Source organism: Bos taurus, chromosome 25 (assembly GCF_002263795.3).
Source record: "Bos taurus isolate L1 Dominette 01449 registration number 42190680 breed Hereford chromosome 25, ARS-UCD2.0, whole genome shotgun sequence".
NCBI classification, from domain to species: domain Eukaryota; kingdom Metazoa; phylum Chordata; class Mammalia; order Artiodactyla; family Bovidae; genus Bos; species Bos taurus.
Window position 1 is genome coordinate 22,511,560 of NC_037352.1, and position 59,926 is coordinate 22,571,485.

General features: G+C 44.9%; 1 protein-coding gene across 1 annotated transcript; it reads left to right on the forward strand.

Moving 5' to 3' along the window:
• The first annotated feature begins 2,315 nt into the window (after positions 1 to 2,315).
• Positions 2,316 to 59,719, forward strand: SLC5A11 (solute carrier family 5 member 11). Its single transcript, NM_001034660.3, is given in 17 exon segments — positions 2,316 to 2,783; positions 13,293 to 13,451; positions 16,136 to 16,207; positions 22,538 to 22,642; positions 23,818 to 23,877; positions 32,861 to 32,965; positions 34,493 to 34,598; positions 35,686 to 35,766; positions 41,216 to 41,421; positions 45,962 to 46,097; positions 53,129 to 53,236; positions 53,529 to 53,679; positions 56,158 to 56,326; positions 56,720 to 56,873; positions 56,876 to 56,934; positions 57,837 to 58,005; positions 59,414 to 59,719. Coding segments are annotated over 16 exon segments (2,022 nt in total). The 5' UTR covers positions 2,316 to 2,783; positions 13,293 to 13,316; the 3' UTR covers positions 59,620 to 59,719.
• Positions 59,720 to 59,926: the final 207 nt, after the last annotated feature.

Consider the following 59,926-nt stretch of genomic DNA (forward strand, 5'->3'; position numbering starts at 1 on the left):
ATATGAAATCCAGTTCCCAGACCAGTGATCAAACCAGGCCCCCCTGCGTTGGTGAAATAGTTAGGTGTCATTTCAGGGGGTGCTCCTTAGGACTCTGGTACCATAATTCTTTATGTCTCAGTGTAGAAAAGAATTGAGTGAGAGGCAAAGTGATAGATAAGCAGTGATTTATTAGAATAGGATGCTTGTGAAGGTTACAAGTGGGTGACTGAGAAATGCTGCTCCCTGAGAACTGAGGCTACAGTTTCATAATCCAATGGAAAGTGGGAGGTGGAGAAGAACTTGTTTGTCTTTGTTGAACAGATGTCATGCTTCCATCATCAACTCCTCCTTCAGGTTTGAGTTGGTCAGCCTGAGTTGGTCAAGCTAGTTCTATAAATTATTGTGGGTAGTTGAGTGGTAAAGAGTCCTCCCACCAGTGCAGGAGACTCAGGAAATGCCGGTTCAATCCCTGGATCAAGACGATCCCCTGGAGAAGGAAATAGCAACCCATTCCAGTATTCTTGTGTGGAGAATCCCATGGACAGAGGAGCCTGGGGGGTTATATAGTCCATAGGGTCGCAAAGAGTCAGACATGATTGAGTGACTAAGCAAGCATACACATGGTCAAATTGTTGTTTTTCAAGTGTGCAGAGAGGTTATCTCAGGGGGTCATAAACTTACTGAGCTTACTGGGCAGTATGTGGTCTCATGCCACCATTTTTAGGGGGCAGTGGGGACATGTCTCATGCTCCTGCTATGTGGTTTTGTTGCTAAGCAAGTCAGCTTGATTTTGTGGTTGAGCAAACCTGCCCTCTTGAGTGATCATTAACTTACAAGGGTCTCTCATATTTTTTCTACTTACACTCCCGTCATGGAATTAACTATTGAATCACCTATTTTGTCCATTTACACTATCCCTATCATTGAGTGTGCAGAGTCTCAGCCACTGAACCACCAGGGAAGCCTCATTTTCTACTCTTTACAGTATCGAACAAGAGCCAAAGAAGCTGGACAATGAGAGAAACTGTAGGAAGCAACGTTCCAGGGACCAGTGGGCCGCAATCAGCCCTCATAGATAAATAACCATAAGGCTAAAATTCTGGACTTGTCATTTTTCCAGAACAATTGAAGGTCTGGCCCCATTTGGCCTGTGTTCCCCCAGTTGGAGCTGAGTCGTGGCTGGGCCGTAGCTCTCCTGCCCACCACGGTGCCGTCTGCTTTCTCACCCATCTGTGTGCTTTGTTTGTAGCACTGTAACCAGGGAACATGCCCCTGATCCCCCAGACATGCCCCTACGAAGTCAGGACTGGATCTTGGCTTGATGGAGCCTGTTCTGCCTTTCTGGTGTTGAGTCTGCAGTCACAGACTGTCCATTCCCCGGCTGTCTGTCCGCCAGCCACCTTTTCTGATTCCAGCTGTTCCTTCTGTCCATCTTTCGCCCTAGGCAGGTCCCCTGCTCATGCTGATGTCGGTCCAATCGCTGAGTGTCTGCGCATCCAGGCCGCCTCTGTCCACTGAGGTTGTTTCTACGCCACCTCCACAGGCCCTGCAGCGCTCTGGAAGAAACGCTCTGGGTTCAAATCCTGGTTCTGCCACTCACAGCTGGTGACCTGGGCAAGCCACTCACCCATCTCTACCTCTGTCTTCTCATCAGTAAAATAGACATAATACTATCAGTCCAGGAGGCTTGTTGGAAAGACCAAGTGAGCAGAGATGTGGAAGCATTCAGAATGGAGCCTGGAGCATGTCGATTCTCACCATGCTTTCTGAACTGCTCTGAGCCAGGGGCTGCCCCCACCCAGGGCCCAGGTCAAGGGAAGGAGGCCGGAGGTGGCCTCTGTGGTGGTGGTGGTGGGGAGGCGGCCAGCACCCTGCTCTAGCCAGTGGCTGTCCTGCGGCCATGTGGAATGGCCAGATCTTCAGATTGTTCTGGTAAACTGGGAAATCCAGAGTCATTCAATCCCTTGTTTTGCAAACGCTAGTAACTATCCTTTTTCTTTAAAAAAAAAATTTTTTTTTGAATGCTCTGAGCATCCAGTGCAAGCCTTCCGCGGTCCCCTACTGCCTGTCCTGGTCTTGCGGGCCCCCGGCCACGGGCTCAGTCACTCCTGACAACTCCTCTGGGCTCCAGGCGCCTGCCTTTGTCCTGCCTCGGTCTGGAAAGCGCAGGGCAAAGGAATCGAACAAAGGTGGTCACTGTTACTGGTGCTGTCCCAGCGGTGGGGCCGCCGCGAGTGCCCTCCTGGGACTGTCCCTCTGTCCCCTGCGTCCCCTGCCAGCCTCTCCCCTCCCCCGCGTCCAGCTCGTCCCAAGCCCGCCTGTCCCCAGCGCCGAGGCGGGCCAGTGGCAGAGTGGGCGAGCGGGCAGGACGCGCCCCGGGCGGCAGCCGCTGCCCGCCCCCTCGTTGCCATGGGCCCCCCACCAGGTGAGGAGGTGGGGCCATGTGGGCGGGGCTCAGGTCAGCCCATCTTCCCCTCTGGGACCTGCTCAGAGTTCAAGTTCAAGTTCAAGTTCAGGGTTGGGGCTGGCCCGGGGCCTCTCCTACCGCCCTGGGGGAGATCATTGACGCTTCCTCTAACCCCTGCAGTAAGCCCAGGCTGGAATTTGGAGTTTGACCTTCGAGGAGCCTCTCTCAGCAGGCGGGGCCGGAGGGAAGGCCACCGCTGTCTTTTCAAACTCTGGCTGCGAGGGAAAAGGAACCCAGAAGGTTCTCCCACCTCACAGCCATTTCTATCTCCTTCCGCCTCAGACGCCGCCGCCGCCACCGGTACCCAGGGCAGGTTGGCCCTGCACCGAGACAGGTAAGACTCCGTCCGCCACTCCCGCAGCCCCCAAATTGATAACCATTCGGCACACACACAGGGGGCAGCTACTCCGGGGACCGGAGGCAGAGCTGGCAAAGGACCGGGTGGGGGGGCGCAGAGCTCCTCTCCTGGGAGGGGGCTAGTCCTGCCCCCCACACACGGGTTGATGCAGCCCGAGCACGCCGTGCTGGCGTCCCAGATCCTCCACTTACCCGGTTTCAGGCTCCTGGAGTGAACATTTCTCCTCATCTGTCAATTGACAGTGTGAATCAGCGCAGCCCAGCCACAGGTGTAGTGGACTTATGAGGCCCCAGGAGATAAGCAGGTGCAAAAATACCTACATAAACAGCGAAACACTGCTGGGGGGTGAGGGGGTGAGGGGGTAGAGGGGGCACTGCCTGTGACTTCCATGCGACTGCTGTTAACTGCAAGCAAATAGGAGTCACTGATACATGGCAGGCACGTGCAGAGAGCTTTGCGTGGTGGACCGGAATGGCTGGCCCAGCCACCCTAACTCACAGCAGAGACCGATTTGGAAAGAAACGCGCCCAAGGCTGCACAGATAGTGAGCAGAGACCGATTTGGAAAGAAACGCGCCCAAGGCTGCACAGATAGTGAGCTGGAGAAGCTGAGACTCAGCTCGGACAGCGGCGAGCTTATCCACCAAGTCTGGTTTTCAAAAGGTGTCTTCATGATGATTCTGGGGAGCAGGTGGGAGAGATGCTGTCCTTCACTGGACATCTTGAGGATATGACTTTGGGTGGTGGTCGGTGGGGGAGGGGGTCACAGTTGTGTGTGTGTGTGTGTGTGTGTGTATCCTAATTCCCTGACCAGGGATTGAATCTGCGCCCCTTGTATTGGAAGTGTGCAGTCAACCACTGAACCCCCAGGACAGTCCCAAGCTGGGTCACAATTGCGAGTATATAGCAAAGGCTCAGAAAATCCCCCATTTGTTTGTTATACAAGTCTACTCAGTGCATGGGGACTTCACAGGTGGTGCTAGTGGTAAAGAACCCACCTGCCGATGCAGGAGACATAAGAGACCCAGGTTCTATCCCTGGGTCGGGAAGATTCCCCTGGAGGAGGGCATGGCAACCCACTCCAGTATTCTTGCCTGGAGAAACCCATGGACAGAGGAGCCTGGTGGGCTCTAGTCTACAGGGTTGCAAACAGTCAAGTATGACTGAAGCGACTTAGCTCGCACACATTGAGTGCCTGCTCAGAGGACACAATGTGAACGAGATGGACAGAGCCCCTGCCTTTGTGGAGCTTACACTGCAGTGGGAATGAGTGGGAATGAGAGAATCGTACAAATCAAATGTCCTGCTTGATTCAACAGTGATGGGAAGTCGTGTTTGTTATGATGGCAAATCATCCAACTTAGACTAAAGCCAAGAGAAGACTCCTCTGGGGCTGAGACAGTAGGGTGCCATCCGAAGGATGAGTAGGAGTTCACCAAGCCAAGAGGGAAGAGCATGGCAGGTGGGGGGAACAGAATGGCAAAGACCCTGAGGCAGAAGTAGCACCCATGGGCTAGAAAGAAGACCAGGGTGAGATGGGGCTGGCAGAGCAAGTCAGCAGGCGCTGAGATGCTTTGAGCAGGAAAAGGAACCCATCTGATTTATGTTCAAAGATCTCTCTGGCTTCCATGTGAAGGGAGTGGATTCCAAGGAAGCAAGAGTGGCACTGGGGAGGCAAGATTCTTCCTCTGCTCTAGACACCAGTGATGGTGGCTTGAATGAAAGCCAGAGAAGTAAAGTGAGAGGAAATAGATGGAGTCCGGCTCTGCTTTGGACATACAACAGAATGGAGTCAGAGGTCAGTTCTGGGAGACTGAGATTCTGGGAGTTGAACAAGAGACACTATAATGTCTTTTTTGGTATGTTTGCCAGGCCTAGCATCTTTGGTGCTTAGACACAGTACCTGGATGTGCTCATAGGCCACTGGATGAGGGAATGAATGCAAGAATGAATGAATGTAAAATTGAATGGATGCAAGATTTGAGGATGACTCTCGGACTTCTGACCTGAGCAGCAGAGTGGATGAAGTTGCCGTTTAGGGAGATGGAATGGACTGGAAGCCCTTGAAGATCACCGTCTCTATGTTGGATGAATTACCTTTGAGATGACGACTGAGACTCCATGAGAGATTCCATGCCAGCACTTGGGTGGACAGGTCTGGGCTCAGAAGGTGCCCTTTTGACATCTGTTCTCTCTAGGAGCTATGAGACAAGGTCATCACTGAAGTGGGGAAGGGGCTGGAGAAGAAGCCTCACACGAGGGTCCCTTGTACTCACACCTGTTAACCCCACAGGGACTCTTTGTGGAAAGCTGTCAGGCCCTACCGTGCCCATGGTTTTCTAGCTAATGACCGGGGAGGTGGCTCTTTCTAACAGGCAAGGGACAGTCCCAGTCTCTGCTTCAGCCCAGAGATCCCCAGAATCTGTCCTCTGGTCTCTTTCTAGAGATCTGTTCCTAACAAACCGTGTGGCATTAGCTGTCTGGGCAGGCAGAAGTGGTCCTCCTTCCGTCCTCTGTTCTGCTGTTTGAGGCTCTGATGGCCTCGCTCAGCCTTTACAGTACTGACCCCCTCCCTCTTATGGGGCTGTCTCTGCCATCAGCATCTTGAATTTGAGCCAAAGGCCAGGCTTATGGCTGAAGAGGGGGCAGTTACCTTCACAGGGGAATGGAAGAAAAGGGTGTGAGGGGTTGCCGGCCCTGGGAGGTACAGCCTGTGTGGGCCCGTGTGGTCACCTCTGCAGTTTTCCCTGCTAAGGGCCCACGTGCTGAGCGGTAGTTGAGAACTTGCAGATCAAGCCCCGGTTGGAAGTCCCAGTTCAGTCATTTACCAGTGGCGTGGCCTTGGGGCCCCAGCCTGGGCTTTCTGTGGGGTTAACCAGAAACTCGACCTCTTAGGGACGCTATGTGCTTAAAATGAGATTCATACACGTAGAGGCCAGGATCTGCATGACCACAGAGTCCATGCTCTCTCTTTTTTTTTCTTTCTTTTAATGGTTTTACAAGAAGAATGTGTTGGGACTTCCCTGGTTGTCCGGAGGTTAAGACTCTGTGCTTCCACTGCAGGGGACTTGGGTTCGATCCCTGGTCGGGGAACTAAGATCCTGCATTGCTGCTCAGAGTGACCAAAAAGTAAAAAATAAATAAATAAATGCTTAATGAAAAAAAAAAAAAGAGAGAGAAGGACGAGGTCAGATCTAGTAGGTCTGATCACATTCTATAATGAACTTGATTAATGCTTTTAGCAAAACTGTGACATAGGCCTGATTAATATCCCGATTTTATAGATGAGAAAACTGAGCCTCAGAGAAGTTATTTGCTCAAGATCACAGAGCTAGTGAGAGGTAGAGCTGGGATTTGAACTGGGCAGTGCAGTTCTAACGTCTTTACAGGTGATCGAAGTGCATTTATTTCCCAGAGAGTTTTTAAAAACTCCAATAATTGAAATTTGTAGTTAGACAGTCATTGTCATCTTTACCCAGTGCAGAATTCTTCCCTGGTTTCTGTCTCCATCTCTCTCATTCTCTGTCCCTGTAATGGGTTTGTTATTCTTCAGCAAATAGGCCTGCATCCTGGCAAAATAGTTGGTACTATTTTTCCCATCAGCATGTATCCATATTTAACATACATGTATGGTTTTATGCTGTAAATCTTGTTCCGTTTGTCTCTTTTTCTTTCATTATGAAATGTTTCAGATGCACACACATCGTAAAGAATAATGTGGGGGGAAATATAATGTAGCCCCACCCGTAGATGCATGTAGAGGAGCCAGCCTAAGAAACCTAAATGCAGTGAAGACAGTCAGAGCCCCCACCCTGCTCTGGGCATGCTTGCCCATCTTTGCCTAGCACTGGGGCTCGGAAAATTTCCACATCTGCTTTGGCAAGTTATGTAAGCGGCCAGAAGGAAAGGGTTGAGCAGCCATCTCTGCTTGCTGAATTTCCTCTGTTTTGGGGCCAGTTGGCAGCAGTAAGGGCAGGGTGTTCTTGCAAACAGGGCCGTTGTTAGAGTGCCTGCTTTGCATAGACTCCTGTTAACCCTGGCCTCCCACGGGGTGGTTCCGTCCTTGGAAGTGAAGCCCTCTGGGGCAGTGCAGAGGGTAGCTCTGGGCATGCAAGGGGCTGCAAGGGGCTGGGTGAGCTCTCATGAGGTCGGGGACTGGGTGAGATCTCGCGAGGATAGGGGCCAGTTTCACTGTCATCACCAATTTGTCCCCCGGGGCCTAGCACAGAGCCTGGCACACAGCTGGGGCCTAATAAATGTTTGTGGCAAAGATACAAGTAGATGGAGGGAAGGAGTGAAGGAGGGGAGGATAGAAAGAAGGAGAGAAGGGCAGAGAGGAAAAAAGAGAGAAGTCAGTATAGGGTAACAATGAGCTTCAATTCAGGACCTGAGTTTGAATCCCACCTCTGCACTTCCTATGACCCAGAGGCCAGTGGCACAGCTGTGACCTGAACCCAGCTCACTCTTACTTCACTGTGGCTCCATTTCCCACCTGTAAAATGAAAGTATAACCTGGCTGGCTCAGTGATAAAGAATCTGCTTGCCAATGCAAGGGACTTGGGTTCAATCCCTGGGTTGGGAAGATCCCCTGGAGAAGGAAATGGCAACTCACTCCAGGATTCTTGTCTGGGAAATCCCATGGACAGAGGAGCCTGGTGGGCTACAGTCCAGGGGGTCACAAAGAGTCAAACACAACTCAGACTGAACAGCAACAAGTGTGTTTGCCTCACTGAGCTGACCAGGATGAGTAAGAGAATCAATGCAAACTGAGTTCCAGGCCCGCAACTTCAATAAATAGCTTTAGAGATGATCCCTGTTATGGTGATAGCGTGGCTTTGCTGTACGAGGGCATGTGGAGGGCTCCCCTGGGACATGTGGCCAAGGCTCCAGCACTTGGGTTCCGCAGCCTCTCTGGTCCATGTTGCTAGCTCCTATTCCCATCCTGAAGAAAGCCGTACATCCTGGCCACCGGCAGGGCCCCACCTCCCTGGGACTCGAGAAGAGCCTGGAGTCAGTGCCAGCCTCCCAGAGCCGGTGATGAATGGCTTGTTTATCTGCTCCTGCCCCTCTCGGTGCCTGGCAGGCAGAGGCCTGGAAGAGGCAGCTGGGAGCGGGGCTGTGGACGGGGGAGGGCTGGCTCACCAGTCTGTCTAATGCCCCTGCTTCCTTCCTCCCCTTCCTCCCTTTCAGACCTGCAGAGTTTTAGGACAAGCCGCCCCACTCCCCAGTTCAATATAAATCTCCACCTTAAGCTGCTTCCCTCTTCCTCAAGTCCCCAGTGCTGGAAGCAGCAGGGTACTTGAAAGCAGTTGAAGCGTTTGAAAATGCAGTCTCTGAACCCTCCTATGCTGTTGGTGGGAATATAAATTGGTGTAACCACTATGGAGAACAGTATGGAGGTTCCTCAAAAAGCTAGAGTTAACATTATGATCCAGCAATCCCACTCCTGGGCACGTATTCAGAGAAAACTCGAATTCAAAAGGATACATGCGATATTCATAGCAGCTCTGTTTACAGCAGCCAAGACGCAGAAGTGTCTATCAACAGAGTGGATAAAGAAGATGTGGCACATATATACAGTGGAATACTACTCAGCCATAAGAAAGAATGAAATAATTCCATTTGCAGCAACATGGGGGGGACCTAGAAATGATCATACCAAGTGAAGTAAATCCAGCACGTACAGGTGGAATCTAAAAAAAATGAACAAACTAATCTACATATGAAACAGACACAGATGTAGAAAACAAACTTATGATTACCAAAGGGAAAAGAGGAGAGATGAATTAAGAGTTTAAGATTAACAGATATAGAAACTAACACAATGCTGTAAATCAGCTATATTTTAATAATGATAATTTTTTTAAAAGGATGGTCAGGGAATCCCCTGGTAGTCCAGTGGTTAGGACTCCATGCTTTCACTGCTGAGGATGAGGGTTCAAACTAAAATCCCACAAACCACATAGTCAAAAAAAATTTGAAAAATAAAACACATAAAAAAAATAAAAATAAAACACAGTTCTGCAATCAGATCTGGAATTGAGCCCCGCCTCTGGCACTCAGTCATGCGACACCACTTCCTTGTCTGTGGAGTGGCGGTAAGAACACTGCTTAACCAAGAAGGGCTTCACCGTCGAGTCAGACCTTAAGGACCATCTAGTCCCCTTGTTTTCTAGCCTCCAAATCTGCCTCCTGGTTAGAGCCTCCTTTATGAATCTCTGCTTCCACCCTTGGGAGCTCTCCAGTACAGTCTTCCCTTCCCACTTTCTCCTTGCGAGTTTTCTGGTTCAGTTAGGTTATTACCATCCCATTGGACTGATGACAATGATCATAAAACCTAAGCGTGACTGAAGCAGGGAGGGCTGAGGGATGACCTGGGATGGAATTTGGGCTTCTGCTACATACTCCTGCCTTCAGGCTGGGTCAGTGAGTTGGGTTTGCCTGATACTGGCTGGTCCATCTTCCTTCCTTCCCTCCTTCTCTTGTCCGTCCATCTTTGGATCAGTGTTATGGATCAGTGATTGTTTGGATCTTCTCACAGGTCTGAGAAGCTGTGAGCATCCTCTCAACAGAAGAGCAAGGCCCAGGCCCAGGGAGAGAAGTTCAGTACTGCACTTGCTGTGGGAAGGGATGTTAAAGGCTACTGAGCGCCCCCCTGAGGCATCTTCTCTAAATGAACGTCTCTAGTCTCCTGGGTTCTAAGGCAGTGCTTTTCAACACAGGGGACATTTGTGGCTGCCGCAGCTGTGCAAAAGTGCTGCTGGCCTCGAGTGGGTGGCTCCCAGGGATGCTGCTAAACGTCTACAATGCACCAGGCAGCCCGCTCATAACAAGGAATTCAGTTCAGTTCAGTTCAGTCGCTCAGTCGTGTCCGACTCTTTGCGACCCCATGAACTGCAGCACGCCAGGCCTCCCTGTCCATCACCAACTCCCGGAGTCCACTCAAACTCACGTCCATCGAGTCAGTGATGCCATCCAGCCATCTCATCCTCTGTCATCCCCTTCTCCTTCTGCCCCCAATCCCTCCCAGGATCAGAGTCTTTTCCAATGAGTCAACTTTTCACATGAGGTGGCCAAAGTACTGGAGTTTCAGCTTTAGCATCATTCCTTCCAAAGAAATCCCAGGGCTGATCTCCTTTAAAATGTACTGGTTGGATCTCCTTGCAGTCCAAGGGACTCTCAAGAGTCTTCTCCAACACCACACTTCAAAAGCATCAATTCTTCGGCACTCAGCTTTCTTCACAGGCCAACTCTCACATCCATACATGACCACTGGAAAAACCATAGCCTTGACTAGAGGGACCTTTGTTGGCAAAGTAAGGTCTCTGCTTTTGAATATGCTATCTAGGTTGGTCATAGCTTTCCTTCCAAGGAGTAAGCGTCTTTTAATTTCTTGGCTGCAGTCACCATCTGCAGTGATTTTGGAGCCCAGAAAAATAAAGTCTGACACTGTTGCCACTGTTTCCCCATCTATTTCCCATGAAGTGATGGGACCAGATGCCATGATCTTCGTTTTCTGAATGTTGAGCTTTAAGCCAACTTTTTCACTCTCCTCTTTCACTTTCATCAAGAGGCTCTTTAGTTCCTCTTCACTTTCTGCCATAAGGGTGGTGTCATCTGCATATCTAAGGTTATTGATATTTCTCCCGGCAATCTTGATTCCAGCTTGTGCTTCTTCCAGCCCAGTGTTTCTCATGATGTACTCTGCACATAAGTTAAATAAACAGGGTGACAATATACAGCCTTGATGAACTCCTTTTCCTATTTGGAACCAGTCTGTTGTTCCATGTCCAGTTCTAACTGTTGCTGACCTGCATACGAGATCCAAAATGCCGATAGTGTTGCAGATGAAAAGCCTTGCTTTAAGAACCAGGAATGTGTCACCCAGGTGACCAGGCTACTCCACCTTTGGGCAGCTCTGGTAAGAAGCAGGAAATGGCTCCCCAGTTCTTCCCCTCTCTCAGTTAATCTCCAGGTTCTATCAGTTCTGGGGCTTCCCTGGTGGCTCAGTTGGTAAAGAATCTGCCTGCAATGCAGGAGACCCTGGTTCGATTCCTGGGTCTGGAAGATCCCCTGAAGAAGGGATAGGCTACCCACTCCAGTATTCTTGGGCTTCCCTGGTGGCTCAGATGGTAAAGAATATGCCCACAATGCAGGAGACTTGGATCCCTGGGTTGGGAAGATCCCCTGGAGGAGGGCATGGCGACCCACTGCAGTATTCATGCCTGGAGAATCCCATAGACAGAGGAGCCTGGTGGGCTACAGTCTGTAGGGTCGCAGAGACTCAGACATGACTGAGCGACTAAACACAGCACAGCGCACAGAACCTATCTGCAGTTTGCACAAAACAAGTGTTCTGGGTTTTCCTTTACATTAAAATCATAGACAACTATATTCTATATCTTATAATAACCTATAATGGAAAAGAATCTGAAAATATTGATCACTTTGCTATATACCTGAAACTAACATTGTAAATGAACTGTACTCAATTTTTTTAAAAAATGGTTTAAAAAATGTACCGGCTTTTTATTTTATTGGGGCTGTCTCTGATATTTCTCAGAGGGCTCTATAAAAACATGGTATATCATGGGAGTTGTTTGGATTTCTTTATAACATTTAAAATCACAAAGCATTTTCTTTTTCAGATTTAAACATTCTGGTTTTCCTCTGTAGAGTCACACTTTATTCTGTGCTTCTGGAATCAAATGGATTCCAGTTTTCTTATTTCTCTTAAATTCAAAGCTTACTCAGTATAATAGGTAAAAGGATCTGACTCCCCCTTTGCATCAGATGGAGCAGTTATATGTTGAATTATCCATCATTTTAACCATAAATTGCTGTTCTTTTATTTCTCTTTTATAATAGAGCTTTATATTGATGTTTTAAATGTGTGTAGGTAGGTAACATTATCTGTGAGTTTCATTTCAGTATTCAGTAAAAAGAATATTATAAAATATTTGTTATAGAAACAGGGGATAATATCTGAAGATGATGATATCTTCTTTCTGTAGAAAGAAAACTACTGACCTTAGAGAATCCTTTGAATGACATCAAAGAGCTGGTTTAATGCCTTCATAGATAATGAGCCTCACTGCCCACTTCCCTGCTCCCAGTCTTAATCCTCAGGAAAGAATCTGATGGTTCCTTAAGCATGACATGCTTATTCACATCTTAATGTCTGTGGATACTGTTGCCTTAGCCTGGAATGTACCCGCATCCCTGCTCATGGCGTGTAGGACCACCTACACATTCTTCAAAACCCAGCTCATATACTATCATCTCTTTTCCTCCATGTAAAACTAGGTGGTCTTTGCCTCACGGCCTACTGTAGAAAATTAGTAATAGTGATAATAGCAGCTATAATTTACTGAGCACAGCTGTGTGTGGCATTGTTCTCCATACTTCACAGGTACTAGATCATGACGATCTGTGAAATGTAACCTCTTATTGTCCCGTTTTCAGATGGCAATGCAATGAATTAGAGAAGTTAGGGAATTTGTCCAAGCTCTCGGGGTCAGTAAGGGGTGCAGCCAACTGGATGACTCTTAGGCTTGAATCCTTAATATGTCTGTCATTATACACACCCACTTGTATGAAACATCATATTGTGTTATTATCTATGAGGTGAGTTACCCCATTATTGGGCTGCCCACTTTGCAAGGTTATAAACACTTAGGATGATGCCTGTCATGTAGCAGGTGCTATATACATGTTTATTAAAGAAACACATTTCAACTTCCCTGATGGTCCAGTGGCTAAGAATCCACCTTCCAATGCATGGACACAGGTTCCATTCCTGGTCCTGGAAGATTCCACATGCCACGGGACAACTAAGCCTGTGGGCCACAACTACCAAACCTGTGCTCTAGAGCCTGCGAGCCACAAATACTGAAGCCTGTGCACTCTAGAGCTGGTGCTCTGCAACCAGAGAAGCGACCACAATGAAAAAACCATGCACTGCAAGGAGAGAAAGCTCACTCGCAACAACGAAGACCCAGTGCAGCCAAAATAAAAAATAAATACAAATTTAAAAATAAATAAACATACACATTTTATGGGCATATCCAGCAGTGAAACAAGATTGTATTGACTGGCTGAGCCTTAGGCAAAATTGCTGGCTTGACTTTCACCTGGCTGCGAGGTACCAGGGAAACAGGCTGACTCGGGTGTCCTGTTTTTCTCTCACTCCTGGATACGTGGAAGAGGGTGGTGAGACATCTATATTACTTAAGCTGTTTGTTTTTCTTTGTGTTTTGCCAAGTGAGCGGTGGGGTTGGTGAACATTAACTGTAGATTGGATGTGACTTCCTTGTAAATATTTGGTGAATGACAGAACGGATGGATTTGCCTTCCTGAGGTCTGTCTCCATCACACATCCTTCCACATGTGTCTCCCTGCTTGGGTGCCCAAGGAGACAGTTACAGAGAGGGTGAGAAGAGTGGCACCGGGTCCTGGCATGTGACACACCTTTGCACTTCCACAGCGTTGCAAGAGTTCGTTCAGGACCATGGAGAGCAGCGCTAGCAGCCCTCCTCTCACACAGTCAGATCCCCTGGAGGCGTTTCCCCGGAGGACGCTGGAAGCAGGAGACATCGCAGTGTTGGTTCTATATTTCCTCTTTGTCCTGGCTGTTGGACTATGGGTAAGTCAAGTCAGAGGGAGAGACTGGCTCAAGGTTTTACAGTAAGTAGAACTTGATTCTTTTTTTTTATCTTTGGCCACACTGCATGGCTTGTGGGTTCTTAGGTCCCCAACCAGGGATCACATCCATGCCCCATGCAGTGAAAGTGTGGAGTCCTAACTGCTGGACCACCGGGGAAGTCCTAAGAGTCAAGGTTCTCAAGTCAGACAGGATTGGGATCAGGATTAGGGGGTACAGGCAGAGTTAGAATAAGGGTTAGAGTTGCTGGGAATCTGTAATTTCACAAGAGAATCAGGAGACTCTGATGTAGTGCTGGTTTGGGGAGCCCTGGATTTAGATGATCCCTTTTAGCACAAGGAGTTCTTTACTCTTGGAAAATACTTCCTGTGTCAGGAATCAGCAGGAATGAGCCAAAGTATCTGTTTGCTATAGTAAGATCTTTTGCAGGGATGAAAAGATATCATTTCATGTCATCTCTCATCCAGTAAGACTCCTCTTACCAATATCTGCACCCAGAGCTGGAAGAAGTTACAACTTATCCAAGATCACTTAGTGGTTTAAATGTCTCTGTTAAAGTACCTTTAGGGCCAAGAAGCTCACTCCCAAAGAGCTCTGAAATCAGGCTGACCTGGGTTTGAGTTCTCAGTCTTCCTCTCTGTAGAAATATGGCACTAGATAAGGGACTACTTCTGAGCCTTGGTTTGTTCATGTATTAGATTGGCTTGATGATATCAACCTCATAGAAACTGAAAGTGAAAGTTGCTCAGTCCAGCTGTTTGTGACCCCATGGACTGTAGACTGCTAGGCTCCTCTGTCCATGGAATTCTTCAGGCAAGAATACTGGAGTAGGTTGCCATTCCCTCCTCCAAGGGATCTTCCCAACCCAGGGATGGAACCTGGGTCTCCTGCATTGCAGGCAGATTCTTTACCATCTGAGACACCAGAGAAGCTCTCACAGGAGTTGGTGAGGATTAAAATGAGATGATGCTTCAAAATGCTTACTGCAGAGCCTGACACATAGTGAGTGACTGAATGAAAGTCACTCAGTCGTGTCCGACTCTTTGCAATCCCATGGACTGTAGCCTCCAGGCTCCTTTGTCCATGGAATTCTCCAGGCAAGAACACTGGAGTGGGTTGCTACTTCTTCAGAGGATCTTCCCGACGCAGGGGATAGAACCCAGGTCTCCTGCATTGCAGGCAGATTCTTTACCCTCTGAGTCACCAGGGCAGCCCCCTGGTACATAGTACTGATACTCAGTAAATGACATCCATTGTGGGCGGTCACAGACAAACCATGGTCTAAAACTCAGATGTCTAGGGGGACCTAGTAGGTTATTATACATGTGTGAGGCAGGGAGTTGTAGAGGGGGATGACCTGAATAGTTTGTCTCCTCTAAGGGATTCAAATGAAAATCTTAAAAACCAGACATCAAACAGGGACTTCCATGGTGGACCAGTGGTTAAGAATCCGCCTTCAAATGCAGGGAACACAGGTTCGATCACTGGTAGGGGAACTAATATCCCACCTGCTGTGGGGGGACTATGTCCATGCACCACAACTACGAGCCCATGTGCCACAACCAGAGAGAAACCTGGGTGCCACAACCAAAACTCCACACGGCCAGAAACAAATCAATAAATAGAAAAAACAAACCATGGGTCAAACAAAACATGTTTGATCTAAAAAGTACAACAAGCTAGTGAAAATAACTAAATAGAAGTAAAAGGACTTCCCTGGCTGGATGTGGGTTCCATCCCTGGTCAGGGAACTAAGATTTCACGTGCCTCATCATCAAAAAAGCAAACAAAAAAACCCCACATAACACAAGCAATATTGAAACAAATTCAATAAAGAATTTTAAAAATGATCCGCATCAAAAAACAATCTTAAGAAAAAAAACCAAAAAGAACAAAAAAGTAGAATCACAGATGTAGAGAAGAAACTAGCGGTTATCAGAGGGGAGAGGGGAGGAGAAATACAGGAGTAGAGCATTAAGAGGTAAAAACTATTATGCATAAAATAAGCTGCAAGAATATATTATACAATACAGAGGATATAGCCAGTATTTTATAACTATAAATGGAGTACAACCTTTAAAAATTGTAAATCACCTATAACTTATATAATATCATACATCACCTATACTTTTTCTTTGAAGGACCTGAGAGGCTTTTTTTTTTTTTTTAATTTAAAATGTTTATTTTGGGGCCTCACCACAGTGCATGTAGGATCTTAGTTCCCTAACTAGGGAAGTAGAAGAAAAGAGTCTTAGCCTCTGAAACACCAGGGAAGTCCCTCACTTTAAAAAAAGGAAAAAATTACTTAAAAATTACTTTAAAAAAAGGAAAAAAAAAGGGACTTTCCTGGTGGTCCAGTGGTTAGCACTCCACGCGTTCACTGCCGAGAGCCCAGGTTCCATCCCTCATTGGAGAACTTAAATCCCACAAGCTGCATGGTGCAAAAAATAGTGAAGTAAGATATTTCATGCAAATAATGGCCATGGGAAGTATTGCTCAGGGACTCTTACAAAAACAAACAAAACCCCAAACCAAACAAACCCCAAAATATATTTGATGTCTGAATCTGGCTTGCTGGACTCCCGGGTTATAATCTGGGACTAGACCACCTGGGGGTGCCTCTGATTGCTAACACTTCCTTTACCCACTGCTGTTCTCTGTTTCAGTCCACAGTGAAGACCAAAAGAGACACCGTGAAAGGCTACTTTCTAGCTGGAGGCAACATGCTGTGGTGGCCAGTAAGTAGTCTTTGGTTCAATTAAAAGACTCTTCAAGTCCCGATACTCTGTCTAGCCTTTGCTTTCTCAGGACTCTCTGGTTCCATGTTGTCTGGAAGTCACAGTCTAAACTAGAGAAGACTTAGCTCCAACTCGAAATTGTTTGAACAAAAAGAATCCATCAGCTCACCTAAGGGAAAAACCTAGAGTTGGTCTGGTTTCAGGTATGGCAGGGTATAGGGGCACAAGTGATCACTGGGACCTGGTTTCTCCCTCTGTTTATCCCATCTATCTGTCTATCTATCTATCTTTCTATTAATATATATCTTTCTATCTATCTGCCTATCTATCTGGGCTTCCCTGATGGCTCAGAGGATAAAGAATCCACCTGCAATGCAGGAGACACAGAAGATGTGGGTTCAATCCCTGGGTTGGGAAGATCCCCTGGAGGAGGAAATGGCAACCCACTCCAGGATTCTTGCCTGGGAAAATCCCATAGACAGAGGAACCTGGTGGGCTACAGTCCATAGGGTCGGGAAGAGTCAGACACAGGGCTGAGCGATGAAGCACACACATTTATCCATCTATCCATTAGTTGTCTATCACCTATCTATCTCTATCAGTGTCTCTGCTTCTGGAAGGGTGCCATTCCCAAACAGGCTCAACTTCATGTCAACAAGATGATGGCCACTCCTCCAGACTTTCCATCCTCTCCATCTCCAGCCTAGCATGGGAAGAGCACCTGCCTCCATGGCAGGATCCCTGGAAAATATGTGTCCCAAGCCCATCTCTGTGTTAGTCACTGTGACCAAGGTAGTTTGCTGTGTTAAGTAACTCAAGCCTGGGTCACACACTCAGTGCCTTATCTGGAGGGCATGGAGCCTGCTCTGAGGCATATGTGATGAGAAATAAGAAGGGCTAGACCCTGAAGGACAGCTGGAGACCATTACTGAGACAAGGTGGAAAAAATGTTGAGAACCCAAATAACAAATACAACAGCCCAATTAGTATTCTCTATTCAAGGGGAGCTAAAGGCATTGCTAAATACATTGTTGTTGTTCAGTCGTTCAGTCATGTCCTGCTTTTTGTGAGCCCATAGACTGCAGCACGCCTGGCTTCCCTGTCCTTCACCATCTACCGGAACCCGCTCAAACTCATGTATGTTGAGTCAGTGATGCCATCCAACCATCTCATCCTCTCTCCCCTTCTCCTCCTGCCTTCAATCTTTTCCAGCATCAGTGTCTTTTCTAATGGGCTGGCTCTTCACATCAGGTGGCCAAAGTATTGGAGCTTCAGCTTTAGCATCACTCTTTCCAATGAATATTCAGATTAGTTTCCTTTAGGATTGACTGGTTTGGTCTTTTGCAGTCCAAGGGACTCTCAACAGTTTTCTCCAACACCACAGTCCAAAAGCGTCAATTCTTCAGTACTCAGTCTTCTTTACGGTCCAACTCTCACATCCATACATGACTACTGGAAAAACCGTAGCTTTAACTAGATGGACCTTTGTTGGCAAAGTAATGTCTTTCCTTTTTAATGCACTATCTAGATTTGTCATAACTTTTCTTCCAAGGAGCAAGCATCTTTTAATTTCATGGCTGCAGTCACCATCTGCAGTGATTTTGGAGCCCAAGAAAATAAAATCTGTCACTGTTTCCATTGTTTCTCCATCTATTTGCCATCTATTTGAAGTGTTGGGATTGGATGTCATGATCTTAGTTTTCTGAATGTTGAATTTTAAGCCATGTTTTTCACTCTCCTCTTTCACCTTTGTCAAAAGGCTCTTTAGTTACTCTTTGATTTCTACCATAGAGGTAGAGTCATCTGCTTATCTGAGGTTATTGATGTTTCTCCCAGCAATCTTGATTCCAGCTTGTGTTTCATCCAGCCCAGCATTTCACATGATGGACTCTGCATATAAGTTGAATAAACAGGGTGACAATATAGAGCCTTGAGATACTCCTTTCCCAATTTGGAACCAGTCTGTTGTTCCATGTCCGGTTCTAACTGTTGCTTCTTGACCTGCATACAGGTTTCTCAGGAGGCAGGTAAGGTGGTCTGGTATTCCCATCTCTTGAAGACTTTCCCACAGTTTGTGGAAATACACACATGCACACATATGTGCACACACGTGTACACATATGCACACACATATATGCACACAGGCCTCTGCTTCATGGGTCCTGAGTAAGGAATCAGGAATGATCATTTTATTCATGATCTTCTATTATAAGTGTTAAATCTCCCAAATAAAAAGAGAGAAGACATTTCCCATTTGCAGGGAGTCCAAAAGATGTAAGATACAGAGAGATAACAGGTATCTGAGCCTCTGGTCAATATGATGTCTGAAGACAATGACCACACTGTTCTCAAAAGATACCAAAAATGAGCTCTGCGTTATATATTCAGTGAATTCATTAGAACAGTTCCCTGTCCAGCATGGCACCAAACAGAGGAGACATCATTGAGCTTGTCTTCACCCTCACGGAGCTTGTAATCTAGTGCAGCATTTCCTAAGTGTGAAGAACGGGTGCACCACGATTTTTCAGTTGTGCAGACACAACACTGAGTAACGTCAGATTACATCGTGGGAGCATTCCCTTTCCTATTCTCAGTCAGTCTTCTTGGTTACATAAAAGAAAGTCACAGTTTGCTACTAAGATGGCTTTACCGGTCTTTTAGCACGGACTAATCTGTGTTTAACAAAGAGAATGCAAGCTTCAGGGTAAGTAAATTTGGTAGTCTGGAGAACCTAGATAGAATTTTATAACTTTTTTTTTTCATTTTCATTTTATTTGTATGGTTCTTTTCTATGTAAAGCAAGTGATACTGGTTTTCCATGTAAAGTTGTAAATACATATATCATATTAATATATAATAATTGGTTAAATAATAAAATAATAATCATATATATAAGTTAAAGAAGAAGTCAGTATAAGGTAAAATGTTGAGTAAATACCAGTGCAGGTGTAGTGGACATAGAGATGGCTACAAAAGAAGTACTCAGTGACTGAATTTTTTCTTTACTGAAATTGTTGCAATATTGCTTCTGTTTTATGTTTTGGGTTTTTGGCCATGAGGCATGTGGGATCTTAGCTTCCCACATCCTGTGCATTGGAAGGTGAAGTCTTAACCACTGGACCACCAGGGAAGTCCCGCAATGATTGAACTTTAAGAAATGCTGGTCAAATGGTCTTTATCATGAGTGATGCTGGGCTCAAAAAAAAAAAAAAGATTCAGTTGGAATATAGCAGCTCACCTAAGTATGCTTGCTTTTGCATACTTGTATCCATTTCTTTGCTCATATTCTTGGATGACCCTTCTCCAGGTCAAGAAGGAAAGGGCAGTTGTGGAACTTTCTTTGCTTTCTTTACTCCGGAGAATGATGTCAACGGAAAGGAGGTGTGGTTAAGAGAAAGGGCTTTGGAACAAGTGCATCAGTTAGCTATTGCTCCTAAGAAGCTACCCATAAATGTAGTGGCTCACAACCACTACAGTGTATTATTTCTTTTTAAAATTTATTTTTTAAAAGCTGAAGTATAGCTGACTTACAATGCTATGTTAATTTCTGCTGTACAGCAAAGTGACTCATTATATATATATATATATATATATATATAGTATATACAGCATATTATATCTTTGTAAAAGATATAATTAATTAATTTTTGGTTATGCTGCATCTTCATTGCTCCACTTGGGCTCTCTCTAGTTGCAATGAGTGGGGGCTACTCTTCACTGCAGTGCACAGGCTTCTCATTGCAGTGGCTTCTCTTGTTTCGGAGCACAGGCTCTAGGCACACAGGCTCCGTAGTTGCAGCTCGTGGGCTCTAGGGTGAGGACTCAGGAGTTGGGGTGCACAGGCTTTAGTTGCTCAGTTCCACAGCATGTGGATTCTTCCCAGACCAGGGATCGAACCCATTTCTCCGGCACTGGCAGGCAGACTCTCACTGTACCACTAGGGAAGTCTCAGTGTATTATTCCAATGATTGCACGGTTCGAGTGGGTGATTCCTCCCCTGCTCTTTAGCACTTTAGCTCTTTGGCTGCATTTAGCTGTTGGCTGGATGGGCTAGACACCAAGACGGCCCCATCCACAGATGTGGCTCTGGTGGGGATGGCTAGAAGGCTGGGGCTTCACTCTCTACATGCCCCTCATCGTTTAGTGACCCAGCCCAAGGTTTTTACAAGGCGTTTGACTCGAAAGGGCAAAAATGAAAGCTGCCGGGCTGCTGAGCCTTGACCTGGAAGTCCCACAGTGTCACTTTCACTGCGTCATATTGGTCAAAACAAGCCATCAGCCAGTGTGAGTTCTTTATGGGAAGAGTGGAAAAGTCACATTTCAGAGGAACAGGCAGGGTGGTGTCATTGGGAATGGCAGAGTAAAGATCTTTGAAATTTCCTCCAGAGAGCTTTTTTTTTTTGTTTTTAATTATTGAATTATTTATTTACTTTATTCGTTTTGGGTTGCGCTGGGTCTTTGTTGCTGCGTGGGCTTTCCCTGGTTGTGGTGAGCGGGGCTGCTCTTCATTGCAGTGTTCAGGCCTCTCATTGTCGCGGCTTCTCTTGTTGCAGAGCACAGGCTCTAGGGCACGTGGGCTTCAGTAGTTGCCACGCATGGGGTTTGTTGCTCCCCAACATGTGGACCCTTCTCAGGTCCAGGATCAAACCTGTGTCCCCTTCATTGGCAGACAGATTCTTATCTACTGTACTGCCAGGGAAGCCCCCGTGCGTGTGTGTTAAGTCACTTGAGTCGTGTCTGACCCTGTGTGACCCTATGGACTATAGCCCGCCAGGCTCCTCTGTCCATGGGATTCTCCAGGCAAGAATACTGGAATAGTTGCCATTTCCTTCTCCAGGGGATCTTCCTGACCCAGGGATTGAACCTCTGTCTTTCATGTCTCCTGCACTGGCAGGCAGGGTCTTTACCAGGGAAGCCCCCAGGGAGCTTTAATTCAAGAAAAACAACGGAATCGCAATAAGAACAGGAAGCTTTGTCGTGTTTCTATTGGGAATGGCTCTATTCCCATCCCCTTCTCTTCAGCTCTGCAGTAGTCTTGAAGACCAGTAGGTTAGAACAGGATTGGATCTCGTTCAAAGCCCCATTCTCATATTATTGCCAGTGTTTTACTCTAGAATGCACCCTTTGTACAACTTGTCTTTATTTGATCCAAATCAATGATCATGCAGCATGAGCAGCTTTTTATCCAGAGGTATTAGTTAAAAAACCATCAATTTGACATTGCAGCTGCCTAAGCTAATAAGGGAATTAAAATGGCACGTTAGTATCTATTTAACACAAATAGTAACAGTCCCTAAACTGAACTATAGATTCAACACAATCCCTGTCATAATTCCATATGCATCACACCCCCCCTCCTTTTTTTGCAGAAATTGGTAAGGCAATCCTAAAATTCAGATGGAAACACCAGGGACCCAGAATAGCTGAAACAAACTTGAAAAGGAAGAAAAAAGTTGGAGGATTTAGGACTTCTCTACTTCAAAACACTGCTAAGCTATAACACTCAAGAGAGTGTGATAGTGACAGATCAATGCATAGAGTCAATGAAAACCAGGGACTAGAAAGTCAGTGGGCGGCACCACAGTCCCCTCACAAACAGTTCCCGCTCTCTCCCCCCATCATCTGTCTCTTTGTCTCTATCTGGTTCTGTCCTCCCTTGAGCTGCCTTTTTCTGCAAGTCTTCTTCATTCTCCTCTCAGAGTAGCAGACTTGAATGTGCTATGCACCCCGCTCCCCATCCCCTTGCTACACACACACTGCCCTGGGTTACATGCCCCCCAGTCTAAGGGACCAGCAAAGATGATTTCCCAGGTCCAGATTCCCAGGAGAGAGAATGTAATTGGCTCAACTGGGGCCAGGTGCCCAAGTCTGTCTTATGTCATCAATGAAGTCCAGGAATTGGGGTCCTCAAGAACTGTTCTGCTCACTTAGAGTTCTGCTAGAAGGGCTCTCCACTTTGCTAAGTGAGAAGTGGAGCTGAGGAACAACACAGGCTTCCTGATTCTCATCCTGGAGCACTTTCTACAACACCTGTTGTCCTCCCTAACCCCTAGGGATGCTGCATACAGTTGTTCGAGTTGTGCACTGCACAAGCCTAATGGGGGGCACAATTTACATTTTAGGCATCCTAGATATGCATATTTGTTATGTCAGTTTCCTAAAGGTGGAAGTAAAAGAGTCTCGGAGAAGAGGTTTTTATTGCTAGATGAACTAGGGATGGCCCCACTTTCTCCTTTTGTCATGGTCCCTTTGGAGTATGGGAAGAAGGGGAGTGGGAAGAAGCCACTCCAGAGCTTGGCTGCAAGATCTGACCTGTCCGTCTCCCCACAGGTGGGTGCATCCTTGTTTGCCAGCAACGTTGGAAGTGGACATTTCGTTGGCCTGGCAGGGTCAGGTGCTGCTGCGGGTCTTTCTGTAACTGCTTATGAGCTTAATGTAAGTATGTTTCCAGGGCAATGTCAGTTCAAGATTACCAAACAAGTGGATCCTGGGCGGGGGGCAGTTTTATGCATGCTCTGCTCTTCTAAATATAGTGGTGCTTTATGAAGAAACAAGCAGGAAGCATCAAGGGCATCCCTGGTTAGCAAAAATCAATTTGATCTGCAAGTCATATTGCAGGCTTCCCCGTGTTTGCTTGATGGGAGTCCGTAAGGCAGATATGTGTGTGAAGAAGGCACGAATCTCTTCTGTGCAGATGCAGAAGATACAAGGTTTTGTGGGACTGGGGGGTGTTTCTGTGTATTAGATATCAATTGCCCATCACAAAACTTATGTGGTTCCATGGTTCTTGATCTTTTTGCCACCCTGCAGATACTCAGGAGACAGGACACACTCTCTGTGTAGCAGGCTCATTCAGGATATGATTTTTACTGATTGGGAGGGGATGCACTTATTAATAGTGATCTTCATCTTCATAACAACTCATTTTTTAAGCGTTTACCCTGTGCCATAGACTTAAGTACACTGCATACATCATCATATTATGGGATTCAATTACAGATTAGAACCAAACCATCTGGATTCAAATCTGGGCTCTAAAACTTACAGGCTGAGTGACCTCGGGCAAATTACTTGACCTTTCTGAGCCTCATGTATAAAACAGAGAAAATAATGGTACCTTCCATATCGGGTCATTGTGAGGATTAAATGACTTCATGCTTGTAAAGCGTGCATGGGAATGTCTGGAATATAATAAGTGCTTAGTAAGCATCGTCTTACTGATTCCCTTGCAACAACCCAGTGGCGGTGCTGCTACTCTCATTGCACAGGTGAGAAAAATGTGTCTCAGAGACCTATGTAAACTCTCCCAGCACCAGCTGTTCATCAGCATGGCCTGCCTGACCTCACAGCCTTGTTTTGAGGGAACACAAGTGGACAAAGTGGGATATGCAAGGTTTAGGAGACATAGCCCTGGGAGCCACTCTGCCCCACTTCATCCCCATGTTCTGTTTAAATATGGGGATGTGATGGTCCAGGGAGGGTGAGTTACTCAGTAAGTAAGAGATGGAACCAGAGCAGACCAGACTAGATTCCATCCAGACATAAGGAAATCCAAATTGTCACCACAATGTTGGGCAGGAGCTGAGTCCTGATTCTGTTTTCTCGGGCAGGGCTTATTTTTCGTGCTGATGTTGTCCTGGATCTTCCTTCCAATCTACATCACTGGTCAGGTGAGTCTGAGGGGGTCCAGGTGCTATGGACTAGGAAGATCCTTAGGGAGAGTCGGCCCTGCCTTCATCCCTTCCCTCCCAACAGCATCCCTCTGTCCTGCCAGTGGACATCCGTTACACAGTCCCCAAGAGGTTGCAGCATCGGTGAGGGGTGACTCGTGTATTAATTAGGACAATTAGGAACACTGTCCTTAGCAGTTCCCACCTAGTAATGATGGAACATTTTGAGTAATGACATCAAAGATACATGCGGGGTATTCAGAGGCTAGAAGAAATGTGGGCTCAAAAAAAATTTTTTTTTTTTTTGAATGTCAAAACACAAAATCACAGTCTTTTCTGAATGTTTAAGCCATAACAGATTACTGCTTTCAACACAGACACACACACCCACATGATTCAGTGATTTTTTTTCTTCCTTTCTACCTAAAACTATAATAATTGAGTTATTTCTGGCTGATGTGATATGTCAAATTTTTTGTTACAAAATAGTAGTGCTTTAGACTTTTTGACAGAGGTAGTTTAAAAAATCACTTCTGCTCTTATTGACAGCTTTCTGTCACACATACCCTCTCGACTTAATCCTGTTTTAGATATTCTACTAGGCAGACCAAGATCACAGAGTATCAGTGTTATTCATCAAGTAATAACTGATTTTAACTTTTTATTATGGAAACTAAAAAAATATACAAAGTAGAACTACTTAATGATCAGGAAAATCATTAAAAAAATCACTCTGTACTGGAAGTAGTGCAATCTTATGCAAAGGCAGTGAGGTAGGAATAAATAAATTATCTTGCTTGGAGATAATACTGAGTCTAAAAGCATGGCTTTTGGTCGATGGGGAGCCTGGGTCTGTCCAGCTCCTACATGGACAAAATCTCTGAGGCAGAATAACACTAACTAGAAGTGAAGATCTCTGGATCAGTGGGTCTTTCTTGAGCACCTTGAATAGGAAGGAATGAAGGATGGTGGAGATGTAGTTTAAAGGTAGGGTGGCCAGATATTTTTAGCTGATGGTTTCTATTTTCTCTGTGAAGTAGAAGATGGTGTCATTTGCTGAGAGTGAGGAAGGAACTTGTGTGGTTGAAGGTTAAGAAGAGGCATGAAGAATTGAAATGATTGCTGTGGTTTGTAATAGAGAAACCTGGGGACTCCCACAGTATCACTGATTGGGGGACTGGGTATCTATACTGTGAATATCATGCCGTGAAAAGGGCTGAAATTGACAGAATTGTGCTGCTGTGAAAGGATCTCCAGGCTTTATTGCTCAATTAAAAATTCCTGTGGCTCCAGACGTTCTTTGGTCAACATTTTATTCAAAGGGGAGATGAAGCTGATGTTAGATAATAAATGCCACAGTGCTGAGGAGCAATAAAAAGCTACCCAATCCATTTCTATTGGGCAATAAAATAAACACAGAAAAGTAATAAGACACAAATGTGGTGCTTAACAAATTGTTGTAAAACGAATACCCAGATCGAGTCACAAAGTGTAATACCCTCCCTCACATGCCTTTACCAGATAGCAATGTCTTCCTTTCTTTGTGACTTCCACTGAGCTCACTCCCTTACTTTTCTTTATAGTTTTAATTGTGCACACCTAAAGAATATAGTTTAATTTTACTTTTTTGGAATGAAATATAGTACATGGAATGGTGGGTAACATTCTTTCCTTGCGTGTACCTGGTTAATTTCCATTGCTATGTAGTATCCCGGAGTATGATTATACTCCAATATATTTGTCTCTCCTTTTGTTCACAAGCATTTAGGTTGTTCCTAATGTTAGCCTAGAGGAGAACATGGCAACCCACTCCAGTAGTCTTGCCTGGAGAACCCCATGGGCAGAGGAGCCTGGTGGGGACCGTACATGGGGTCGCAGAGTCAGACACAACTGAGAGACTAAGCACAGCACAGCACAGTGTTAGCCTGTGATGGACAGTATTGCTGATAACATTTTAAAAAATTACTTATTTATTTTTAGTTGTGCTGGGTCTGCGTTGCTGCACATGGGCTTTCTCTGGTTGTGCTGAGTGGGGCTTGTTCTTCTCTGCAGTGCCTGGGCTTCTCATTGCGGTGTCTTCTCATGTTGCAGACCACAGGCTTTAGACTGCAGGCTTAGTCATTGTGGTGCATAGACTTAGCTGCCTCACGGCATGTGGGATCTTCCCAGACCACAAACCTGTGTCCCCTGTGTTGCCAGGTGGATTCTTAACCACTGGACCACCAGGGAAGTCCTGGTAACGTTTTTATACAAGTGTCCTGATGAATATAAACATTATGTTTATGGAGGAAAATCTAACTATAGGTGGAATTTCTGGGTCATTGGATGTGTTTATCAAGTTTGGTTAGACATTGCCAAATTTCTTCCCAGAGTAGCTCTCTCAGTTTATACTCCCAGCAGCGGGGCATGCAAATTCCCTTTGCGCCATTGCTCTGTGTTCTTGGCAATACTTGGTATTTTCCAGTTTTAAAATCCTTGCCAATTTGGTGACTGTGTAGTTTTCTCCCTGTGCTTTCCATTGGCAATTCTGTTTATATATTTTCTGGCCATTCAGATGTCCTCTTTGGGAAAGTAACATGTCTAGGACTTCTGCCAACTTTTCTATTATGTTCTACAGTTTCTTCTTATTGATAGAAGTTCTTTGTACATTCTGGAAACAAGCTGATTACATGTATTGCAAGTATCTTTGCCCCCTACTCTGTGGTTTGCATTTTAACTCTTAATGGTATTTTTTGATAAACAGATCTTTTTAAAAGCTATTTTATTCAAGTACGGTTGATTTGCAATGTTGTGTTCATTTCTGCTGTATAGCAAATTGATGCAGTTATCAGATCAGATCAGATCAAATCAGTCGTTCAGTCGTATCCAACTCTTTGCGACCCCATGAATCGCAGCACGCCAGGCCTCCCTGTCCATCACCAACTCCCGGAGTTCAGTTATACGTGTATATATATATAATATATATATATATATATATATATATATTCTTTTTCATATTCTTTTCCATTACGGTTAATCATAGGATGCTGAATGTAGCTCCCTGTGCTATACAGGAGGACCTTGTTGTTCATCCATTCTACAGATGAGTTTGCATCTGCTAACCCCAAATTCCCAATCCACCCCTCCCCCACTCCTCACCCCCTTTGCAACCACAAGCCTGTTCTCCGTCTGAGTCTATTTCTGTTTTGTAGATAAGTTCATTTATGTCATACTTTAGATGTCAAATATGTTATATTATACAATATTTGTTCTCTCTCTGACTTACTTCACTAGTATGATCATCTCTAGGTGCATAAATGTTGCTGCAAATGGCATTATTTCATTCTTTTTTATGACTGTGTGATATTCCATTGTGTACATATATCACATCTTCTTTATCCATTTGTTTGTTGATGGACATTTAGCTTGCTTCCATGTCTTGACTGTTTTAAATAATACTGCTGTGAACATGGTTGCATGTGTCTTTTTGAATTATAATCTTTTCTGACATACATGCCCAGGAGTGGGATTGCTGGATTATACAATAACTCTACATTTAGTTTTCTAAGGAAACTCTACTTCCCTTGTGGCTCAGCTGGTAAAGAATCCACCTGCAATGCAGGAGACCTGGGTTCGATCCCTGGTTTGGGAAGATCCCCTGGAGAAGGGAAAGGCTACCCACTCCAGTATTCTGGCCTGGAGAATTCCATGGACCTCGATTCCATGGGGTCACAAAGAGTCGGACACAACTGAGCAACTTTCACTCACTCAAGGAACCTCCGTACTGTTTTCCATAGTGAGTGTACCAATTTACATTGCCATCAATAGTGTAAGAGGGTTCTCTTTAACAGATCTTAATTTTAATGTTGTTCCATTTACCACTTTTCCTTAATTACTGCCTTTTATATCTTATTTTAAAAATATTTTCCTATTCAAAGGTCATAAAGATATTCTTCTGTATTACCATCTAGAACTTTTTATTTTTAAGTCAATTATCCACCTAGGATTGACTTTTGTATACCATGTTTTGAGACTAGGATGACGCTAATTTTATCCATCAAGAAAATTATAGACCAATTTTACTTTTGAATATGGAAAATGACTCCTGCTCTTTAGAGATCCACCCTACTCTCCATCCACAGTATACTCCTGTCAGTTCATTCATTTATTTGTTCTTTGAAGAAGGATTTATTGAGCTGTATGCGAACTGTATTCCAGACAGTATTTAACAGGTCCTCATCCTCACCAGGCTCTGCATCACCAGCTTAATGCAAAACTTTCCCCTCTTCTTGTAAAGTTTCCTTTTCCTTTGTGGTTTGGTTAGCTCCTATCATCTGTTCAATTCCTACTTTAAGCAACTCTTCCTCCAGGAAGCCCTGTCTGGAGGGCTAACCTTTCTGGTTAGGTTAAGTCTTCTCCTTCGTTTGCCGTCATGGCTGTTGTGCATTTGCTTGTGTGATTATTAAATTAATACACCTCTCACATTAGACTGTGTCTCTCCCACCATACGTTCTCAACATTAGCAATGGTGACATTTGGGGCAGGCTAATTCTCTTTTTTAAAATATCTATTTATTTGACTGTGGTGGGTCTCAGTTGCCACACATGGGATCTAGTTCCCTGACCAGAGGTTGAACTCAGGCCCCCTGCATTGAGAACGCAGAGTCTTGGCTAATGGAACACCAGGGAAGTCCCTGGACCAGGATAAGTCTTTGCTGTGTGTGTGTATATGCATGTATGAGGGGTGGTCTGTGCATTTTAGGATGTTTTCTCAGCATCCCCTATCTCTATCCACTAGATGACAATCAGTGTTAGTGATAGTCACTCAGTCGTGCCTGACTCTTTGCGACCCCATGTACTGCAGCCCACCAGGCTCCTCTGTCCATGAGATTTGCCAGGCAAGGATACTGGAGTGGGGTTGCCATTTCCTTCTCCAGGGGATCTTCCCAACCCAGGGATCGAACCTGGGTCTCCTGAACTGCAGGCAGATATTTTACCGACTGAGCTACAACCAGATGACAATGGCACCCTTCAAATTGTGGCAGCCACAGCCTCTCCAGACATTGCCGCATGTTCCCTGGGGAGATAGGAAATCTTCTTCTTTCCATTGAAGGCCACTGCACTAGACTGCGTGTCTCTCCCATTAGATCGTAAGCTCCAGGAGGGCAGGAACCAGTTTTGGTTTCTCTCAGTGTCTAGAATAAGGTCTGGGGACTTCCTTGGTGGTCCAGTGGTTTAGAATCTGCTTGCCAGTGCAGAGGACATGGGTTTGATCCCTGGTCGAGGAAGATGCTATGTGCCACAGGGCAACTAAGCCTGTGGCCCACAACTTCTAAGCCTGCACACTTAGAGACCATATGCTGCAACAAGAGATGCCGCTGCAATCAAAAGCCTGCACACGCGGCAGCAAAGAGGGCAGCCAAAAGTAAATAGTGTCCGATACATAGTGGATGCTTGAAAAATATTTGTTGAAGCTACTCAGTAGCAGGGTCCATGATTTCAGAAGGAATCAAAAGGCAGGATGAGCTGACATTCAAAAGAAGAGGCACCATTTAGGAACTGAAAATCTCAGTCAAGTGCCAAAGCCAGGGTCATCAGGCTGAGCAAATGAGATGGTGGCATTGATGAAAACTTTGGGGATTGGTGGTGAATAGAGTCCTGGAGATGATGAGGTTTGGATGCTGGCCAGAGAAATGAGTTGTTGAGGTGGAAATGCCTGTCTGTTGTTGGGGCTAGGACATTGTACAAAGTGTCCCATGTAGGTTCTCTGCACTGTCCTTGAAACTGCTTCCAGACTGGGGGAAAGCCTAGAAAGAGGGCAAGACCACAAAGGAACTGAAATTCTCATTGGCTGCTGAACAGCGTTCTGGGGAGGGTTGGGGTGAGCGGAGGTTGCTATGGCTGATGACATGGCTTTCCGAGGAAGAGGGAGGGGTTTCCCATGAGGATGGAGTGTGGCGGTCTGGATCTGATTCAAGGGAGAGTAAGACAGATGCTGACGTCCTCTCGCCACCTTCCATCCTCAGGAGATGAGGAGCCCCCAGAGCATGGAGCTCAGGAGGTCCTCTCTCGGGGCAGCTGTCATTGGCTGTGTTTATTTCCTGTTAATGTTCACCCAGCAACACTCATAGGGTGGTTCCTGTGTCAACAGTCATTCACATCTCTGTCTCTCAACCTTGTTTTCTTCCAAATTGCCTTCTCAGCCACTTTACAACAAACAGCCTGGGCGCTGCCTCCCATCTGTCAGCTAGCATCACATTTCTCCCCAGAGTTTGATTTCTAGATACCAGTGCCGTTCACTTTCTGATGATTTTCATGCCTCCTTCCTCTCTTAGCTCATTAGAAACGTCCTGCATGTAGCAGGCTGTGCAGCTCTCTGTAGATCGAAATGGAGGTCAATTGATAATAAAGGCTGTCAGCCAAGGATAGGAATGTCGCTCTCCAGCAAGACCCGCTGATGGTTGTCATTCACAGACCAGACAGTGAATCCGCTTGAGCAGCAGCATCCTTGGTCTACTTATCTGAATGGGCCGAAGCTTTCATGCGCTCTCTCTAATTAGCTCTGACACCATCACCAGAGGGCTTCCCAGGCCGCTCAGTAGTAAAGAATCCTCCTGCCAAGCAGGAGATGTCGGTTTGATCCTGGAGTCAGGAAGATCCCCTGGAGAAGGAGATGGCAACCCACTCCAGTATTCTTGCTTGGGAAATCCTATGGACAGAGGAGTCTGGTGGGCTACAGTCCATGGGGTCGCAAAAGAGTCAGACACGACTTAGCAACTGACGAACAACAACAAACTGTCACCAAGAGTGTGTCCATTCAGTGCGGTTTGATTGAATCCCTCTGTGTGTTATTCCCTGATAGTGCCAGACTTTAGTGCCATGTGCTTCAGGAAAAACCCCTGTTTGCCTTGCAACAAATCAGAAGGTTGAGACAAGACATTCACCGGGGTCAGAACCCCTAAATGCCCTTTCAGGGATGGGGGAGGGAAGAGATACTTTTTAAGTTTTTAAAATTTCAAGGTGTTCATTTATTTACTTCTATGGGCTCCCCTGGTGGCTCAGTCGGTAAAGAATCTGCCTGCAATGTGGGAGACCTGGGTTTGGATTGGGAAGATCCCCTGGAGGAGGGCATGGCAACCCTCTCAAGTATTCTTGCCTGGAGAATCCCCATGGACAGAAGGAGCCTGGCGGGGTGCAATCGATGGGGTCACAAAGAGTTGGACGCAACTGAGCACATACATATTTATTTCTAGAGTTCAATTTTTTGGCCAGTATTTTATTATGAAAAGATTTTCAAACATACATTAATGTTGAAATAATTTTACACTGTACACCCTTATAGTCTTGAATAGCCAGGTTTTACTATTAACAATTTGGCATTCTTTTTTTTTTTTAATTTATTAATTTGGCTGCTTTGGGTCCTCGTTGTGGCAGGCAGGATCTTTAGCTGCAGCATGCAAACCCTTAACTGTGGCATGTGGGACCTAGTTCCCAGACCAGGGATCGAACCCAGGTCCACTACATAGCCACTGGAGCACCAGGGAAGTCTCAGTTTATCATTCTTAAATCAAGTCTGGCTATCCAGTTTCTCCCAGTCTCCCCTCCGAGCTTCTTCTGCCTTCACATCTGACCTTGGGGTGGATGGTTGGCTGTCTGTCAGCTCATGTTTTGGTACCCATTAGTCTCTCCCTGGGTTGGACTGGGAAACATCCAAGCAGCAGCAGCCTGGAAAAGGGGCTGCAAACATTTCTGTGACTATAATCAGCTCTCTTTCCTTCTCCATCTGAGATCTAGGATCTCATGAAAGAAAAGTTTTTGGTTTGAGGTTCTTTTGTCCAAACACAGCATCCTCTGAACCCAAGTCTGGGGGTACAGTGAGGAGATTGGGAAAGGACATGCCATCCCCCAAGAAAAGTATCACCCAAATAATGGTTTTCATCAGCATGACCCAGCCCCTGGGGTGCCCCATATGGCAAGGACAGCCAGCCTGGGACCACCCATCTGGACCATGGGCGAGCCACTCACTCAGTGCTGCCCTGGTCTCTCTGCTGTCTCCGGAATGTGCACATTTTGCTTTTAGGATTCTGTGTTCCTGGTAACCTGGTTAACAGTTTAGAGCAATTTTCCCAAAGTTTAGAGCAAGGACAAATGGAGATTGTTGAGATGATTTTATGCATTAGATATGGAGCCAACGACACTGAATCATCTAGAGAAGTTATTGCCTCCTCCATTGTCTTCAATGAGCTCAAGGGTAATGTTTCATGTTGGTGTTAGTGTGCTTTTAACATCTGTCCAACACTTTTCTGATGACTTTTTTTTTTAAAAGAGTAGGTTCCAGGCCCAGGGTTTTTTGTGTGCAAGAGGAAGGCACCAGAAATGAATAGAACATAAATGAGTTATTTTATTATCAATGTGTATATTTTTGCTGGTTTCCTTAAGTTTAGGATTGATTTTTCCATTTCACAGTAGTGATTTGCATTGTTATTTATAGATGTGAGTGTGTGTGTGTGTGTTCAGTTGTGTCTGGATTCCTTGTGACCCCATGGACTGTAGCCCACCAGGCTCCTCTGTCCATGGGATTCTCTAGGCAAGAATAAAGAGTACTGGAGTGGGTTGCCATTTCCTTCTCTTTTTAGATGTTTATTTAAATGTAAACATGATAAAGCAATTATCCTTTAATTAAAAAAAATAAATATAAAAAAATAAACATGAGTTGGTTTAAAGAAAAACATTGTTTTATAGTAACATTTATAAGTTTTATAACATAACATTAATAACACAGATGGCAAAAATTGGGATAGGATATACATTTGGCATATATGATAGTTAAGTACATAGCTCTTCACAGAACCCCAATTCATCCTCACCCCACCCTTTGGTCCCCACTTTCTCCTCCCTCTTAAGTCTCCCACTGAGAATCCCAAGAAGACCATCTGTGCTTCTGAGTTTGGGGAGGAGGGGGAGGAAGGGCTGCTGGGTGGCAAAAGCTCAGCTCTGGTCCCCAGGTCACCACGATGCCAGAGTACCTACGGAAACGTTTTGGTGGCAACAGGATTCCCATCATCCTGGCTGTGCTCTACCTGTTTATCTACATCTTCACCAAGATCTCGGTAAGACGGGGATGCAGCCGGTGAGAAGCTCGTTACAGCCCATTGCTGGTGGCGTCCGCTGCCCGTCCACATTCTTCTCTTATTGAGGAAGCTTCTGGGAGGTTCTAGGAAGATGGGAGGGGTGGGAACAAAGAGCAAGCAGGGGAAGAGTAAGTATGGGGAAAAGGTGGAGAGGACTCCTCCCCTGTCTCCTGCCAAAGCTTCTTCAGCAACATCTCAGGATGGCACCCGACACTGAATGGGACTCCGAGAGCCCTGGGGTGAGTCTGTCATTTTCCTCCTGGGATCAGACAGTTATCAGCTATGAGTCACATGTGCTGACAGCCATTCAATCTGTCCCACCCTGACCTTTGGATAGGCAGATCTCCTGGAAAGCGGCCAAGAGCAGATGCTTGGCAATCTCCAGGAGGTGCGGCTCGGCCTGACTCACAGGATGCCATCTTCTCTTCAATCTGGAACTGGGGGAGACCTTGTCCGGTGTGAGGTGGTGTGGGGCGGGGTACAGGAATTCCATTACATTCAAACAACTATAACTGACTGTCTGCCAGCTCCAGATGTGAAAGAAAGACTTAGAAGGACAACACTTGCTCTCATCCTGGTGGGAATCTACAGACGTGGGGAAGCCTTCCCAAGGGAAGTTACATGTGAGAACGATGCTGAGAAAATATAGAGAAAGAGGAACTGGCATTCCAGATAGATGGACAGAACATGCAACTTTGACTTGTTAGGGAAACAGGGTATATTTCAGCATGCCTGGGGGACTGGGAGCATGAAGTGAGTAAAGGAAATGAAATCAAGTGGCAGGCAAACTGTGAAGCACCTGGCATAGAGCTCTAACTTATTTGGACATTATCTGAGGGGCTCTTGAGAGTCCCTTGGACAGAAGGAGATCAAACTAGTCAATCCTCAAGGAATACTCATTGGGAGGACTGATGCTGAAGCTGAAGCATCAATACTTTGGCCACCTGATGCAAAGAGCCGACTCATTGGAAAAGACCTTGATGTTGGGAAAGATTGAGGGCAGGAGGAGAAGTGGGCAACAGAGGGTGAGATGGTTGGATGGCATCACTGACTCAATGGACATGAGTTTCAGCAAACTCCGGAAGACAGTGAAGGACAGGGAAGCCTGGTGTGCTGCAGTTTGTGGGGTTGCAAAGAGTCGGACACAACTTAGCAATTGAACAACAATCTTGGGGGCAAGTAGGGAGCCACTGAAGAGTTTTGATGAGGAGGAGAGGATGAGATGATCATGATGGTATTTGATAAGGCTGCAGTGTGGAGGATGGAGTGTAAGCAGATCAAGAAGAGAAGCAGGAAGACCACTGAGGAACCTGTATTAGCCTAGTGAAGGGATCTCAAACATAATCACCCATAGGGTTCCCATTTGAGACCCTTGATCTGGGAAGAGATGGGTGAAGAAAGGATAACATATGTTTCTGTGTTTCTCAGAATCAAGGCTAGGGCCTGAGCCTGGGGAAATTGTGCTAAAATGTCCACTCATTCATACACCCATTGACTTCTCTCTAGGTGGACATGTATGCAGGCGCCATCTTCATTCAGCAGTCTTTGCATGTGAATCTCTACTTGGCCATAGTCGGGTTGCTGGCCGTCACAGCTCTATACACCATTGCAGGTACGACTGGACAAGGGGTGCTGCTGGGAGAGGTGGTGGGCAGGAGCTGTGATCCATCCTATCTTTTCCTGGCCCGTCTTCTGATATTCCAGTATGCTAAGACCTTGCCTTCATGAACTCTCAATCTGTTACCCTGGGAGATATGATTTCTCTTGGCCATTGTCCAGAGGGAAAAGATTGTCTGATGGAAGGGAGGATTTCAAAATGTGCCATACCTACATAAAGCTATTTTCCATTTATTTCTTTAAGAACTTTTTCTTAGAACCTACTAAATGCTGAGCAGGTGTATTCACAAGCACAGTGCATAGCTGGATCACAAACCACTGCAGTTTTGGAGCCTGAGGCTCGTCTTTTCCCCTAAGACTTGCATCCCAGAAGAGCGGCTGGTGGGGAGCAGGGCCTTGATATGTATCTGCTTTTTCTTTTTTATAATATTTATTTATCTGACATGCTGGGTCTTCACTGTTGCACACGGGTTTTCTCTAGTTGTGGTTACTCTACGGTTTCAGCGCATGGGCTTCTCATTGTGGTGGCTTCTCTCATTGTGGAGAAAAGGCTCTAGGGTGAGAGGGCTTCAGTAGCTGTGGCACACGGGCTTAGTTGCTCTGCAGCATGTGGGATCTTCCTGGACCAGGGATCGAACCCGTGTTCTCTGCGCTGGCAGACAGATTCTTATCCACTGGGCCACCAGGGAAGTCCTGGACTGGGCTTCTTAAAGAAGCATAGTCGTCTTAGGACAACACAAGAACAAGAGCAGGGGCTGCAGGGGCCCCTTGAGGCCCAGGCTTGAAGCTCCATAATATCCCCCTCCACCATATCTATTGGTTAAAGCAAGCCATTTGGCCAAGCCAATTTAAGAGGAAGAGGAATCAACTTCACCTCAATATGAAAGGACAGCAAAGCTACATGACAAAGTGGGCAGGCACATGAGAAATGGATCCTGCTGTGGCCATCTTTGCAAAGAGTCAACACTAAGACCTCTGTCCCTTCAGGTCCTGAATTTCAAAGTTTCCTCTGCCACCCACCCAGAATAACTCCTCTCCATCAGAGTACCTGACCGTCACCTCTGTGCTCATCTCCCCTCTAGGTGGCCTGGCAGCTGTGATCTACACGGATGCTCTACAGACTCTGATCATGCTTATAGGAGCGCTCATCCTGATGGGCTACAGTAAGTGGGGTCCCAGGGTCATTTGGGTGGATGACAGCACCTCTCTCAAGAAGGGACATCTGCTTTCTTCACAGTTTCAAACCCAGCTGGGGGATTCCTACTTGAGGCATTGGTTATTTTAGCTGGAAGAGAACTGTGCTTATCATGGAAACTTATCTGTTTCTTAAGGAAAAATTAATAGAACTTCTTATACTGGTGTGGATAAATAAATAACAAAATAAAAGGAAGTAAAGGAATCGTTCTTCCTTACAGGAAAATTCCAATTAATAAATGCAGGTGGGGTGAGGGAAATAGAATAACACCATTAGAACACCATAGTAATAACTGCTACAGGCAAAAGCCAACGATAAATGCTGAAGTTAGCAAGTGAAAGTTTATGAAGAAATAGCATATTTGCTTGGTCTCGAAGCATCAAATCCAAAATATTTGTTCATTACAAGGGGACATACATCCACTTTACAGTGGAGAAGCATGGCACCACTGTACTAAGTGATCAAGATATAGTAACTGATAACACAATAATCAGGTGTACCCATATGTAGCTTCTTATATGGTCACTGAGGACACAGTCACCTCTGTGCCATTCTTGCTGAAATATATACCCTCAACTTCATCGTTTATAAACATCAGACAAAGTGAGGGACATTTTACAAACTACAATGATCAGTATTCTTCAAAAGCATCAGGGGCATGAAAAATAAAGACAGACTGAGGAACTACGAAGAGAGGAGGAAAATAAAGAGACACAGTGAATAAACACAGTGTAGGATCCTGATCTGACTTCCAGAAGAGGAAAAGAACATGAGCGGTGCGATCGGAACAGCTTCTATTGTGGTTAATGGTAATGCACCCATGTTAATTTCTTAGTTTCCGTAATACTAGGAGAAGGGTGTATGGAAACTCTCTGTGCTACTTATACAACTCTTCTGTATGTCTATAGTTATCTCAAAATTAAAAGTTCAAAAATTAATAAGTATTAAAACCCTTGTGATCCGGATGTGCTATCATTTAATGCTCACAGCAACCCAATGGTATTGGTATTACTGTTGTTCCCTTTGTTGGATGAGAAAATTAGGGCACCAACTGTCAGAAAGTTGCCCAATGTCACAAAGCCAGAATTCAAAGCCAGGATTCAAGCCCCAGTCAGACTGACCTCCGATCTCACCCTCTTCCTTCCCTATCACACTGGCTGGTGATAAGAGTAGGGAGATAATGTGGGTAATAACTTTATTGGGAAGAGTCTAGGAGCAGGAGTCAAAGAGTGTAGGCAAGAATTTTTACCTTAACTTTGTGTCTTTCTGCACAGTTATGCAGAATGTTGTGCATGCGTTACTTTTACCTTTCAAACAACATTTTAAAAAAATCATGGAATAATAAATTAGTTTCACACACACACACACAAAAAAAAACAGCAATAAGACTTGCTTATTATAAACTGTATCAGGAAATGTTCTGGATCCTTACAAAGAAGAAAAACTTCACTGATTTATATAAAGAAGAAAACAAATGAGTAATAAATATATAAAGACACATGTTCAGCCTCACTAGATAAATGTTGAGTGTGGTTGCTATCATAATATTTTGAATCTCCCAGGGCCACATAAGTGACTCATAACACTCTCGGGTTTTGGAGGCAAAAGAGCCAAAAGATAGACCTTCACATGGTTTGCTATTTAGCCAACTCCCTGATCTCTTTTCCTAAATATGGGGTCTCAATGAGGAAGTTCCACTATTTAATTCATTATGATCAGTCAGGAGAGAGATAACCGATTCACCTTCAGCAATCTTCCTCATTCTGCTATATCTAGCAGACTTTCTCCTAAGGTATCTGCAGGTTTTTAAATGTGGAAAACTGATTGACAATATATGCTTGATTTTCTTTCTTTCTTTTTTTTAATCATAAAGCTTATTTTATTTTTTAAAATTAATCTTTATTGGAATATAGTTGATTTACCGTGCTGTGTGAGTTTCTGCTGTACAGCAACATCAATCAGTCATATATATAATATATATATATTATATATATGTATAGCCACTCTTTTTAAGACTCTTTTCCCATGTAAATTATTACAGAGTATTTAGGAGAGTTGCCTGTGCTATGCAGTAGGTTCTTTTTAGTTATCTATTTAATATATAGTGATTTGTATATGTCAATTTGAATCCCCTTGTTTATCATGGTTTTATTTCTGTGCCTTTAAAAATGTATTTATTTATTTATTGGTTGTGCTGGGTCTTCATTGCTGTGTGGGGTTTTCTGTAGTTCCAGCGAGGGGGGCTACTTTCTAATTGTGGTGTGCTGGCTTCTCATTGCAGTGGTTTCTCTTGTTGCTGAGCATAGGCGCTAGGGTGCACAGGCTTCAGCAGCTGTGGTATGAGGGCTCAGCAGTTGTGGTTTCTGGGCTCTAGAGCACAGCCTAAATAGTTGTGGTGAGAGGGCTTAGTTGCCCTGTGGCATGCGGAATCTTTCCAGACCAGGAATCTAACTCACGTCTCCTGCATTGGCAGGTGAAGTCTTTGCCACTGGGTCACCAGGAAAGTCCTGTTTTTGTGCTCTGAATTCTGTTCCATTGGTCTACAGGACTGCTTTTTCCTAATATCATACTGTTTTGATTACTATAGCTTTGTAATATAGTTTGACATCAGAAAATGTGATGCTTCCAGCTTTGATCTTTCTCAAGGTTGCTTTGGCTATTCAGGATCCTTTGTGGTTCCATGTAAATGCTAGGATTGTTTTTTTTTTTTCCTTTCTTTCTTCTATTTCTGTGAAAAATGCCATTGAAATTTAGATAGGGATTTCATTGCATCTGTGGATCACATTGAGTAGTATGGACATTTTAACAATCTTGATCTTCCAGTCCATTTAACATGGAATATCTGTCCACTTATTTGTGTCTTCTTCAATTTCTTTTATCACTCTTATTTATTGTTTTCAGTGTACGGATCTTTTCACCTCCTTGATTAAATTGATTCCTATTTTATTCTTTTAGATGCAATTAGAAACAATATTGCTTTCTTTTCATTGAAGTATAGTCAATTTACAGTATTGTATTAGTTTGAGGTGTAAATATATATGTGTATATATATTCAGATTATTTTCCATTATAGATTATAAATTATTTAATATAGTGCCCTGTGCTATACAGTAAATTCATGTTGTTTATTTCATATGTAGTAATGTGTATTGGTACTATTTTCTGAATATCTCTTTCCAATAGTATCTGCTTATGTGTTTGGTTACTCAGTTGTGTCCAGCTATTTGCAACCCCATGGACTGTAGCCCACCAGGCTCCTCCCTTCCATGGGAATTTTCCAGGCAAGACCACTGGAGTGGGTGGCCATGCCCTTCTCCAGGGGATGTTCCCAACCCAGGGATCAAACCCAGGTCTCCCACAGTGCAGGCGTATTCTTTACTGTCTAAGCCACCAGGGAGGCCTGAATAGTATATAGAAACACAATTGATTATTGCATATTGATTTTGTATTCTGCAGCTTTACTAGATTCATTCATTTATTAGTTTTAACTGTTTTTGGTGGAATCTTTAGGATTTTTTATATATAATATATTATCAGCAAACAGGGACAACTTATTTTCAAATATTGGAGATTTTTCTGATATATTTCTGTTATTTTTTGTTTAATTCCATTACAATAATAGAATATATTTTGTATGATGTTATTTCTTATTAATTTATTGAGGTTTGTTTTATGGCCAGAAACATTGCCTATTTTGATGAATCTTCTAAGAGTACTTGAGAAGACTATGTATTCTGCTATTGTTGGGTGTAGTGCTTTATAAATTTCAATTGGGTCAACTTGGTTGATAGTGTTGTATAAATCTTCTTTATCTGTATAAATATTTTTGTCTTATTTTTCCATCAACCACTAAAAAGGGGGTATTGAGGTCTCCAACTATAATAGTTGACTTCTTTCTCTTCTTAGGATTGTTATGAGCTCTTGGTGAACTGACCTCCTTATCATTATGTGGTGTTCCTATCTATCCTTGGCTGTATTCTTTGTTCTGGAGTCTAATTTGTCTAATATTAATATAGTCTGTCTAGCTTTCTCTTGACTTGAATGGTATATATTCAAGGTCCAATTACTGATAATTGGACCACAAACAATTATCCTTCCCTCCCACTACCACAAAATAATTTTTCAGGGAAAAAAGCATGACAAAAATTTATCATCAAAAATATTTTCCCCCCAGTAGCCACTGTTTACCACACTCTTCCACAAAAATAAGCCAGGCTGCTGGTTACATATCATTCTTACCCAAATGGTAACACCAACCCCTTCTCTTCCATACCAAGAAACAAACAAACAAAAAATACCCAAGAAAAGAAACAAAAAAGACAAACACAATCTTCCAGAACATAATCCAGTGAGAGCAGTGTTATTTTGGGGATAACCTTGAATCCTTTCGATTAATATAACAAAGCAAATTATCTGCAAACTACAGTGCTTTATTATTTTTTATAGACAACTCATGCTTGTGCCGGATGCTGTGCATTTTATATGCAGAATCTCACTTAGTCCTTGCTCCAGTGCTGTGAGGTTGGCACTTTATTATTACCACTCGCAGATGAAAAACTGAATCTCAGATGGAGAAATGACTTTCTCAAGGCCATAGGTTACTTGGACCACTCTTGAAATACCATAAATTGGGATAGCTGAGAAGAAGTTTAGAGGTGAAAGTATGTTTCCTTAAGGCAGAGTTTCTTAACGTGGGGTCCATGGACAGAAGGTACAGGTTTTGTGAACCTTGGATGGGAAAGAAATCCATCTGTTTTCACAAATCTACCAGTGACATTTAGCATCTTTCAGTTATTAGCATAGGCAGCTCACCACAGGGATATTAGCAATATCTGTGACTTTGAAACCAAAATATAACCCTGATGTTTTTATCCAAATGTTTTTATAATTGCTGCTGATGTGTTGAAACACTGTCTGTGTCCATGGTTACTTTAAAACTAGATTGTTATTTGACCCACTGTGGAGTCTTTGTATTTAATGGTGCAAATAAATAAATTACTATGTCTTAGTTCTCATGGTTTGATGAGTGCCTTCGATGTATTTGGCTTCCTTTATAATTGATGTATTTTGTATTAGGAGGAAATGGCAACCTACTCCAACATTCTCATCTGGGAAATCCCATAGACAGAGGTGGCTGGCAGACTATAGTCCACGGAGTTGCAAGAGTCAGACACGACTTAGTGACTAAACGACAATTTTGTATTATATATTTAGAAATATTATTCTAAGAAGCAATCCATAGTCACTACCAAAGGCATTAAAAAAATGTTTTTTTAAAATAGGAGGCTAAGAAGCTCTAAGTCAATTAACTTTGCTGTGGTTCTAAGTAGGATTTCACCAATCTCCAACCATTCCCTTATGAGCTGCTGTGGATCAATCTGAGTTCCTGGCAAATTTGGGCTTCCTCTTAATTCTAGGTTTTGCTGCAGTTGGTGGGTTGGAAGGCTTGGAGGAGAAATATTTTTTGGCAATGGCCAGCAACCGGAGCGGGAACAGCAGCTGCGGGTTGCCCCGGGAAGATGCCTTCCATATTTTCCGAGACCCAGTGACGTCTGATCTCCCATGGCCCGGGATCCTATTTGGAATGTCCATCCCGTCTCTCTGGTATTGGTGCACGGATCAGGTACAGGGCAGCAGGCTGAGCCCCCGGAATGCTTCCTTGGGGTGTCTAGAAGCTGGGTTTTTGTCCTTCCCCTATCTGTTCTCTTATTTCTCTACTACTCTACACATCATCTGCTTATTCTTGCTCATATGGCAAATCCAAAGCTGCTGCTTTTTGCAAAGGGAAAACTTAATACATCCTGCTGAATGTCTGGAAAGACCCAGTAAGCAAAAGCGATGATATATTTTAAATGGAGGTTTTAGCTGACATTGGTATTATTTGCTCCACAAATACTGTACCAGCTGCTTGGAAGTCACAGGTAAACAAGGACACTCGGTCCTTGTAGAACTCACTTTCTTCTGACAGAAGTAGACGGCAGTAAATAAATAAATGGAACAGTACAAGGTGATAACTGTCATTAAAAAAAAAAAGGAGGTTGAGAGTGTGAGAGTGACATTTAAAAATAGGGTGGTCAGGAGAATCATGGTTGAGAAGTGACCTTTGGCAAAGGAGGAGAGCAAGTGGGTTCTGGTGATTGTCAAGGAAGAGAGTTTGGGGCAGAGGGACCCACCAAAGCCAATCCCTTAAAGCAAATATCTAACTGGTGAAAAAAAAAAGAAATTAGAAAGGCAAAAGACACTGCTGTGGGTAAAATAAGCCTGTTGTGTTAAAAGGTGGGGATAGAATCCGTATTTGCATTTGCTTGTATTTGCTGAAGAGCTTCCCAGGTGGTGCTAGTGCTAAAGAACCCACCTGCCAACGCAGGAGACATAAGAGATGCTGGTTCGATCCCTGGGTTGGGAAGATCCCCTGGAGGAGGAGATGGCAGCCCCACTAGTATTCATGCCTGGAGAATTCCATGGACAGAGGAGCCTGGTGGGCTGCAGTCCATAGGGTTGCAAAGAGCCAGACACGACTGAGCGACTGAAAGAGCACGGGCGCACACGTGAATGTGCTAAAGGAAACTCCAGATGGATTACCTAAAACTGAGGGCGATTACTTCCGGGGGTAGGTGTGCCAGGAAGGACGGGAGCCATTTCACTGCACACCTTTTTATACTTTCGCAGATTTCAAGCCCGGTGAATATGTCATCTATTGAAATTGGTTTTTCCATTACATTAAGGATCAGCAATCTGTGTGTCATTTTGGAAGCTGTATTTCATATTCAGAGCTGATGAGACTTTAACCAAAATAATGATCATGGAGCTGGGCCACTGAATTGGTGCAGGAGGCACTGCAGAGAGTGAACCTCGGTCACCCCATGGGTGAGAACGCCTCTGAGTGAAGAGCTAAAACCCAAGCCAGAGATGGGTACAGTGTTGCCCCTTTAGAAAATCACTCTCCCCTCTTAACCCTCTCCCCTGATCTTTTCCTTAGCAAATATTGGCTGGAGAGTTCAGCCAATATTCAGCCCATCTGAACTGGGCAGGAGACAGTTCAGATGCAGGCTGAGAGCCTGGGCTTTCTCAACCTTAACAGGCTTGGACTGAAGTTCAGGTGGCATAACTTTGTTTAGTATCTTCAGCCTCTGTTTTCTCATTAGTGGGATTACTAATAATTGTAAAAGACAGAAGCACTGGGAATTTGCTCATAGTCCTTTCTATTGCAGGGGCATTTAATAAACTGTTAAAATCATTTACCTTTTTGCTATGGTTTTATGCTACTGCTCTTGACACAGGTCACCAGCTTATATTTATTAATCAATACAAATATTTCCTTGAGATGCCTCACCCCCTCACTAGCTGGGATTTCAGTGTACATCCCTTGAAGCCCACCTTCGACCCACCTCGTATTGTTCAAGAGCCTGGGGACTTAATCCAGGATGACTCGATCATCTTCTGGACGCCAGGGAGGGCGAGAGGGCCCAGAAAACCAAGCCTTCTTTGGACCCCACGGCTCTCGGTCTTGTTGCTGCTGAGCTGGATTCTGTGGCCCCCAAAGGCTGTGTTATGTGTTAGTTCCTTGTGCTGGCGCTGCCCTAGGAGAAGCACGTGTTTGGTCAGCTCTGTGTGTAGCTCACTTTAGAGCAGAAGAAAGGCAAAGTGGCATGCATGGTGCACGGATTGAGAGCGTGTTTTAGATCTTTCTGTGCAGAGACAGAAGGGCAAATCACAATCAATAATGACACTTAACCATTTGTTGATCACTGTGCCATTTACCAGTAATTGATTGAAGCATTTCCTATGTATTAGCTCATTCATGTTCATAACATTTCTATGAGCTCTGCTCCATTACTTGGGTCTGGGGGTTGTCATACAGGGCCACACACTCTTCACAGGGCTTGTGGGGTTTTGAGCAGCACAACGCTCTTAAAACTTACTCAGCTGCCTCTTAAATTCCCCTCTGGAGGCTCCACTTCATGGGAATAAAAACCAACATTCTTTCAGTCACAGCTTTGAACCTGCCATCACAAGGGCTAGGTTTTCCAAAGCTATAAACCCTCCTATCTGCTTCCAGATGGATTGACAAGGATTGAAGCTCGAATGCCTAATTTGGCACTTTTGAGCAACTGCATTCACTTGCTCTGTCGTGTCTGACTCTTTGTGACCCCAGGGACCATAGCCCACCAGGCTCCTCTGTCCATGGAATTCTCCAGGTAAGAATACTGGAGTGGGTTGCCATTTCCTTCTCCAGGGGATCTTCCCAATCCAGGGATCGAACCTGAGTCTCCTGTGCCTCCTACGTTGCAGGCGGATTCTTATCACTGAGCTACTGGGGATGCCCCTCCGGCATCTTAATGAAGCCATTAAAAAAAAGTATCCTATAGATGCTATATTGTTACATGTAACTACCACATTCTTAAGTATTCTAGAAAGCCCAATGGGTGTATGTTTGGAGTTATGAGAAACAACAGGTAACAGTTAAATCAGCTTCTAGACAAAGACATCCAGTTCCCAGCTCGAGCCTCACTATTCCCCCACCTCTCCTCAAATAAGCTGATTCCATGTTTTAGACTCATTCATTGACAGCATCCAAACAAATAATAATAATCTATGCAGTTGAGGAAACACTTGTTTGCAAGTCACAGGAAAAAAAAAAAAACACATCAAGTTTAAACCAGCTTAGGAAAAGGGTGGGGAATTTATAACCTCATGGATTTCGAACTGCAGGAAGGTGTACTAGCCTTCAGAAACTCCTGGAACATACTCTGGTATCCTTCTCCATGGTCTTTATTTCTTACCTGCGGACTTCATTGTTTCTCATCGACATCCAGTGGAAAGAGACTGACAACTTGCAAAGTCCCAAATCCAAAAACCCTGTGGAAGGGCTCTGGTTGGCCAGGCTTGGGTCCCGTGCCTACCCCTGGATCAGGCAGGATCTGTGCCCAAGAAGACAGGATAGCCATGTGGAGAGGGGGTGGGTTTCAAAAGAAGAAGCAGGACACTCCAGTAAGCCTGTGCCATTGATGAATGCTTTTTAAAAATGGGAAGGACTCCAACTTTGTCCTGCTCACCACCATTAATGGTGGTAATGACATTTCACTCCTCTTGTCTACTGTTCACAGAACCAACTTATAAAAGCTCTGGTAGATGGCTCAGTGGTAAAGAATCCGCCTGCCCATGCAGGAGACATGGGTTTGATCCCTGGGTTGGAAAGCTCCCCTGAAGAAAGGAATGGCAATCCACTCCAGTATTCTTGTCTGGGAAATCTCATGGACAGAGGAGCCTGGTGAGCTACAGTCCATAGGATCACAAAGAGTCAGACATGACTTAGCCACTAAACAACAATTCACCAAGGTCTCTGCAACTTCTCCAGAGGCTTCAAGACCCCAAACCTCAGGAAATAGTAGAGAAAATTCTGAGCTCATGTAGATGCCATCTGAAGGCTGGAGCAGGGACCGGTCTTTCCACTCAAAAAACACTCGACAGCATGTCGTTCCCTTTGAATGGATAAATCTTTTTTTGCTATTCAAAATTTGGGTATATTGCAAAATCATCACCAAAGTAAATGTAGTTATTTTTCATCACCATACATAGTTTCACTATTTCTCTTGTGATGAGACCTTTTTTAGTGTAATGAGAACTTTTAAGATCATCTCTTAGCAACTTAAAGATAGGCGACCCAGTATTAACTATAGACACCACGCAGTACATTACATCCCTAGGACTTCTTTTATAACTAAAATTTGTGCTTTTTGACTCCCTTCACCCATTTTGCCTACCCCCACCCTTTGTCTCTGGCAACTACCAATCTGTTCTAAAGGGATAAATCTTGATAAGACCTACCTTATGCCTCCCATCAGAGAGAAGGGGGTCAGGCTAAGACCTAGGTGTACCAGTATGCAGTAACTATAAGCCCAGATACACCAATCCTGTTGGTGGAAGTATCTCAGAACCTCTCTTTCTCTTCTATCCTCCTTCCAGTTCTTGCTTTCTCTGCCTTGGTGTAGCTCCTGCAGCTGGACCACTGGGCCACAGGGATTGAGAATAAAAGAGATGCTTCTTTGGAGAAGCCAGATCCACTAGGCTCCTGAGTCTATATGCCTACCAAGAAGCCACGCACATCTAATTTGCTTTAAGAGAAAGTCATCTCAACTTCAAACCACCCTACTGTTTTCCAGGTGATTGTTCAGCGGACTCTGGCTGCCAAGAACCTGTCCCACGCCAAAGGGGGCTCTCTGATGGCCGCATACCTGAAGGTGCTACCCCTTTTCATCATGGTGTTCCCGGGTATGGTCAGCCGTGTCCTCTTTCCAGGTAAGAAGACAGCTGGGAGGAGAGATTTTCTGTGAGTCTCAGACCCAGTAAAGTGTTCTAAACATATTACCGACTGCCCCATGAGAGTGAGACTGGTGTCCCTTCCTTGTGATTCCACTGAGGCATCTCCATTCCAGTATCTACTGATTCTGTGCTGTTTCCCAATATTGGTTCAATGGGCATGTCCTATAGATGTCCCAGGCCTAACAGAGTGGAGACCTATCCAGGGCTTTGCCTCAACTATACATTTTATTTTATTTATTTATTTATTTATTTTTTGCACTCTCAACTATACATTTTAGTTATTTAGTTGACTGCACCAGGCCTTAGTTGCAAGCACTTGAGAGCTTTGATCTTTGTTGAGGCATGTGAACACTTGGTTGTGGCATGTGGGATCTAGATCCCTTACCAGGGATTGAACCCAGGTCCCTGCATTGGGAGTGTGGAGTCATAGCCACTGGACCACTAGGGAAGTCCCTCAACTATACATATATATTTAAAACCACAAACTAGGCTAAATCTTGTCCCAGATGCCAGCTCCCTGAAATCTCACGTGAGGGCACCCCTCACACTTCAGTGGTTTGGCAACTTCAGCCCAATGGAACCCTTCAGTTCAGTTCAGTTCAGTCGCTCAGTCGTGTCCGACTCTTTGTGACCCCATGGACTGCAGCACGCCAGGCCTCCCTGTCCATGACCAACTCCCGGAGCTTGCTCAAACTCATGTTCATTGAGTCGGTGATGCCATCCAGCCATCTCATCCTCTGTTGTGCCTTCAATCTTCTCCTCCTGTCTTCAATCTTTTCCAGCATCAGGGTCTTTTCCAATGAGTCGTTTCTTCCCGTCAGGTGGCCAAAGTATTGGAATTTCAGCTTCAGCATCAATCCTTCCAATGAATATTAAGAACTGATTTCCTTTAGGATTAACTGGTTTGATCTCCTTGCTGTCCAAGGGACTCTCAAGAGTCTTCTCCAACACCACAGTTCAAAAGCATCAATTCTTTGGCCCTCAGCTTTCTTTATAGTCCAACTCTCACATCCATATGTGACTACTGGGAAAACCATAGCTCTGACTGGTTGGACCTCTGTTGGCAAAGTAATATCTCTGCTTTTTAATATGCCACAAGGGAAGCATAGAACCCTTGGTGGGGTACTTTTCTTAACAAAACTGGGGTATCAAACCTCTAAAGTATTTGCCTTATCTATAAAAAAACTTGGTAGAGGGATGAGGTTTTCAGCATGGAAATTAAACAGGCCTAGGAGTGGAAAATGTTATTGGGAGTCATTGTGATGTCAGGAACTGGTGATCTCTATACCTGTACCTGCAGACAGGTGCATCTGCTTCCAAAACCTGACTCTTAATCAGGCTACTGTCTCTCTCAGGAAATCTCATCTTAAGCTTTGGATCTATATCTGGAAGATCAATATCAAGACCCTGATCCTCACTCATAGCAGTCAGCCAATCAGTGATGATTATTAAATGAAACATAATGCCACATTCCATGACCCTAGGGAGTTGTAACATCTCAGATGAGTCTGGTCCTCATGAAAAAGTAAAAGAAAATAGATATCAAAACAGTCTAGCCTATGGTACCAGCAATAAGTGAGAAATGAATTTGAGAGAGTGAGGCAGGGTGGAGATGGTGAGGTGGGCATGGTGGATTTGAAGGTCTTGATCAGAGCTTCTCAAAGTGTGGTCCCCAGTCCAGCAGCATCAGAGTGGCCTTGGAACTTGCTAGAAAGGCAAACTTTTCAGACCTCATCCAAGACCTATCGAATCCAGGTCTTTGGGGATGGGGCCCAACAGAAGGTGGAGAATCCCTGGTCTAAAGGGCCAGGGGCTGGGCCAAGCCACCGTTCCTACCCATTTCCACTCTTCTCTCCGTCTCAGCCCCAGCAGCTCCCTGCTGAATCTTCAGATGGGTCCAGCACTGCCTCAAAGGATGCTCTGATCCTGGGCTCTCATGAGCCTGGACAACATCCTCTTCCACTTAGTCCATCTGAAAAACCAATACCCACTCATTAAGGAATACTGGTAGAAACCAAGAAAGAAGCAAAATGACCCTCAAAACAATGAAACCCAAGAGTCTAGAAATGTACCTGTTTACAAACCAATCATCTCCACCTAAGCTTTGGAATAAACTAAGGTTTGAATCCTAGCCATGATCCTAGCTTTATGATTTGGGGATGTTATTTAGCCTCTGTGGGTCTCAATTTGCTTGTCTTTAAAATAGGTGTAATAGGGACTTCCCTGGTGGTGCAGTGGTTAAGAATCTGCCTTGCAATGCAGGTTCGATCCCTGGTCGGGGAACTAAGATCCCACATGCCATGGAGCAACTGAGCCCCCTACCACAATTAGAGTCCATGCACCACAACCCCATGGCACAATGAAGATGCTACGTGCCACAATTAAGACCCGGGACAGCCAAATAAATAAATATTTTAAAAAATTGGTATAATAGCAATGTTTTCACAGAGTTATGAAAATTACATGAGAAGGTATGTGTAGAGTGTTAATTTGCAGCATCTGCGTCACAGTACAACTTCTATGAATGCTGGCATTTTGGAAGAAGGAGTTTTGGTGCTGTGTTTGGACTGGACTCTGCTAGAGCCATCCTTTATTTCAAGCATCATCATAGGATCTAACAAGGGAATCCACTCAACGTATGAAACGGTTGATTAATTCACCCAAGACACATGAGCAGATATTAGTGAATGATGGGTTAACAATCGCAAGGCTGTCGATTTCATTTATAACTTAAGCTGAGCCAAATAGTTTCCTTGTGACGAGCATATTTTTCAGCCCGAATGAACAAACATAATTTTCTGCCCTAAACATGCATTATAAACTTTGTGTCACATGTTTCATGGTTGAAGCTTGCATTCCTAGAGGGTTAAACAAAAACTTGGTTGTTAAATGAATTATTTCAGAGGGAGTCTTGCTCCTTCTTGGTGTCCCTTGAAGACAGGAGTTTTTTTGGACACTTAAGAGTTTGAACTCATAACATGTGAATGTAAACAAGATCTTTGCCCCACCTGGGAGGTTCCCTACCGCCTTCTGGCCACAGGAATGTAACTATTTTCTAACTTTCTCCAAAGCTTCCTCAGACAAACCATGAACAAGCCAAGAACTTTGACCTCTCAAAAGCATTTTTCTCAAAAAGATTGTTCCTTCTCAATACTTCCTGTCAAATATCATTTTTGGTCTGCAATCTGAATTTTGTCTAAACTGAATCAGAGTTCTGGAGGCATCTACTTTTGTTCCATAGCAATTGTTATTATTTTTAAAATATATTTATTTATTTATTTGGCTGCGCTGGGTCTTAATTATGGCATCTTTGATCTTTGTTGCAACATGCCAGCTCTTAGCTGTGGCCTGTGGGATCTAGTTCAGCAACGAGGGATTGAACCTGGACCCCCTATTTTGTGAGCGTGGAGTCTTAGCCACTGGACCACCAGGGAAATCCCCTGTTATTAGTATTATTAATTGTGGCCACAGCACCCTTTATCACTCATGGATGTAAGTGGAGGGAAGGGTCCCGGCTTTGAGAAGACATAGCTGTGAGTGGAGAAATTTTACAAAGACCAGTTAGTTCTTGGGCTTCCTAATGGATGAAGTGGTCTGGGGTGATTTCCATTTCTTAGGTCTTATACTACCTTAAAAAAGAAAATGAAGAATTGGGATCTCCCTGGCAATCCAGTGATTAGGACTCTGTGCTTCCACTGCAGGGGACCCAGGTTCTATCCCTGGTCGGGGAACTAAAACCTTGCAAGCTGTGCAGTGTGGCAAAAAGAACAATAAAAAATATTAGAGGGCAGGGAGGGATAAATTAGGGATTTGGGATTAATAGATACACACTACTATAGATAAACACCAAGGATCTACAGGGAACTATAGTCAATATTTTCTAATAATCAATAAATGAAAGAATCTCAAAAATAATATATGTATATATATATATATATATATAACTGAATCACTTTGCTGTATACCTGAAACATTATAAGTGTCTGTATTATACAACCATACTTCAATAAAAAATTTTAATTGAAGAAAAGAATCAACAGTACTAGGTTTTAAAGTCGTGATGTACTTTAAATGTTCACATTTATTAAACTAATAGTTTTAACCCAGATAAAATTATAAAGACCAGGCATTTAACCTCATCTGGAGATAACATTGCTGCCAGTGAATTTAAGGTTCTTTGTCCCGAAAGATTTCAGAGACAACTCAGAGAGTTTGGGAAGAGAAAGTGAGAGTTTATTTAAGCAAAGGGGACAGTGGGCAGACAGGTGAGGAGCCGCCACCCTGGGATTCTTTATCATCGGTGTTGAGGGGCTTCATACAAATGAAGGGGTAGACTATTCCCTGAGGAAGGAGGAGTTTGGAGTTTGTATTCCCTGATTTTAACCCCAGTTCCATTTTCCCAAGGGGAGGAGGGGTTTTTGTCCCTATTCAGCTTCAATCAGAAGTGTCATGGCATCAGTGCATGGTGGGTGCTTATCTGTAAGGCCAATTTTATTGTAATAAGAACATACTAAGCAAAAGGTTGCCTTTGGAGGCAGGAGATTCCTGCCTTTCCCCAGCTTTCTTTGTTACCTGAACCCTATCACCTAAAATATGTAGTTTTCTGGTCAACATGGAGTTTCCTGCTTTCCTTCATCTGCCTCACTGTTTACAAGACATTTACAAGATGTTTACAAGATTTCCTGCCACCTGGCCCCTGCTCCCATTTCCCTGCTCATACCTAGCTACCTGCCTGCTGTAACCCTGTCAAGCATCTGCGTTTGAGGCCACTTGTGAATTCGAGGCTTCAACTACACGTTCATCATGAAATTGGTATTGCATCAGAACCTGGGAGGAGATGGGCGTGGGCAGTGATGGGCTCCAAGCCCACCCCTAAACTGAGTCTTGGGGGTAGTTGTCACTTGCCATCGGACGTGGGCTGGAAGGCAGTGTCACCCATCAGAATGAGGAAGAAAGACAGAGGGAGGGTCTGGGAGTTGTTTATGGGAGTTACCCCTATTAATAGATCCAGCTGGCAAAAGAGATATGAGGATTTATAAGTGGTCCAGCAGGGGTGAGTGGTGATGTTTTGGCATGGAGACGGTGGTGAGGAGCATAGCTCAGCTCAGATACGAGGAGCTGAGGAAGACAGAAAGTAACAAGAAAGCTCTCATTCAAACACGTGCCAGACCACTGAGACTACCTACACTCTGGGCCTTCCCTGAAACTTTGGATTGGGAGTTGTGAGACTTGTCTCCATCATGACCTTGCTGGGTGACTATAATCAGGTCCCTTCCCCTCTCTGAAGGTAACACTAATAATGAGATAGTGAGCCTCTTCCCAACAAAAGTGTATTGAGCAGATAGTCTGCACTGAAATTGTATAGTGGCCTTTCAGGGGGGCTCCAAAGAGCTCCCGGTACTACAGTCCTTTATGTCTCAGCACAGAAAGAATTCTGTGAGAAGCAAAGTGATGGATGAGAAGTGATTTCTTAGAATAGAACAGTTGTAAGTCTTACAAGCAGGTGGGCAAGGGGGTGCCATGCCCCGAGAATTTACTGGGCTACAGTTTCATAATCAAAGGAAAAGTAGGGGGTGGGAGAGGAACTTCTTTGTCTTTCTTCAGTAGACTTTCTTGCTTCCAACATCAGCTCCTTCTCCAGGTTGTGCAGGGGACATTTCTCGTCCCTACAGGGTCAAGCTAGGTTCACAGATTATTGTTTTTCATGTGTGCAGAGAGCATGTCTTAGGAATCAGTAACTTACTGAGCTCACTGGGCAGGCTGTGGGTCCCGTGTCACCATCGTTTTATTGTTTGGGGGCAGGTCCCGTGCTTCTGTTGCATGATTTTGTTGCTAAGCCAGCCTTCTTGGTTTTGTGGTTGAGCAAACCTGCTCCCTTGAGTAATCATTAACTTACAAGGCTCCCCTATATATATATTTTTGCATACAGTCCCCTAGTGGGATTAACTATTTAATCGTCTACTTTGTCCCTTTACTGTGTCCCTATCAGTACCACGCATTAGTATAATTTTTTTTATCTCTTTCTATCTTGTAAGCAAGAGGTCTATGCTTGTATGCTTTGGATGTGTTCATCACGATAACAGGTAGAGATGAAGAACTAGAGGTGCCAGGAATTCTGGATGGATTTACATTAGAAAATCAGGATGCTGCTTGGGAGAGAAAAGAATTGATACAGAAATGGAGAAAGAGGAGGTGAGAAAACTTCCAAGTGGGTAGGGTTTTTATGAGTCTAAAATGAGGAACAGCTGTTGAACTATATGTGCTATTGGGAAGGAGATGGGGAAAAGAGGAATTTTAAAAACATTTGCCTTGTGTCAAATGATGGCATTCTCCTTTGCACTTCCAATAAACTTAGGTAAAGAGGTGAATTGCTTGTGTCCTTTTTAGGGAATTAAGGAACCTGATGTAGAACAGGGTGCCGAGACTGGCTGTGAGGTGTCAGCTTTATTGAGGTTTCAATAAAAGTAGTTGAAATGAACTCAGCACTTCCCATGCCTCGGACTCTGGGCTACATGTGTTAACGTGCACCTTCTCAGTCCTCACTGTAATCTTAGGAAGCAAAGTTCCATTACTGTCCCAATTTCACAGATACAGCAACTGAGGTCCAGGATGGTTAAGTGAGAAGGCCATGGTTTATCAAGTTTGTTGTTTAGTGGCTAAATCATGTCCGACTTGTTGTGACCCGATGGACTGTAGCCCGCCAGGCTCCTCTGTTCATGGGGTTTCCCAGTCAAAAATACTGGAGTGGGTTGCCATTTCCTCCTCCAGGGGATCTTCCTGAGCTAGGGATTGATCCTGTGTCTCTTGGCAGGCAGATTCTTTACCACTGGGAAACAGGCAGATTCTTTACCACTTAATCAAGTCCAGGGTCCTTTTTATTTCATTGAGCTCTACACTTATATGCAGTAGCCCTGTCTCCTGGTGCTGACCGGCGCCGGGCTGTGTTTTGGCTGGGCCTGGGGCTCTGAGGGTCCATCTAGCCATCTCTGGGCTTGTTTCTTCCACAGACGAAGTGGCTTGTGCAGACCCAGAAATCTGCCGGAAGGTCTGTAGCAACCCCGCCGGCTGCTCTGACATCGCGTATCCCAAACTTGTGCTGGAACTCCTGCCTACAGGTAATGATCCATAACCCTTCAGCTGAGTCCCCCCGAGAAAGGAGGACCCTGGCTGGGCTCCCATCCAAGGTGGGGGACAAGATGCGAGGGCCCCCAGCTGAAGTTCAGGCCCTGGCTACGCAGGGGGCTGTACCCTACCCACCTCTGGGTCCCTCCTCTCAGCTCCCAGCCCTGAGTTCTGCCTTGTCAGCATTGAACCTCTCAGGACTGGTTGGCTGCAGACCTGGGCAATGGGGTCAACAGTGAAGGCAGAAAAAAGCCCAAAGCCCATAGAGCTCCCTTCTGCCCCCAGGGCTCCGTGGGCTCATGATGGCTGTGATGGTGGCGGCGCTCACGTCTTCCCTCACCTCCATCTTTAACAGTGCCAGCACCATCTTCACCATGGACCTCTGGAACCATCTCCGGCCTCGGGCATCTGAGAAGGAGCTCATGATTGTGGGCAGGTATGATTTTACTCTGGTGGCTCATACGGTAAAGCGTCTGCCTGCAATGTGGGAGACCTGGGTTCGATTCCTGGGTCAGGAAGATCCCCTGGAGAAGGCAATGGCAACACACTCCAGTTACTCTTGCCTAGAAGATCCCATGGATGGAGGAGCCTGGTAGGCTACAGTCCATGGGGTTGCAAAGAGTTGGACACGACTGAGCAACTTCACTTTCTTTCACTTTTCACAGTCTTATCGGGTGGGGCCGGGCAAGAGTCTGAAAAGTCAGGATAACCCAGGGAGGAAAAAGCTGAGCCATTCAAAGGGAAAGTCCAAACAGTGACTTCTCCTGGTTGGCTCAGCCCCACTCTGATGGCCAAGCTGAAGGACACCAGGACCCTGTGGATGAGTAAGGCATTCATTCATTCAAGAGCACTTCCTATCTGCCAGGTGCTGGGCACATAACAGTGAAAAGACAAGACTCATTTTGCTTTCTTGGAGCTAGAATAAGAAAAGCATAAGTAAACAGGTGGTTTTAACCGCATTGAGTATTATGACAGATGAGCCAGAACTAGAGCTTCAGAGGAAAGTCTCTAACTTGGGTTGGGATTTGAGGGGTCAATAGGAGATAGCCAGGTAAAAGCAAGGAGGGTGTTCTGGAGGTTTGGGGGAAGGTTTCTCTACCAAGTCTTCTGCCAACTTCCTGAAGCATAATGCAGGGAATGAAAATGAGTGAAGTGAGTGGCATGCACATTTTATGCAAAAGGTATGCTAACAAGCATCTCGGGGCTCTGCTTCTCAAAGGTGCATTCCTAGGGCTGTCTCAGCCATGGTTGAGGGAAAGGTATGACAACAAAAGGCTTCTCTGGTAGCTCAGATAGTGAAGAATCCACCAGCAATGCAGGAGACCATGGTTCGATCCCTGGGTCGGAAAGATCCCCTGGAGAAGGAAATGGCAACCTGCTCTAGTATTCTTGCCTAGAGAATTCCATGGACAGAGGGCCCTGGTGGGCTACAGTCCATGGGGTCACAAAGAGTGGAACATGACTGAGCCACTAACTATGACATCAAAAACATATTCTGTTAAAAAAAAGAAAGAGAGCTAAATTAGACCTCATCAAAACCCAAAGCTTTTTCAATTCAAAAGAAACTAAGAAGGGGACTTGGGTGGTCCAGTGGTTAAGACTCCAAGCTTCCAATGCAAGGGGCTCAGGTTCGATCTCTGATCAGGGAACTAAGATCCCACATGCCATGCAGGGTGGCCAAGAAAATAAAAAAGGAAAGAAAAAAAAGGAAAGAAAGCAAATGAGACGATGAGCCACAGATTGGGAGAAACTATTTGCAAGCCAAATATTTGACAAAGGCCCTGTAATCTAGAACAATCTTCAAAATGAGATTGTAATCTATTTTCTAATCTAATTTTTTGTAATCTAATTTTCACAAAGATTGAAAATGACTTCAAGAGACCACTGTACACCCACTAGTATGGCTATAATTGAACAGCAGATAGGGAGGCAGAGAAGTTGGAATTCTTGTGAATTGCAGGTGTTAATATATAATGGTTCAACTGTTCAAAACAGTTTGGCATTTTCTTAAAAAGTTAAATATAAACTTACCATATGACCTAGCAACTGCATTCGTAGAAATAAAACCATACGTCTGCACAAAGACATGTATACAAGTGTTCATAGCAGCAGTTTTTACTGTTTTTAAAGCCAGTTTTTAAAGCCAGAAAGTAGAAGTGATCTAAATGTCCACTTATAGGTGAAGGATAAATAATGTTACACAACGGCGTATCCACTCAACGGAATGTTTTCAACATAGTTACACAATGGCATATCCACTCAACGGAATATTTTCAACAATAAAAAGGAATGAAATACTGATACATGATATCTGATGAACTTCAAAACATGCGAAATGAAAGAAGCCAGCTGCAAAAGACCATGCATTGTATATATTGTGTGCCATTTATGTGACGTGTCCAGAAAAGCAAACCTATAGACACAGAAGCCCCTAGGGGGTTCCCTGGTGACTCGTGGAAAAGAATCTGCCTGCAGTGCAGGAGACCTGGGTTTGATTCCTGGGTCAGGAAGATCCCCTGAAGGAGGGCATGGCAACCCATTTCAGCATTCTTGCCTTGGGAAATCCCAGGGACAGAGGAGCCTGGTGGGTATAGTCCATAGGATCACAAAGAGGCAGACATGACTGAGGGACTAACAATTCCATTTTCTTTCACAGAGATAGAAGTGCTTCTTTCGGTTGGAAACAAGAATAGACTGTAAATGGGCATGAGGGGATGTTTTTGGAGTGATGTATATTCAAAAACTTGATTTGTGATGTTGGTTACATGACTATAAATTTACCAAAATTACTTGATTACATACTCATAATGGGTGAATCTTATGGTATATAAATTCTACCTCCAGAAAGCTAAAAAGAGAAGTATCCAGGGAGGACAAAACTAATGTGGGGGGTGTGGGTCTCTCATCCAACCAGGGTGTTTGTGTTGCTTCTGGTGTTGGTCTCCATCCTCTGGATCCCTGTGGTCCAGGCCAGCCAGGGCGGCCAGCTCTTCATCTACATCCAGTCCATCAGCTCCTACCTACAGCCACCTGTGGCTGTGGTCTTCATCATGGGATGTTTCTGGAAGCGGGCCAATGAAAAGGTAGCTCTGGATCAGCCCTTCAGTCCATTGGATGGGAGAGGAGGGACTTGGAGAGGGGACACGCGGATGTCAGGTGTCATTGTGTATGTGGGAGGGGCGGGTAATGAGATCTGGGGAGAAAGATCCAGGGAGGACGTGACCTGGCTTTTTGAAAACAAGCAATGAAGCTTCTACTTTGATTCATTTTGTCTTTCAAAAGGGAAGCTGAATTAACAGGGAATTACATGTAGTGGATCAATTGTATGTAAAAGATAAGCAGATAAGTAGCTCCCACCCTTTTTGAATCACCGACCCCTGCAGTGACTGTCATTATAAAGACCAGCTCTGGAAAGGGCTTGCTGAGCTTTCCGGAGGCACGTGTCTAAGATAGCTTTGCTTTGCTCTGCTTTGCAGGGTGCCTTCTTCGGTCTCGTCTTAGGCCTCCTCCTAGGCTTGGTTAGGCTGATCCTGGACTTCATTTACGTGCAGCCTCGCTGTGACCAGCTGGATGAGCGCCCAGCCGTGGTAAAGGATGTCCACTACCTCTACTTCTCTATGATCCTGTCCTCGTCACCCTGATCACAGTGTGTGCCGTGAGCTGGTTCACAGAGCCGCCCTCCAAGGAAATGGTACTTTGGGGTTTGACCTATAGCCTATGACCTATAGCCATTGAGACCCTTCACTGCTAGCAACAGAAAACCAGGACTGATTTTCAAAAAGCTGAAAAGTCCAGGGTTCGGTCTTTGGAGGAACTTGATTTCAGAAAAGACCATCTGAATCCATTGGTCACCTCTTCTTTTTTTTTTTTTTTTTAAAAATTTTATTATTTATTTTGGCTGCACTGGGTCTGTGTTATGGCACATGGTCTTCTCTAGTTGTGGCTCGTGGGCTCCAGGGTGCACAGGTTCAGTAGTTGTGGTGTGAGGGCTTAGTTGCTCCGTTGCATGCAGGATCTTAGTTACCTGACCTGTGTCTCCTGCATTGGAAGGTGGACTTTTAACCACTGGACCACCAGGGAAGTCCCTTCTCGCCTCTATTCCTATTCTCCAGCCCCTAATGGGGTCAGCAGCTTCTAGCATATATCCTCTCTTAGTCTCATTAAGCAAAAGCATAAGCATTTTAGTCCCAGCATTTCCAGCGAAGCTGCTCATGCCCATTGATGGAGTCAGCCCAAGACACATGGTCACCCATGAACCAACCCAATTGCTGTGGCCAGAGAAATGGATGAGCTGAATGCTGGTCGCTGGGTCCCACACACCCCTGGGCTGGGGTTAAGCTCTTATTAGAATGAGGGAGGGTGAGATCCCCACAAGAGGTTTGGGGCTTTCAAAGAAAGATGGGGAATGAGTGGGGGAAACATCCATTGATTCTGAAGAGTGCAGGGAGCTGAAGCTTGTTGGAAGGTGGAGTGGGAGGGAGATACTGGAAGAGACTTGGACATGAAGGCTGAGCCTGGGGTTGGAAGGAGGTAGGAGAAAGGGATGAACGTCACCACCCCACCCCCATCTCACAGTTCCTCTCTACTCCATAGGTCAGTCGCTTGACCTGGTTTACTCGCCATGACCCCGTGGTCCAGAAGGAACAGGTGCCGTCAGCAACCCCACCGCCTCTTACCCTTTCTCAAAACGGGACACCAGAGGCCAGCGGCACCAACACCCAGTTCGAGATGGTTCAAGAAAACCTGTCCAAAACCCACAGCTGTGAGTTGCCTTTTTCCTAGGTTGCAGTAGGAACCTCAAGAAGCATTATGTGTTTAAGAGGACATTTTTCTATCATATCACTAGCAAGTAAAGCGGCACATGTGGCATTTTAGCGTCTCCTCATTCCCAGGGTCTGGTCTTCCCTCACTCTCTGGCCACTGAAAGGGTTAGGAACTTTCGATAGATGCTTCAGGTGGGCAATGAGAGCCAACGTTTGTTGAGTGCCTGCTAAAACACAGTTCATTTGATCCTCGTGAAACCCCACGTGCTAGGCTGGGGTTACAGCTGGCATTCTCTAAATTACTGGTTTTAAACTCTCAGCTTGCGGACATATTTTGGTTTAGGCCACCTACTCTTTTAATGTGAATTATTTAAAAGTAGGGAGATTTCATAACATTTCAGATTTCCACCTTCTTTTGAACAACTGGAAGATCTGGCAGCATGGAACCCATATGCCTGCCTGGCAAAAGTTGCCTGGAGGTGGGAAGCAGCTGGTCCTTAGACCTGGGATATACAGTTAGTCAAAGTCCCCAGCAGTCCCTTCTGCCTACATGACCCCAAGGCTGTGGTTGTCATTAATTACCACACATGGCTTTTAAAGGAGCTTCCCTGGTGGCTCAGTGGTAAAGAATCTGCCTGCCAATGCAGGAGACTCAGGTTCGATCCCTGGGTCAGGAAGATCCCCTGGAGGAAATGGCTACCCACTCCAGTATTCTTGCCTGGGAAATCCCACGGACAGAGGAACCTGGAGGGCTACAGTCTATGGGGTCGTAAAGAGTGGGACATGACTTGATGACTAAACAATAGCAAATGGCTTAAAAAAAAATTGTGGCTATGAACCCATGGCATCCTATAGTGGGAAACGCAAGGATAGATGCAGAAGGCCATGTGCTTCAGGAAAACATGAGAGAATCTTCCTTGGTAGAGGTGATGTGTGTAAGAAGCAAATCAGCTCTTCTGACTCCCATAGGCCACCTGCCTGGCTCCATCCACAGTTGATTTCACAGCCCCAGCTCTGAGTAGAGACAGAGTTCCCTGTAAGAGTGCCTGTCTCCCTTCAGCCTCTGGCAGGTGGTGCCACACACAGAGAGGGAGTCAGATCAAGCAGGTCCTAAACCCATCTCTGCCTCTGCTGACCCGCTCTGTGCTTCACTCAAGTTAGTCTGAGCCTCTATCTAAGTGGCTGAAATTCATCTGAAATTCTGCACCTAAACTTCATGAAAAGTCTGAAAACACCAACCTTTCAGAATTCAAGTCTTCCAGGATTGAGGTATTAACAAATACCTTCCAGAAGAGGAACATAAAGTTTTTATCACAGTGTCTGAAACATACCGGGTGAGACTCTCTTCCCTCTTGTCTGGGAGACACAGCTCACCCTTATGACCTTTAACTGTCATGTTCTTTTTAGGCGACATGACCACAAAGCGGTCCAAAGTGGTGAAAGCCATCTTGTGGCTCTGTGGGGTGGAGAACAAGGGCAAGGAGCAAGCACCCAGCAGAGCGGACCCGATCATAGTTTCCCTGGAAGAAAACCCCTTGGTGAAAACCCTTCTGGACCTCAACCTCATCATTTGCATCAGCTGTGCCATATTTCTCTGGGGCTACTTTGCTTAACGTGGGGGTGAACCCAGGGGTCCGAGCTCTCATTTGTTATCAATGTTCCGATTTTTTTAATGAAGGAGAAAAAAATAATAAAGCTTTGTTTGTTTACCACTAGGTGTCAAAGCTGTTAATGGGCCATCTTCAACATAGTATTCAGCCCTTCCTTTATTGATTTTTATCTATCTATTTATTTACGGCATTGGATCTGAGTTTCAGCAGGTGGGATCTTCATTCCGCCACGCGGGATCTTTCCTTGAGGTGCATGAACTCTCTAGTTTGTGGTTGCAGGCTCAGTAGTTGTAGCACAGGGTATTAGACG